This window comes from Primulina eburnea, chromosome 4 (assembly GCF_022965805.1).
Source record: "Primulina eburnea isolate SZY01 chromosome 4, ASM2296580v1, whole genome shotgun sequence".
Classification (NCBI taxonomy): domain Eukaryota; kingdom Viridiplantae; phylum Streptophyta; class Magnoliopsida; order Lamiales; family Gesneriaceae; genus Primulina; species Primulina eburnea.
The window spans coordinates 40,244,082-40,304,266 of NC_133104.1; the positions used below are offsets into that span (position 1 = coordinate 40,244,082).

The window sequence follows — 60,185 nt, forward strand, 5'->3', positions numbered from 1 at the left end:
TAATAGCACGTTATATATATATATATATATATATATATAATTAAATGAGCAACAATTCTAAGAACCTACTGGTTCCTTTACGGGAAACCGCATGAATTGTTATTAACATATCGCACCATTATGAAATCATTTGGATATTTTGTATTACTAATATTTTTTTCCTTGTACGTCATTTTCTTTATTGAAAAAACCACATAACCGTTTGAAAACCGATCGCAACCATCCAAAACTGCAGATCTATTTTACATTAAAAAAACCTAAAACATGTATTTCAAGCCAAATTATAAATATCAATTCATGCTAAAAAATAACCTAAGTAAAACCTCACATTATCCATATTATATTTTCATGTTTCTACACCAGCAAATGTAACGAGCAACATTTGTTCCACTTCCACTTGATATTGAATGCACATATATCAATCATCACAAAACAAATAATTGTATGCGAAATTAGAGACACATCGAGACAAAAAAAAGTACTTCTGGTTTTAAATTTTAAATTATAATATCCGAAATTACGGGACAAAGATCCAATTTAATGAAATTGCTAGGAAACTTCGTGTGACAACAACTTTTAGGGCCACGGCATTTGTCTTGTCGAGTAATGATTCATCTAAGGTGGCAAATGTATTCAATCAGTGCAACGGATGAGTCAAGAAACCAATGCGCATTTGTCTGTGTATTTGTATGTATGTTAAAGGGAAATGTGTAGATTTCAATTTTTTTTATGATGTAGAAATTTGTAAAAACCTGCAAATTAAACTGAGTTGATTAGGTAAATCATACAGAATAAATCATGTGTGATAAGCTTGTCCGAGAAGATGTTGGTAGAGGTAATCGAACTCTTGACCACTAGCGAAATGCTTACCTAATCAACTAATACATACACCCCAAAGTTGTAAGTTTAAATTTTATTTTATATTGCCCCTCAAAAAAATTTTATTTTATATTGATGTTTTCAGACGAGCAAATATCTTTATTTAATTAAAAAGTAAGTTACTTGGTCATGGTTTGGTTTGTCTATACTACACAATGAGTGTTTCACTCCATATTCTAATATCATCAGATCATGTTACTATCTCATATTTTTATAGAAATTAACATATACGTGCATGATCTCAGGATTAACATTTGATCATATGCTCGTTTGTTTATATTATATTGACATATATACACACATGGTACATTATAAAAAAAGGCTAAAAATGAGGGAATCTTACTGCTTTAAAAATGTTATTTGGAGGCTCCACATGCTCATCTTTGGCCAATTAACGTAAAGGAAAGAAGACCATATCCATAAATTGGCAAGCATTGTAATAAGACAAAAATTTGTGTGAGACGATCTTACGGGTCGTATTTTGTGAGACGAATATCTTATTTGGGTCATTCATGAAAAAATATTACTTTTTATGCTAAGAGTATTTTTATTGTGAATATCGGTAGGATTGACCAGTCTCACAGATAAAGATCCGTAAGACCGTCTCATAAAAGATCTACTCCTCTAATAAAATAACTTTGACTTAATTTGGAAAATTATAAACCAAATCGATAGGTGGCTTTACGTAGCTCAAATTAGAAGTTTTATAGATTAAATTTAAATATGAAAAATTATAAAACGTTGTATTCAAACTTTTCAATTTCCCAACTATTTGCATATTAGGGACAATATATGCACACCATGTCCCTCTCTTATCATTGTAACCTTGGAACGTAACCCAACAACATGCCTTTCACTGTAGTGGTGGTGCTAGCAAAGCTCGGCGGCGCCACGCCCCGGGGCCTGACACCGGCGATGGCAGCATTGATATTGCCTTCGGTCCTCAAACTCGCCTTCGGCTTTCGGCAAGTGCGTGAAGCTTTCATGAACACGCTCTATGGCATTAGATTATTCTTCTTTCAAATGGATCAGATAACACATAGTGAAGATCTCAACAGTGGCGGCAACCGGTGGCAGAGGGCCGTGCGGTTGGTGCACGAGAGGCTGAGCCATGCTAGGGATGCAGAATTCACGGCCGCCGTAGGGGAACGTTTCTATGATATATCGATGATTTCACTTTGATATATGGCTCACTGATCTTTGATTTTAAGGATAATTCTCGATATATTTAGTTATGTGTCTTAATTTTTATCCGTATGTATGGGAGGATGTTTTTCTTTCCTTTTTTTTTTTTTTTTTTGTGGCTTTTTGGAAGGAGCTATATATATCAGAGGATAGCAACTCCATTATTTCATGAACCTTTTTGAAGATCTTTATTGGTATGAGCAGATCTGATAATATTTTGGGTAAAATTTCATTCATGTTGTATAATCGCATTGATAAGATACACAAATTGAGTTTATTATAAAAATTACACAAAAACTCTTATGATACATGTGGAGATTCAAACTCTGAATTTATGTGCTAAATCACGTATAGAATTAGACAATATCATCTGTTTGTGTTGTTTTCTCAGAATCAATTTCAAGAAATCGATTAAACACATCCAAGATCCGCAATGCAATACAGAATATATGTTGTGAATCCATCAAGAATTACGATCAAACTGGATTAAAGAAACAAGAGATTTAACTCACCCAAGACACGAACATAAATCGGCCATTAATCAAACTTTTGTTCTGATTCCTCAACGTACGATATGTTTGGCAATTTTATCAAATCAAAACCCTCATGCACCGACCAACTCGATTTAGTTGACACACTGGACTCACAATACCACATTTCATTGGTCAATTTTGTAACTCATGAAAAAAAATATTATTTTTTATGTCAAAAATATTACTTTTCATTTTAGACATGAATCAGATTAACCTGTCTCATTAAGATATAGACTTGTTAGACCGTCTCACAGAAGACCGCCTCAATTATTTAAGTGGACGTTTATGTCTCAACTCAGGAGAGCTTAAGGCCAGAAATATATCACAAGACATGCTTAATAGAAGAGAATGATGTGAGAATGAAATGAACATTCTCACTCATTCGTTATTACCATATTCATAGGAATAATTATTCCATCCAATTTAGATGAGAATGATCATTTTCACCCTTTATTTACTTTTTATTTTCTATATTTATAAAATATTTTTCTTAATTAATATAAATATATATCTTAGTGATATCATCTGAGGCTTGGAATCAAAGTGAATATGATACGTGACATTGTTTTACCAAATTTTTCCTTAGTGGCTTTCGCACACATGGAGATTATTGGTTTCCAGCCTATATACCATTTTCAACTCATATTGAGCTAAGAAAAGGAAGAATTTAAATTCCAGAATAATAATGAATATAAGATTCTTATTTGGAACTTTTACAAAACATAAAAAGATTTATAAAAAATATACCAAAGAAATTAAACAACAGAGGATTTTACCGAGATCCCATAGAATCATAAATTTATTTAATAATAATAATAATAATAATAATAATAATAATAATGATAAACATTTTTAGTATTTTGAAATTTAATTAATAAATTATTTGAAAATTTAAAATAAGTTGATTTCATTCATGTTTTTTTCATAAAGAATTTGAATGAAATAAACATATCATTCCACTCATATTCTCATTTCATTCCAATGTTGATTTCATTCATATCTCCCTCCATTCCAGTATATCAATAATGACTTTACTTATCAAAGTAAGATAAATATAAATATATGAAAAGACGAAAATTGATTGCATATAATCAAACATATATGCACATTTCAAACCACTAAAGTTTAATAAATCAAATTGGTAGCGAAAATGAATGACTATTGTATCTTGTTGTATATTGACCTTTTGATTCACAATTAATCCTAGTTTTAATAGCTTAATTTTTATGCTCATTTAACCTTTAACACTAAGCTATCATGATGCGTGCTTGAGGATCGAGACCGGTGTTTCGATGAAAGGTCGCACTTTGGTTTGTTAGAGGAGAATAAAATTTTTGGTTATGTAACTTGTACATTTTTTATCAGTTAATTTATGATTTTAGTTCACTAACTAACATTTTTTTTCAATGTAAGTCATTATCATTGAAGTGTTAACTTACGTGACATCAGATTCGTTAGCATTATCTGATATTATATCATCATATTTTTTATCAGTTAATTTATGATTTTAGTCAACTAACATACAAACTACTATAATAAAATTTGGTTAAATTAAATTTCAAAATTATTCGTAAATTCCAAATATATCTTCAAACATTTTTATATAAATAAACAAGCATATTATAAATCGAGAAAAAATTATCATATAACAATAAATAATTATGAAAATATTAAATTTATGAAATTATTATTGATTATTTATGGAAATTGGAAAATAGCGAATAAGATGAAAATAAAAAAATATATAAAAATGAAACGAAGAATTTTCCAAACACAATTTATATATGTATATGTATGTATATAGTGTATACTTAAAACAAGCATATGATTTCATGCATATTAGCTTGTCTTTATGTATGTGTCTACGTACATAATATATATAATTTTGATATTTTGCTCACTTATCTTATTGATAAGGTGACATTCATATATCAGAATTATATATCCAATATATGAGTCACATCAGTTGTGGACGTGACAGACACAATGAATGAGCAGCATATCAAAACTGTTGTGTTTTGATAATTCTTGATTTTTTTATCAACCAAATAGTCCAAACATACCATTAACAATAACATTAAAAACATCACACTCAAATTTTATCAAACAAAATCATTTCCCTAAAATATTTCATACAAACAGAAAAAATTGCATATTTGCAAGAAGAAGAAAAGAAGTATTCACCAATTCCTCAAAATCAGGCTAATGTTATTTATAATCGGATCATTAAAAAATTATGGGATGGACTATTAAAAATTTGGGCTTAGTTCTCCAATATTAAGCTAATGTAAATTTTACAATATATAATCATTTATGTTGTGTTTGGATTGAAAGATTTAGATTTTAAAAGATATTTGAGATGATTTGAAATAATTCTACGTCGATTTGAAATCTATCACAATTATTCAAAAAATAAATATTTAAAATTTAAAATTCATTGTTAAATTATTTAACCAAATAAATCAATAAATTTATTATTACGAATTTGAAATAAATTATTGGATCTGGTTCGTAAATCTGGGTGAAAACGATTAATTAATTGAAGTGGGCCGTTCATCTATGGATAATGGGCCTGTCGGCAGGACGTTTGAAAGTGGGTCCCACTTAGGGTGTCGGCAAGAAATATCTTAAAACTCCCCCGTTGACTTCGCAAAAAATAAGGTATATTTCTATATGTGAAGAAAGTAAAACATTTGTCAACCTCCACACCACCCGTTACACATCTGAGCGTCTCCACCTTTTTATCATCTTCTTCTGCAGAAGAAAGTCGAAACGAAGCGGGACAAATTCTTGGGAGGCAGCAATGGAGGGTTTGATAAAGGGTTTGATCAATGTTGCATTGGACCGCATTGACGGTGGTGGTGGGGATCAAAATGAAAGGGACGAGGAGAGGTCGAGATCCACTTGGGCTGAGGTTTGGTCAACCTCTCGTTCTTGATTCTCGATCTTTGTATTTGATAAACAAGTCTTTTTGAATGTTTTGCAGGTGGTCTCTGGCGATCAGCAACCCCATCAAAACTCCGGCTTCAGCGCTCATTCTGATGTTGGGCATACACAGGTGCCTTTTTACGTTCTTGATATACCTCTAAGACGTTATTCATTTATATCAGTTATAAACCAGTCTAATGGATCGTATAGTGTATATTGGGTTGTATATGATGGAAATTTCATCGCGGGTTTAGCATCTAGCCCATAGTATTTTGGGGGCGGTTCGATTCAATAGAATGTGTCTCTCGCCTTGCGTCTGGGCTCTATGATAGCTATGCTGTACACCTTAGGCTTCTAATACTATGGTTCTTGATAAATTTTCTTGATCAGCAGTTATGCCAGAATTCAGGCCACGTTCAGTCTCCTTATTGGTTTTTTCCCTTTTCTATGTGCTTTTGTTTGTTTTGGCAGCAGGAGGCTTATGGAAGAACCGGGGGGTCAGAACACTCACGGGGATCACGAGCGAAGACGAGATATGGGCAGGTTAATTCTTGTTTTTTTTATTTTATTTCATCTTTTATCTGTCACATAGGAATGTTGCATAGAAAGGTGTTCAGTAAAATTTTCTACCACCTTGGATTGATGATTTCGTAAATCGCACGTGTACCAATTATGTGGGTCCCAGGCGTCTGAGAATGATATCAGGCTGTCAATTGGAATACTATTGGCACAGGGAATCATACTGGATTCGTACTTGGGAAGAAATATTGGGAGTAATATGAATGAGTTTAAGATGGAAGACAATAAAATTTTCTCGCAATTTAGGATTATAAATTTTGTAAAGCAAGCATAAAAGTGATTAATTGCAAGCATAGTGCATAGACGTTGTCCTAATGAATTAAGTTTTTATTCATAGGAAAAGGAATCCAGGAGAACTTATTCTCGTAACAATAACAAAATTTGTATACCATGGTTTCTGCTAAAATTTCAACTTTCATTGGTGGATGTTGTATAGGAGGGAGATGATGAAAGCAATGATGGTTGGGAGACAGTTCCCAAAAGATCTTCCAAATTGCATCACCAGGTCAAATTAAACATCATGAGACATTCATTACTGCTTGATGTTTTTCCCAAACTTTAATATCAAGATCATTTTGTTTTGATATTTTTGGTGATAGAACTTTGGACCCGTGAATTGTGTGCATGTGCATGTACATGTACATGTACAAGAATGAGCTCTAGTGTTGGTTACCCTAATTATTTATCATGTATTTGTTGTTTATCGAGAAAAAGGTTTGCTAATCTGCTAATCAAAATTTTGGAATCTACAATTATTGGAAGCATGCAAAGTTCTTATGTATTTTTTAAAGTGTGAGCTAGATCATATCATGTAATATAAGAAGTAAATAGAATTTCATAAAACATGTATTTTTTTCTTTCATATCCATGGCCACCATTGGAATGAATATGTGGATGGTTTTCAATTTGCTCTTTTTCTTTGCCAAACAATCCGAATTCTCATCCTTAAGCATGATGTGGTTTGCAATTAGACTTCTTGATCTTTATAATTCCTCATGTGTTGAATTTGTTAAGTGTGAAACTTTTTTTTCACTTGCGAGTTTAATCACCTGTCTCCACCCTTGGACCAAAGCCTTTGCTATTTTTATTATGCACCGAGGAACATTTTATTAGTGATAATTGATATACTGATTGTAGATTTGAATATATCCCAGAATCAGATTAGGTATTAATGAAATTATAACATGATGTTATGTTAAATTGCTTTCCACATCTACATCGATATCTCATTACATATATGAAAAGGCAATCCAAACTAAAAGAAGTCAATAAAGTTCTTGTTCTCAAGGCATTGTTTTGTAGAGGTGAATTTCAACTGTGAACTTTTTGTACTTCTTGTTGGATAGGTACATAAGGATCAATGGGACAATTATAAACGTCCCCTCGATGAACAAGATTACTCTGGTGGGGTTGATTGTAGTGTTGATGTAGAACCGTCACAAGATGAGCTTGCTGACCTTTCAATGGCTCTTCAAAAACTTTGGGAACTTGACTCAAACCGTTTAGTACCTGGAAAGGATTATCAGATTGATTGTGGGGAAGGAAAGAAGGTTTACCAAAGTGGAGATATGACGGAAGGAAGCTTATTTTCCTGGCTGAGTGAAGAAACTTTCAAGAGGCCCACGTTTTCAAGATTCTGTTCTCTTCTTGATAATTATAATCCACACGAAGGGTACAAAGAAGACATAACACCTCAAGAGAAGCAAGAGCAGGCAGCCTTCATAGAAGAGATAAGTAGAACCGGCCCAATCAAATATCTTCACAAGTATCTATCGGCTAAAGGCGTTGCACCTGAGAATTATCAGGATTTCAAGAGAATGTTGACAAGTCTCTGGTTTGATCTTTATGGCCGGGGCGGTACATCTGGTTCTTCTTCTGCTTTTGAACATGTTTTTGTTGGAGAAATCAAGCAACGAGGAGAACAAGAAGTTTCGGGTTTTCATAACTGGATTCAGGTACTTTTTGAACTCCTTTGCTGTCACTAAAACTTTTACTGCGGATGGTGTGCCGTTTGAGCTTAATTGAATCTAATGGAAAGCAGAAGATTTTTAATTTGATTGTGATTCAAGTTGCTCCTGTAATTATGCAAATAGATAACATTTCCATCTGAATGTGCAAGGGCTATTGACAATTTTGTCATGATTCGGAAGTCACAGTTATTTCAACATTTAGTATTTAAATTCTGTGGCGTGGAATATGCTGTCAATTCTATCCGTCTGAACTTGATTTCGTAATTTGTTATTTATCCACAGCTAAAACATGTTTCTCTCTTAAAGTAAATGTGGCATATGTTCGCAAATTTGGAGGGACTTTTGTCAGTCAAGTTATGTTTCTGTTCTCATCTGATAATTGCTGGGGAACATCCTTTACAAATTTGCAAACTCTTTGGTTAGACAATAAGCAAATACTTGTGCCTTCCTATTCTGCAGTTCTATTTAGAAGAAGCAAAGGGGAGGGTGGACTATCAAGGTTACATTTTTCCTCGAAGGCGTGGACAATTGGTAAGTTATTTGGCCTCCATTTGGCTAATTTATTAGTTAAGAAATGCTTTGGAAATGTGGAATGATATGAAAATATATATTTTGGTGTTGTTGGCCAATTAAATTCGCTTATTGTCTGAATGCAGTAGTGCCCAATGAATTATTGAAAATACAGTTAAATAGTAGACAAATTTGGATATGTGGTGGTTTGGCAATAGAATACTGATGTCAGGACTGGACTAGACGTTGAGTTCCTTGCATCCTAAATCTAGCATATTCTCAGTTACCAGCATAATTGCGAAAATATTTCAGTTACTGGTTTGATACCAACATTCCGAGTGCATATTCTCATAAAGCTGAACTCACTGAAGTATCATATATTTTACCCTCTGCTGATTTACTATAAATGATCAACGAAATAGTAACTTTGTTCTTTTGAAATTTTTTTTACTTCAAATTTTTTATATTTAGCTAAGGGGTTACAGTATAGAAAATAAGAGTTTGTGACATCTCATGTATTTCGATTATGAGAAATAAAATTGAATCCGTTGATTATAGTGGTCAAAGGATGCTGATCATGTGCTAGCTAATATTTCTGAAGCTCCCAATGTGTGATAGTGAGCACAACTTGCATGAGAAGGTCTATGGGCACCCGTAATAGCTTTTTCGTATGCTAGTGAAATATTACCTTTTTTTTATATATAATAGGCTCGATTGTAGGATAGTTGTTGAGCTACAATAGCTCGGTTCTTGAAATATTGAATATCGAAAAATTATATCGAGTTTGGTTTTCAAACCAAAGAAGACACTCAAAATAATATCTCATATTAAATATTTTGAAAAATATTTAAATGATATGCAAGTTGAACGTGTAAAAATGTTTTTGGTTGAAGTATTTTATCAAATACATGATATGCAATATTTTGGGTATTTGAAAAAAATATAAAATGCTTCAACGATATATCTTAAAAACAGTAGTAATAATTAAATGCAATAAATAAATAGAGTAACAGACACGAATTTGTTTATGGATGTTCGAATATTAACAACTTGTACGTCGCACAATTCTTTGTACAAAACCATTTCAACTTATGACTTATCTATGACCTAATTGAAACTCCTAGCACATGTGATTGTAGGATGCAAACTCACAATCCGCATAATGTTTAACGTTTCTTATTCCAAGATTTCAAACATCAATCTTCAATGTTTTGTGTGAAGACCTACTCATCTAAATTTTGAAGCTCAACTTTCATGTATACGTGTGAGTGATTGTGTGTGAGGAATTTTACAGTATATGTATATATCACATGTATCCTCACACTTGGGGTTGCTATTATTCTAATTAATTTCTTCATTTAAGTTGCTCATGTTTTGAATCTCCTACCAAAACTTGTATTTGATATTCAATATGTTGTATTTATGGTATTGAAGAATGATATAGACGTTGAGACCTAATTCAGACTTTGAGTTGTGAAGATGATTTATAGATCGTTATTTTATCTTTGTAACACATTTTGAATCGACCTTTGTGATGCAAACTAAATCGTTCCATTTGAATAATCGAGTTAAGAGATATGACCAACATACCAAAACTTGTCAGACTGAGCTGATGGTTGTTTCCGTTTCCGTCAGCTCGATCTTATGACTAATAGTTTGCCTAGATAACGTTCGAACCAACTGATCTGTTGTGAAATATGACTTGCGTAAAATTGAGTTTCCTATTCAGTCGTTTTGGTTGCTTGTCATTTGCATCACCGAACTCTGGGATATAAATGAAACATTGCATCTCACTATATTTTCAGTTTAATTGATTTCAAGTTTCAGTTTCCAACTTGAGATAGCAACTTAACACTCGAGTTGTTAGAAAAACAATAAAAAGTTTTGTTTTCATAAAAATCAAGATTGCTTGTGTTCTTAACCCAAACAACATATAAAGTTGCGATTTATTGACTCGAACTAACTTGCTTCTATGTGCCTTAATGATTTTACTCACTAAAATTCTCAAATGCTTATTTTTTGCATTTTATGGCTCAGCAACTAGTGTTGAAACTAAACAGTGCAGGGCTTTGCCATGTAAAAGTAGCTGAACCTGTTCTTCAGTGTCTGGACAATGTTAAGATATGATGAAGAATGAAATATATTAGTTGATAAATCATGATGGTACTAGTGGAGTGTGGAATAATGTTATTCTGCAGTTGGAATGAATATTTTGAAAGGCTTGGAGCTGCTAGCTTGTTATTTGACATTATCATTCTTCTCTGGACGATGGGTCAGCTTGGCTGACTACCGTACCGAACATCGGATATTACAGTTGAAATAGACCCTTATATTTCAAAGGCCTGCTTTTAGCTTACTTGTTTGTAGGATGCACAGAACCATTTAGTTGCGGAAAGAATGAGGTTGGATGGAAAACTTTTGTTTTTCCCAATTGAAACGATGAATCCTTAGAATCCGATACATGAGAAGCTTCTCAAGAATTTGGCTCTAGTAAAACTAATAAGATAACCTTTCGAACTCTTTAGTTATTGATTTGGAATTAATTAATACCTTGTGTTTATGCATGGTTCTTTTGTCCTTCCAGTGCAGACTTTTTGTTGTATTATGTTCATTAAAATTTTCCTTACTATGAAAGATGTCATGTCCATTTAACACCTTTGTTTTGTTTCTTATGTTCTTGTTCAGTAAAAGATGACTCTTTGAGGCATCTTTATATAAATGTTACGTGATCGATTGATCCTATTACCTATATATATTGTGAGTGCATGTGTCTTGTTCGCGCAATTAGTGGTGACATTTTGTGGGGACTTTTACTTCCCAAAGCTTGTGATTTTGATGGTGTAAAGAACATCACAACTACGATTGTCCATACTCATCACATGGGTCGCACGTTAATACCAACAAACCATGTTTATGTTCTGACATTTGTTCATAGATGTCTCATTGTCTAGTGTTCCAGAAAAAAAGGATGCTCCTATATCGACCATTTTTTTCTGATCCGTTGTTATCTGAATCCTCCCTCTTGCAGCCCGACTCAGAGACGCAACTGCTTACCATCCAGTTCGAATGGAATGGTGTCCTGAAATCCGTGTCGAGCACTTTGGTAGGTGTGAGCCCTGAGTTTGAAGTGGCAATTTATACACTCTGCTTCTACTTGGGAGGAGAAGATAATCATGTTGAGCTCGGCCCGTACCTTGTAAATATCAAATGCTATCGTCTGGGCAACAGAATCGGATCTGTTTTTCCGATTGCTGACTGTTGAATAAATCCAATCTACATGTTGTATTTTTGTATCTTTTACTCTCTGTTGCCAAATTCTTAAGCTGTCTCTAGTTATCATATATTATTGTTTTCTGATTTTGAGTTACTCGACGGTGTGTGCATTATATATGGGTTGTATTCTATAAAATTATTTGTTAGAAATTTGGTATAATTATTAATTAATAGTATATTATGTATCCAATTTTTTTAAAAAAAATAATAAAACTTCCCCAGTTTGATATGTCCACGATGCTTACATATTGGCCTCTGAGTCTGGGCAAAACTTATGTGAGACGGTCTCATGGGTCATATTCGTGACATGGATATCTTATTTGGGTCATCTACGAAAAAATATTATTTTTTATGTTAAAAGTATTACTTTCTATTGTGAATATGTGTAGGGTTGATCTGTCTCATAGATTAAGATCCGTGAGATGGTTTCACATAAGATCCACTCCTGAGTCTGAGAGGCAGGCTGCCTAATCAATTCGGGTTTTTGGATTAAAATTTGGACACATATTTCTTCTACAGATTAAACACACGTCGATTTCAATTTAAAAACAGTAGAAATATATTACAATTGACTTTGTTTTTCCTTTTATGTAATAAACTGATTGTCATCTCATTATGTCGAAGAAAATTTGTTGGATTTATCCGAAATTGTGAGATTTTGACTTAAAATATGGTCATAGTCACTTAGATCGAGGTTTTTCCCCTAACAATTGGCATGTGTTCAAAATAATAGTATTGTTAGATAGAATTATAAAAAAAATATTTTTGTTAACGATTAATACGTGGCATTTTGGTTGTTATACGGTTTAAAATAAAAAATTATGTTGTTATATATCGTTGACTATAATTTAGCTTGGTAAACCGGCAAATCATCAGTTTATGCTAAAATTTTCAAAGTAGGTGATGGTTTACTACTTTTGAATGTCAAATTAAAATTTATTATTAACATAACAAATTTATTGTTTAATCAATATGAGTGTGTGACACTTGAAGCACACGATTGTTTGTAATAAATTAGACTTTTGTGTGACTCTGTGTGTTTTTTTTTTAAGAACTCTGTGTATTTTATTTAATTAATGTTGTTATTTTTTTGGAGAATATTTAATGTTGTTATGGGGAAGATATTTTGTTGGAAAATTACAAGAGTAGGTCTCTTGTAAGACGGTTTCACGAATCTTTATCTGTAATATATATATATATATATATATATATATATATATATATATATATATATATATATATATAATATATATATATATATGACCACCCAATCGTCAACTTTATAAAATGGATCCACAAAATTTCATTAGAAAAAAAACAAAGTAAAATGTCAATTCGAACGTTGTTATAATATATACGTTTTGTCGAATCAATTATGGTCCTATAATTATATCTCGGCGATTGATTTTGCTCATATTGTTAAATTTCTATAATTATATGGTTAAAAAAACATGACATGCACGATATTTATTAGTGTAATTATAAAATTTTAACAATCATATTAGTCGTATAGTTATATAATTTTGAAAAAAAAAACTAAAATCAATGTTTTTTTCAAAAATTTATTTAGAATAAATAAAGCAACAATTTTATCAAATAAAAACTTCAATTATAGACAACAAACTCTTACATATTTAGTGTAATTAAAAAAAAGGCTTATCAAAATTATCTTTTTTCAAATTTATTAACTACAATAGTACAATTCATAATATAGTCTGATAAATATTTAGATGTAACACTACAAGTTTTAAATACACATAAAATAATAATCCCCACACCAATTTTGTTGATCCCTTCATACAAGAAGAAATATGTTCAATATAATTATTTTATCTCAAAATTTAATTATATTTCACTGCAAAAAATAGGTAATTAATTTAAAATATTGTATTCCAATAAACCCATATATTCGAAAAACATGTATTTAATTTATTTGGTAAACCTTCCTCGAGTCAAACCTTCCATAAGACCATTTGGTAAACCCCCATATATTCGAAAAACATATAATTAAATTTAAACAAATGTCTAATTTTTTTGTTTTTATTATTATTATTATTTTATTTTTATCACTCCGTAATTCATGGCAAAGTCTATATGGGCAAACAAATATGCATATATATATATATATATATATATATATATATATATATTGTTTTATTCAGTAATCAATTATACATTTAGTGGATATATTGTGAGACACAGTGTTTTGAATAAAAATATTCGTGAGACGAGTTGACTTGACCTATAATCATTTTAAAAAGTAATATTTTTGACATAAAAATGATATTTTTGGTGAATTCAGCTGAATCGAAGATCCGTATAACTAAATTAACCTATAAAACGGTTTCACATGTGTTTTTGTGATTTAAAATTCCTAAAAACATAGATACTTCTGTCATATTAAATGAGATGCGTGTACATATAATGTATTCCATCCAACACGTTCATTTTATAAATAATAGGTCTCTTGTGAGACAGTCTCACAAATCTTTATCTGTGAAACGGGTCAAACCTACTGATACTCACAATAAAAAGTAATACCCTTAACATAAAAAATAATAATTTTTCATGGATGACCTAAATAAGAGATTCGTCTCACAAAATACGACCTGTGAGACCGTCTCACACAAGTTTTTACTTTTTTTAAATCAATCGTTTAACCACGGATGAATAGAATTATGGAGGACAGAACATAATATATTATTTATTTGACGCCATGCATTAAATTTTTATTGTGGAACATAATATGGTAAAAATGGAAGAGCCGTCTTTGAGATGATATTACATATTTATATATATGAGACGAGTTGATTCGTCAACATCTTGAGTAAAAAAGTAATACATTTGACATAAAAAATAATATTTTTTTTATGAGTAAGGTCGGATAAAAAAATATGTCTTATAAAATTAACTTGTGAGATTATCTCATATGAATTTTTTTTAAAATTGAAAGATCGGTAGCCTATTAAAACATGGGACGGCCATAAATAAATGTTAATGATTAATGAAAGTAAAGTGTATTTATCCATCATTCTCGAATTATTTAATACTTTGGACGTCATGGGATTGTATACATGTTGGCCATCCAATGCCGTGTCAGGGGTGTGCAAAAATTCGCTTAAATCGAATTAATTATTAATCGATTGAATTGAATTAATTCAAAATTTTGATTCGGTTGATTTGAGAATTCGATTTTGAAAAACAAATCTATTAATTCGGTTCGATATCGATTTTCGTAAAAAAAAATCGGTTAAAGAATTATTAAATTAATAATTTTGATTTTTTTTATTAAACTTTACGTATAATTTATAATATTTTTATATTTAATATTGTACAAAATTATTTTTATTTTAAATTTTTTATGAATAATGTGTTTTATATACAATCTTTTTAATTTTATTATTTTTTTTAAAAAAAATGATTGATTCGGTTACCAACTGAAATAGTCGATTTTAATTTTATTCAGTTAATTCGATTTTAGTGAGAAATCGAATCGGTTCAAATCCAGCTAAATCGATTTTCGGTTAATTCAGTTAAACTGAACCGACTTAACCGAAAGTTCACCCCGAAATACAGTATCTCATGCTTATCAAGGTAATTAAATATATGATCGAATTATTTGAATCATATATATGTAATAAGTTAGTAGTAATATTTATTATATTTTTGGGACTCTTACCATATGATCTGAACTCGAATAGACTACTTTAAACATATATGATTTATTATATATAACATAATTATCATGATAATGCTTAGTTTTCATATAAAATTAAAATATTCGCTTTGAAAAATAAATATTTTTATACTTTTGCATGATGACATATAGCCTAAAGTTTGGTCTAAAGAAGATCATTTGGCATAAATTTGGCTTGTTTCTTACACGCAAGGTTACAAACAAATGCGTCTCTTTTTTCTACTTTCTTTTTTTGTTTGTTTTTCCCCCACTTTCAGTGGCTCGTAAATTATGATAAACACAAGGAGATTGAAGAGGATTACAAAATGGTTGTCCACCATATGTTCTTCGAGATAATATAAGTTAAGGAGTATGTCTGTTGCAATACGATCTAACGAATCTTTATCTGTGAGACGAGTCAATCCTATCGATGTTCACAATAAAAAATAATACTCTTAGCATAAAAAATAATATTTTTTCATGGATGATCAAAATGAGATATCCGTCTCAAAAAATACGATCCGTAAGACCGTCTCACACAAAATTTTGCTTATAAGTGAGTACCAGATCATGTGTGCTCACAAAAGTGCGCATAATAAAAAAAAACTATATATTAATCGAGCCAGTAAATCTATCTTTTTAATTTAATTCTATTCAAGTAATTATTATTATTTTTCAAAATTACATGTGAATATTTTACTTTACTATCTATTTAATATTATATATTCATATTATCCCTTTTTATTTCTTTTTTATTTTATCTTTGAAGGAATATAAAAATAAAGATAGTATGGGTCATGTGACTTACATCCATCGGAAAAAAAGTTTGAAGGGCTAAAACTCCATTATTATTTATTTTCTTCTCTTAATTTTAATGCAACGATCCCGGCTGTATATAGGTTAAATATAAATACGACGGGAAAAATCTCTCCTAATTAATATATCCATAAAGTTTGTGTCAAATATAAAATATCTATCTATAAAAAATATATATAAATATTCTTGATGAGATTAAATATAATGTTATTTTATTAGAGAGAACCAAAGTATCCATTAAATAAATCGTTAATAGCTACATATGTTAATAAAGATATATAAGAACATTCAACCCGAGATAAATACGAAGGGGGAGAGACAAAGTAAATGTGTAAGAACCTTCAATTCAAAACAAAAGAAAAGGCAAGACAAAACAAATTGTGTGAGACAGTGAGCCAGTCGGTCTCTTTTTAAAAGTTAGACTCAGGACTCAAATATTGTTAGGATCGGCTCTGCATATAAATATCATCTACCAAACCCAAGAGAGGAGTTACATTATTTTTTTATTTGATACATACATGGCAACATATTGAACCATGATATATGATTCATCACTCAGTATCAAGTCATTTGATGTGTGGATAAATGTACTACCCATATGAGTATCATCTACCAAACCCAAGGGAAGCTACATTATTTTTTTATTTGATACATGTGACTTTGTTACAATAATATGATGGATCTTAAAAAACAAAAGCCTAAAAGTAGCAAAAAACAAACTTTTATATTACATCAAAAATGTTACTACCCATTTCTCAACTCAAGTTTAGTTGATTATTATATATAAAATCATCAATGAGATACTACGACGGGAATATTACTTTCACTGCATTTCCAACAACTATAATTAAACAAAATATACGGGGTTTATCTTTGATGTCATATAATTTATTTTTAAATATAATTGTGGTAGTAGAATTTATCACGAGAGTAATGCTCTCCATCTATGTTTGATCTAAACTTTATAAAATAAGATAAATGTATCATTATTTTGAATAAACTAGAAAATATTTACTGAATAATTATTTCAATATAATTGGTTTCAATTTTCAAAGCTGCATTAATTCAACTTTATCTCTTACTATCCTATCAAGTATGAAATAACATTAAATAGTGATTACTACGAATACTTTCTTCCCAAATCGGTCCACCAATTATAATGGAATAGGAAATCCTCCGCAACCAAGTCCACGCAAGGACAGCTCAACGGTACCTTGATACAATCAGGGACGTAGCCAGAAAATATTTTCATTCTGGGCTGAATGAATCGATAAATAACATTAAATAATATAAATCAAATATTTAAAAATTCATTCACGTAAAATTTCCAACCAGCAGGAGACTAGTAGCTCTCATCCTCTTGTTTCCATTTTTGGGGACGACAATGGAAGAAAACCCTTAGGAAATGGGCTAAATATTGAGCTAAAAATTTAAAATACAAGGCTAAAGTTTTAAAAAAACGAAAAATCAATCCATATTCCTAAGTAGACCCAAAAAAGTAGACTGGGCTGGAGCCCACCCCAACCTTTGGGGTGGCTCCGTCCCTAAATACAATCACTCCAACGTTTCACAAAGAAATAATATTCAACGACTATAAAACAAAATAATTGTTTTTTTTTACACATGATATTTTAGTTTATAATAATCAAATATTATAAAATAGTATATCCGAGTTACACATATATATGATACGTATTTTGTGAGACAGTCTTACATATCTTTATTCGTGAGACGAATCAACATTACTTATATTTCTAATAAAAAATAATATTTTTGACTTTCATGAGTGACTCAAATAGAATATATGTATCACAAAATTGATCTATGAAACCGTCTCACTATAGATATCTTCTTCCAATGCCTCAACCAATTTGACTTCTCTATTTTTTTTAAAAAATAAATTTTCTTATAATATATTATGTTTGGTAAAAAAAAATTGATATAGATTTACAATATGTGATTGTTTATATGAAAATTCATTAGCAGAAAGTTTGAATATTTCTAAATGTGGAGTACCTCGTTTTCTAATCATATATAATATCTAAATCACTATATAATGAAGCTATTATTAATAAAGGTACAAAACATGTTGTGTGCATAAAATTATTAGTTTGAATAATTATTTTTTAAAAATTAAACCAAAAGTAGAATAATATATAATAAAAAGAAGTAAAAAAAATTGACAATAAATTGTAAAAGAATGAAATATTCAATTTGAATGAGAGGAAATATATAAATTAAGGACATTTTTGCATAAAATCCAGAAAACCAGATTATCCCAATTATTAAAAAATATGCATAAAATCCAGAAAACCAGATTATCCCAATTATCAATAATCTATAATTCCCCTACCCTCAGGCCCGGCCCGGCCAACCAAGCCTAGCGCCATCCTCCCTTAAAATGTATATACACTGTTCCTTTGTTCGATGTTTCACACACAAAACACACACACACAACGGTGTTTTCAAGATTCAACCTTAAAATATCTCCTCATTTCGACTTCCCTTTCGCAATCATTTTCAGAGAAACCAAACTCCATCACTCATACACACCCCAAGCTTCGATCTTACGAAAGTGCATATACATATCATGTACACTTTAAAGGTGGAAACATCTTTGGCGATTTGTTTCTATTTATAACAACTCAAGAATAAAAAGGGAGCTGAAATCTCTATTTGGGATGTTTTAAAGGAATCGAAATCGGGAAGAAGAAATGGGAGGAAAGGTCTGCGGAAGAAAAGTGGTTCCGGGTTGTTTAATCGGATGGTTGGTCTTGAATCTTGCTGCAGTGAGTGTAGTGTCCGAGAGGAGGGTTCACAAAAACGCGTATGCTACAATGATGTATATGGGTACTCCCAGAGATTACGAGTTCTACGTGGCCACCCGTGTGATGCTCAGATCTCTCGGAGAGCTTAAGGTTGATGCTGATCTTGTTGTCATTGCCTCCATGGATGTGCCCCACCACTGGGTTCAAGCTCTGTAAGTAAATCAACCTGGCTCCTCGTATTCTCTCTCATTTCTTGGGGTGTCTCGAGTGGAAAATGCATTTCTTGTTCTGGGTTCTGGAATTCATTACAGATATTGCTTTGAAATTAAACGAACACGACATTTTTCGTTGGCGTGTGGCAAGTTTCTTGCTTAAAATATTATCGAATTTTTTGTAGGGTGAATTTGCTGTTATTTCCTGTTACTGGAAATGAATTTAACATCTTATTTTATTCATCTTTGAATCGTCGAAAATTATTACAAAAATTTGCAAGTCTGCTTTCTCCATCAATATCTTTCTTCCACGATATATTGACAGACTCGGTAACGGGGAAGGAAAGGGAAAGACTTTTCAGTGGGTTTCCTCGCTCCTTAGTTTACTTTTTACGCGAAAAATAAAACCCAAGGAGATTTCAGATGCTTTTGAATTTTTCCAATGGTGCCTAAATCAGATTCTACAGTATTTGGACTGATTGATTTGATAAAAAGAAAGAGTAATCTTTACTTATTTTTTTGGCTTAAATCCAGTTTGTAAGAGAGGAGTTGGTCAACACGTGAGCAAATAATCAATCACATGTAGTCCTCGGTTAATAATATCAATATAATATTAAGCCAATCGAGACAAAACGGCATGCCATGTTTTCGCCGAAACGAGATATTTTTTTCTCTTATGTTTATTCTATTTCGTCATCAAATTAGAAACCTTATTATACCGTTTTTCTTTTCATAAAATATTATCTATAATATAATATAATATAATGATTTGTAGGGTTGATAAATGAATTGGCGTGAAAATGAAGCACATTGATTCGTTATTCTTCGATAAATATGCTTTCTTGGCTTTTGCCTTAAATTTGGCAATTATAGATGTCTTTTCTTTTCTTTTCTTTTCTTTTCTTTAAAGATATATACTTGTGTGTAGCGGAGTTAGATAGAATCCCAATTGGTTTGAGCTACACCAATAGCTTGTCATATTAATGAGTCAGTGGGTCAACTTTCACAAGTGGTCTCTCTCTATCATAATTCTTAGTTATCTTATTTCAAATGATATTTTTATTTTTTCTATTTATCTCAATATGCAATATTGGAATATTGCTCGGTGGGGCTGCCAATTGGCAAGTAGGACACTTTCTTCATCTGTCTCTATCCAGTGTCCACGGGCCACTGAGTTGTGTACAAATCTTTTCGTCTAATTATGATATTATTTATGCTTGCAGTCGACTCACAAAATGTTATCTTTATCATCATGGGAACAATGAGTCATGAAAAGATATCGTTTAGTGGACGAATACAGAATTATTAGGCCTACTTGCAAGATAAGTTTTGGATGTTACAAAATGCTTGCTAATCTTGCTAGCGTGTGGATTTTCTCATATATTTTTTATGACCAAAACATGGAACTAGTGTGTGATGTCTCATCCAGACAGTGTAATGGTCTTAGCAAGGGAGAAATGACACATTTTAGTCTGCCAGATGTTTTTTAATTTGTGTATGAATCAGATTGTTTTGAAGTATTTATATCTTGTATTCTTGTGCCACAGCAATTTGGATCGTGCTAGGCTTGTATAGGATTTATGGGACTGACGGTATCCGACAACTAGTGATATATATGGTATGATACCGAGTGATATGCCGACCAATCTCGCTAGATTAAAAAAACAGAACCTGTTTTTGTTTGCTGTTCGACTTGTGATGACATTATCTGCATTAGCAAGGAGCCGTACGTCTATCCCAAGAAAATACCATGATCGTGGTTTCTTTTCTTTTCGTGATTTAGGGAACAGGAAGATGGGGCGAAGGTGATGCGAGTTAACAATATACAAAATCCATATAGCAGCCAATCTAATTTTGACTGGAGATTTAAACTAACACTGAACAAGCTTTATGCATGGAATTTAGTCGATTACGAGCGTGTGGTCATGCTTGATGCCGACAATCTCTTCCTCCAAAGAGCTGATGAACTTTTCCAATGTGGGCGGTTTTGTGCAGTCTTCATCAATCCTTGTATCTTCCACACCGGTCTCTTTGTTTTGCAGGTGCGAGATTCGCCCCTAGCATATGTTTCCCTTCAAAATGTAATGCTTAAAACACTATAATGCTTATCGATCAGTGTGCAACCAATAAATGATTGTGTAAACTAACATAATCAGAGGAGTGTATCATTGATTTCTTGGTGAAAATTCACGTGTGATTACTGCAGCCATCGGTGATGGTGTTCAATGATATGATTCATGAGTTGGAGAAAGGAAGAAGTAACCCGGATGGTGCAGACCAAGGTTTTATTGGAAGCTACTTCCCTGATTTACTAGATCGGCCAATGTTTAATCCTCCTTCAAATGGAACAAAGCTTGAAGGAACCTATAGGCTTCCTCTAGGTTATCAAATGGATGCTTCTTATTATTGTAAGCACGTCAAGCTCCTAACTTTTTAATGATTTTGCCCATTCACGATCATGTTTTCTTGTGTCTTGTTAATGTTATGTCACTATTTGGATCTAGATCTCAGGCTTCGGTGGAGTGTACCATGTGGACCTAACAGTGTTGTCACCTTTCCTGGTGCTCCATGGTTGAAACCATGGTATTGGTGGTCGTGGCCAGTTCTACCTCTAGGACTCCAATGGCATAAACAACGGCTTCAAACGTTAGGGTATGGTTTTTTTGGAACCTTGCCAAAAAATGGGCGGTTATGTGTCTTCTGAGTGAGAGAATGAGAAGTTTGATATAGTGATAGCAAGAGTCGTCACATTAAGTATGAAAAATGTTTTTCTTTTCCTTCGAGAAAGAGGCAACCAATCCTATTATTCTCCTTGTGGTTCTATCCTTGGCCATCTTGCTGTCGACGTTGGTTATTTTCAAATTCTTCAGCGTTTATGGCTGTGTTATCGACAAAGCGTGCAACTCTTTGGCCAACATGCTCTTGATTACTTGTAACATGATCTAATCTGTTCATTTATCGCTTTCCAACAGGTATGGTGCAGAAATGCCTATGGTATTCATTGAAGCTGTATTCTACATAGGAATAATGGCTGTGGCACGTGTAGCACGTCCCAATTTATCCAAGTTATGCTATCGTCGAGAAGAAAAGAGCATCTTCGTACAAATGTGCTACAAATTGATTGCCATATGGTCCATTCTTGCTGCGTATATTGTTCCTTTCTTCTTAATTCCCCACACTATTCACCCACTTATTGGCTGGAGTCTCTATTTGCTCGGTGCCTTCTCACTTTCTTGCATTGCAACCAACGCTTTTCTTCTACCAATGCTTCCCATATTAGTGCCATGGATCGAAATCTTGGGAACCCTTGTCGTTATGGCTTACCCTTGGTATCCCAATGGTGTTGTGAGGGCACTCTCGGTGTTCGCCTACTCGTTTTGCTGCTCGCCTATCCTCTGGATGTCGTTTTCTAAGATCATGTCATCCCTTCAAATATCTCTTGAAAGGGAAGCGTTCTTGCCTAGATTAGGTGAAAATGCATCAGCCTCGGGTTTCAACAAGTTGTACTGAGACTGATCTACAGAATTTCATTCTCCATGGAGTAAAGTGGAGGTGGAGATTTATGATTTAGAACGTTCGGACCCCATTTTACTTCATCCTTGGCTAGCTTTACGCAACTATTTGCGTTCACGAAGCAAGTGGGATTCTGTCAACCGTGTTCTGATCCGAGTTGATCAGCGTAGAATCGATAATTTCGTGATTGATCGATCAAATTGATTTTCATAAAGTAAATATGTATCGATAATCAATCTTGCTGTGAACCGACGTATATATAACTTATGTATCTATTCCAATTTCGTAGCCGAAGCTGCAACATGCCGAATAGGTTCAGAATCTCTCAGGTTACACGAGTGAAAAAAATGTATGATCAAATTATCGGTCTTGCCAAGATGTTTCTTGTTATCCAACTGAATGTATCCTCTGCTAATATCTCAGATACTGCAATCTAAATTTTTAACGATTCTTGAAAATGTATAAGCTACTCTGAAATCTTTCAATTGTCATCGTCAGGATTCCATTTTACATACGTAGATTGTCGGTCGTGAATAATCAGAATGCAGACATTTCAATGCGTACAATGTACAATAGCTAATCCTGAGTAAGTATCGACTTTAGATATACATTTACCGCGAATCTTGACCAAGCGTAAACTTAGATCCTTTCACTTGAAAAATAAGCCCCATGCCTTCGTCTTGGAATCAAGAAACCGCGACAAAAAAAAGTAACCTATGTTCAGTTTTTGACAGACTTGGAAGCTGCATCTTCAACGTCACAGTACTAAAAATATTTCATTAGTAAGTTCCCTCATGATGTAAGACAAAAAAGAAGGTAAAACACCTGTCAGACAATTAGTTTCATTTAGATTTTATAGAGCCGTTCTTCCATTTAGCAACCAACCCAGTCAAATGCCAAACAAGCTCAAGGATGATTAGATAGGCCACAAATTTAGAACTGTATTCCTTATTGTACCGTTACTCAAATCCACTCTGAGGTTTTATACTAGAAAATACTTGTAAGACGATTTCAACTTCCCACATCCTATTTTATACGCTTGGGTTTTACTATGTGTCCCAATGATTGCAGTGTGATACAGGATTTCTTAGTAGCAACTGATACAATTCTTTGGGAGGAAGTTAGTGTCAACATGACTGAGCAACAACGTGAACACAAATGTAATTATATATTCCAATCTCAACATTCAAAATCTTTTTTACCTAACACAAGCTGGCCCCTACTTGTTTTACCAAATAATGAATCTGCCGAAACAATTCTTCACGAGAACATAGCTTTTATAATGAATGCCAATTTAAAGGGAATAATAGAGTAGCATTTGATGTTTTGATCAAACCAAGTTACAGATATTATAACTCTCTGCCAACCATCTACTTCATTTCTTGGCATCCTCTCTCCACACTGGAAAATAATAGCACAAGAAGAAAAGCATGACTTTCAACATGAAGTACCTCACATGATACAACAATTTTGTTGAGACTCGAACATTTCAGGAGACCTGCACAAGAGAGTGGGATATTTTTCATCAGCTATACTCGCATGCAAAACAAAAAAGAAACCGAAAGATAATATAGAATCATGAGATTTGTTTTTTTGATAAAAATATATATACAATCTGAAACTAGAGTTGACAAGATACTTTTACTCAAATTATTTTATCAGTTCCAAAATATCACATTTACATACAAACTACAGTATCTAGCCATGATAATAACTGAGATGCATGTATTCTAGTGACTTTAGAAAATCCCAAAAGACTTCAACCACTCTCATTATCACAGGATAGTTTCCAACAGAAACATAGCTCCTGCTTGCCCGGAGTCACAGTTAGTATTTAAACTACACTAACAAGGTCAGATGAACTTACAATTGTCCAAGGTTTGATAAATCAAATTCTGGAGCAAGCTCTTGCACAATATCATTAGGTGGTTGGCCACATTCTTGCATTTTCTGCATCAGCTCCACAATCTTGTTGAAGTTGTTGGGATCAGACGCATAAACTTGGTTAAGATCTCTTATGAGTTCATACTGGTGGGAATAGCGTGCATACTCCTCATCAGTTAGTTTAGCTTTATTCTCTTCCAACCATATTGGATAGCGTTCTCCAATTTCTTTCATAGGTTCGTGAAGAATTTCCTTGGATAAAAGTTGTTGCATCATGGTTTCCACAATCGACTCCATGTCCTGCAATTGTGAGCCCAAATACATGATTTGTTACTTTGATTGGACCATTATAAAGAACAGAGATACATTGTATTCAAACACAATGAACAAGATACCAATTACCACCCTCCACCGATCCCCAGATCACGCGCCTGAAGAATCAGGTATTGGAACAAAAAAGACATCGGGTTGCTAAGGAGGATGAGGGAAAAATTATATGGATGAAAACAGAAAATGCAAAGCATATTTTCTGCATTTTCAAAATCAATTTGCTCAACAGCTTAATCTATCCTGCCTATAAAGCACATGGACAACCATAAAAGGGCGTTGATTTAATTCCTAAACCTATCCAATAATTGTGCATGTCCCTTCAATAAAATTGCCACATTGAGAATTGAAATAAACTACTTAGATATATTGGATCAAATTAAATACAATAAAATGTACTAACAAGTATCTGGCGATGATTACCCACAAAAAATTCTGATATAACAAAAAATAACCTGTGTACGTCACTCTAAATAAAACAAAAAATTATATCAAAATAAGGAACTGAGATGAGTGAGATTCAGGTATATATCTAATAAATCAGGAGTTCTATTCCCTATTCCAGCCACATTTTTCAGAAGACCGGCTTCAATCAAAGTATTAGCCACTATGGATGAAAAATAAGGAACTGAGATGGGTGAGATTCAGGTAATTCCTAACAAAACAAGACTTTGCTCTATTCCCTACCTTAGTCACACTTTCAAGAAACTTGTTTTCAATTTAAGTATTAGCCACTCAGCCATCAAATCCACTAATCTGCTGCCAAATGAGAAATTGGCATAAGCAAGTCAGAAAATATGCCGCCATTAAGCATCAACACATATATGCGCTCTGATTTGATGGTGTGATTGTAAACATCACCTCAGCACAATTCCACCAGCCCTTCATTTCATCTTATGTTGTGGAATATAATTCAGAGTTTACAAGTACAGCCATTACCTCCGAAAGCCTTTCTTTGTTCCATAAATATGAATACTGCACTCACGGGAAGAAACATGGTTGCATCACCTAGATCATTAAACCATGCTACCATAAAATACAGAACGACCAAATTGTACACTGGATTAACTACCTTATGCCTTTTGGCTGTGTACCATTCCCTGGGCAAGGATTTTATTCTACAAAAAGTTCAGTTCCAGAGAAGAAATGACAAAAAAAGTGGTTGAAACATACTAAAGGAGAAAAAATCACAACAGTCTAATGACTAGTTTGAATGGAAGTGGCCTCATCCCTCAGCTGAGATCTATCACCTATCGATAAATAAATCTGAAAAGGCTCCCTAGATTTCTGATTACCAACAATTTTTGCTTGGTTGAGCCCCCATCTTGTGGTGCTACATTGAGTGTGGATTCAGATAGTATTTTTTTTTTTTGAAAGATTGCTTTCTGATTATAAACCTGATTTGGTCACTTCAAAATAGCACACTATTAAACTGTCAAGAATGAGATTCCACTCTGGAAGTCGTAACTTAAGCAGTCAAGCTCTACCACATCACAAAACTAATAAAAAGATGAAGCGCAATGTAAACATATTATATCAAGTATTCTTGCTTTAAGTGAGGTGACATTTATTTCATATCATATTAAAAAAGGAAAGTAAACTAAATTAAAGACATTGATATGTAAATAGCATATTAAATTCTAATTTCTGATTCTGAGAAGACGCAACTTTGTCCCCAGTCAACTCGCATGATTAAAAATGGATAGGTTGCAGTTGCCAAGCATGAAGATAAGAAATTATGATTCAAGTATTTAGATAGGTTAACCAAGTAGCAAATTTATAATAAAGCAAGTTAGGCTAGCAAGTCGTTTTTGTAAGCTTTCACGGGAAATCATATTCATGCAATTTAGGATTCGACGTGTAACTGACGAATCTGTTCTCCATCAGACTTCACCATTTCAATGTTATAATACCTTTGATGGAATCGTAAAAAAATTACATACCAAAGGTCCGGCCTTAAACTCATTAATCTGGTATGCTGTCACTATTTAATCATTAAAATATCCTACTTTTCTCTAGCTATCATAATACCAAGCAAAACAGCAGAGGGAGTTTGTGGATTGTCCATGTACTTTCAACCATACTTGTGAAAAGCCACAAGAAACACAATTTTTTGTAGAAATACTCTGAAAGATAATGATGCTTGAATAAAAATTTCAAAAAGCATGAGTTAGATTACCTAGACCACTTTATGAAGAAATAACAAAAATTTGGAATTTTCAGTACTTTCATTTCACAAAAAGTAGATAATCAATAATTATCCCTAGAGTACTCGAGACCAATAAATTTTCACATGAGAAATATCCTTAAAGAGCAAACTATTCTCGACACATCAGGAAACCTTCAAGAACAATGATAAATTCAAGAACAATATCAAGCAGAATTTTTTAAGAACAATTAAAGCACTTAACGTACCAAAACAATCAGGTTAAAACAAGACGTCAAAAACAAATAACCATGGACTACAGAATATTTAGTAAAGAACACCAACCTGAGAACCGGTAAGTTCCTCGAATTGCTTAACCCAATCCTCCAGCATTGCATCACTTCCCAAATTATCTGCACCCACTTGTTGTTTCGGACCAGTCACCGATTCCAATCCTTTGACAGCCTCCCTCGTTTGCTCTCTTAGCTTATCAAGCGCCTCAGTAACATGTGATTCTTGCTTTGATGGCGCCTTTTGCTTACCCTTTTTCTTGATCTTCAAATCAGGCAAGCCCAATCCCAATCCTAATCCTTGAACATTGGCACCAGACAATGAAGATGAACTATCTTGCTTGTTTCCTCCAACGTTGACACTGCTAAAAATCACAACTCCACCACAGCTCAACATTTTGAAAAAAAAAACCCCCACGAAATCTATAAATTTAAAAAAAATACCAAAACACAAAAGAGAACGCAACCTTTCATCCCTCATAGCTACAGGAACAAAAGCAGGAAAAAAAAACATACCTTTGGGCATAAGAGGTGAGATTAAGGTTCTGGAAATCATCCAAAGCGCCTGCAAAACGTTTGAAAAAACGTCACTTGTATTCTGCGGATAGAGTAGAATACATATGAAACAAAAAATATAGAACATGGGTGAGTATTTCTTCTCACTATCAAGAAGCTGGTCTAAATCCTCGGGATGGTCAGCCATAAGTAATCCCTCTCAGAGTCCCAACTCCCAACACCCTTTTTCTATGAGAAATCCAGCTAAGTTAGCTAACCGATCTTTGCGCGGAATAAAAGGGACCCGTGAGCCGCCGTGTGGTTCTTCGACTAGAATCGGCTACGTGTTCAACTCGGACGGGCTCGAGTCTTGTTCGCCGACTGTCAAATTGCTCGCTTATCGAGTTATTGTCGGTTAATTATTTTCGATTATTTAGGTGTGATTATAAACTTCAGGCAAATATTTACTAAGCGGTTTTTGTGAAACGAGTCTCTATTTAGTTCATCAATGAAAAAATATTATTTTTTATTGTGAATATCGGTAGAGTTAACCTATCACACAGATAAAGATTCGTTATTATCAATTTTTTTTTTAAAAACAGATTGTTAATCATGAGTCATTAATCTTTTTGATTAATGACCAAAATACCCTACCTTTTAAATTTATTTATAAATGAACTCCTATTAGAAATTAATAAATATTTTTCCGTTTTAATCATATAATCCGCCAACACAAATATTTTTTTGTTTAATAACATTTTAATATTATTAATATTTTCTAACATATTTAATATATTGTTATATAATATGTATCCTTGTCATACTAGACAATATATATATTTAAAATTTATTGAATTAAAAAATATTGTGAATAGTAAAATATTGAAATTTTTTTGAATCTATTAATTAGCTAGCTTCTTCTTTGGCACAATTTTGAAATATGAAATTTCATTCTCATATTTACTTTATATAATATAACAAAAAAATAGATTTTTCACAAAAAAAATATCATTATAATATTTGGGCATATTGATTATGTTAAATTTAATTAGGACAAGAGTAATTATGAATTTAAATGCCCATTTTCCAGACTAATAAAGTAGGAAAACTCATTCATAAACTAAGACAAAAATTTATCGACATACACCTCAAATCTCAAATATTTCATGGCTGCAAAGTTGAAATTATCACTTAATCGAACCATTTTATGCCTAAATTCAAATTATATATACAGAGTAGGTCTCATGTGAGACCGTCTCACGGATCTCAATCTGTGAGACGGGTCAACCCCGCCCATATTCACAATAAAAAGTAATACACTTAGCATAAAAAGTAATATTTTTTCATGGATTATCCAAATAAAGATCCGTCTCACAAAATATGACCCGTGAGACCGTCTCACACAAGTTTTTGCCATATAATACAACTAAATTAAAATCCAAAGCCTCTCTCAATTTTTTTTAAAAAGAAAAGAACAAGAAGACGGCATCTTTATTCGTGAAATGAGTCAACTCTGTCTATATTTATAATAAAAAATAATATTTTTTTTATGAATAAACTATATAAAATATAGGTCTTACAAATTAATTCATAAGACAATCTCACCTAAGTTTTTACGAAAAAACAAAATCCAAAATTCCAAATTCACCGCCTACATTTTCTTTCTTCTTCAAAATATGCGAAATACTCAATCTCAAAAACTCTAATCGCTCCTCTTCCAGATCTCCGCACAACACGTCTGCGGTCTGACGTCTGTCTCTCTTTAAATTTTCATAGAATAAATATTACATGAACAAATCAAAAGCTAAATATAGTGTATTAAATATAAGAGTGAATCTCATGAATATAAGAGTGAGTCTCATGTAAAACCGTCTCACGAATCTTATTATGTGAGATTGGTCAAAATTATTATTAAAACAACTTAAAATTTTAACGATAAATATTTGACTATTAATCTATCCTTAGTTAATCCACTCAACCAAACACACCCTTAGCATAAAAAATAATATGTTTTCATGGATGACTCAAATAAGAGATCTGTCTCATAAATACGACCCGTGAGAATGTCTCACATAAGTTTTTGCCTAAATTATAAACTAGTTTTTAACTCGCGAGAGATATACGAGGTGTTGTAATATCCAATTAATAACTAAAATTAATAAATAGGAGCGTTTAAATAATTATTCAAAACACAAATCAACTAAAAATTGATTATAATCGTACAGTAAAAAAAATTAAATTCACAAATTATAGAAAATCACAAAACGTAGTAGATATTTAATGAAATGTCATAACCGATGCATATATTTAAATATATTTTATATTTTAAAGAACTCTCATATTAAAATTTGAATATTTTAATAAGAATTCGAATTCGAAAAGTTTTGAAATTATTTTTTTTTGACGGTGAAAACTCTTGTAATTTGTTGAATAAGATAAAAATATTTAATTACAAGATTAATCAGTCAAAAAAGAAAATCTTCACGCTTCCAAACAAAGGAGGAATGAGTATAACAAACAAAAGAGGTAATAGAATGATCAACATTATTTGCAGTTCGCCGCACATGCCTTAAAGATGGGTTTCCCAGAAGAGACATGAGATATCGGATATCCGAAGCTAGGGTCCCGACGTAACTACGATTCTCATCTCCACTTGTGACTCTTTGCACAATGAAGAGAGAATCTGAGATGATAAGACAATCTCAATGTTGTGTTCCTTAGAGATATCGACTCCAATTTGAATAACAAGAAGTACCGATATGGTTTTGAAATTAATTTTTAATATGGTAGATTAATATGTGAATATTGCTTTTGGGCCTACTGCTATACCACCGTCAAAAATGAAGTGAAGTTGGATTATGGATGGTTTTTTTAGATTGTAGATGGGCCGCTGAAAATTCGAATTTGTACGGGGCTAGAATAAACAAAAGCCCATATATGTTAAGCCCATCTAGCGCACCTATATTGTTTCTCACCTGATATACATCCCCCGGCCGCATTCCTCCTCGCACTTGATATCTTGCCTCGGACCTCTGGGTCTCTCTTCTCCAACGAAGCTCTGCAAACTCAGCGACGAATAATGGCAGATATCGAAGAAAAAACACCTGGAGAAGCCTCTGAAAATAGAGCCATGGATTCCGTTAGCAAAAATCGAAAAAGAAAGAGAGTCAGGAAGAATACAGTAGCAACTCCACAACCCGATGCAGAAGTTGCGGCAGAAGGGTTTGCTCATCCGGAACAGGGAGAACAAGAGGGACATATTAATAAGAAAAAAAAGGAGAAGAAGGTGAAGGGGAATGAAGAAAAACAGGGTGAAGCAGAAAAGGAGGAGGAGGAGAAGGAGATTGATTTGGACAGACGGTTGAAGAGTGGATCTGGGATTATGAGCACGGAGGCGTTTGTGGACATGCCACTGTCTGAACCCACTATTAATGCTATCAAAGACTTGGGTTTCAAGTACATGACTCAGGTTCAAATTATAATCTTAGGAACCACTCCTTTTGCTGCTGATTTGTATAATTGTTTGTTATGTTTTGGAGATGACAATATTTTTGTTTCCGACTTTCCTGGTTCCTAGACTAATATTCGAGCTTAATTTTGAAGTGAAATGTTACTTGTGGTGCACATTGTTTTTGGTCATAGTCTTGATAAATTAGGAGTGAGCCTGTATGCTAGATCGACAGGAACCTCCCAAATTTATATATATCCACAATTTTTTTTTAAATCCCAATTTCAATACATCACTCTTCTAGTCATCAGATTGTCAGATGTAAAACATCAGCATTTTTTGCTATTGAAGTCTTGCTTTTCTATTGTTTTTGAATCAAATGAAGATCCAAGCAAGAGCAATACCTCGACTTTTGGAAGGCAAAGACATTCTAGGAGCTGCAAGGACAGGTTCCGGGAAAACCCTTGCCTTTTTGGTCCCAGCTGTTGAATTGTTGCATCATATCCACTTTACACCTCGAAATGGAACTGGTGTTGTTGTCATTTGTCCAACAAGAGAGTTGGCCATACAGGTATATATTATTTTATGTGTTTTTAATTTTTTTTGTTTTGGTATGTCGCAGTTGAGTATTTCGGCAATTAATGCAAGAGGTCGTACTTTACTTGTTATGGACTTCATCCATTTCTTATTTGTGAAATTGTTTTTATAAGAAATTGAGTTTCTCAATTAAGTTTCTTGGCAGTTCTATTGATGTTGCTATGCAGTAGGTTTTCTCATTTTTCCTAAACATCTCATTTATAATCAATTGACAAGGAAAAATTCGCATCTTTCAGTTTTGTGATGCTTAAATTCTTTATATTGATATATGATATTCGGCTCAATAATGCAGACACATGCCGTGGCAAAGGACCTTCTGAAGTATCATTCACAGACACTTGGTTTAGTTATTGGTGGTTCGTCGCGAAGAGGAGAAGCCGAGCGTATTGTCAAAGGGGTTAATATCCTTGTGGCAACCCCTGGTCGACTTCTTGACCACCTTCAAAATACTAAAGGTTTTATCTATAAAAACCTGAAGGTACTGTTTTTCCCTTTAAATAGTTGTTACTTGATTGTCATTTCTCACATTTTAAGCATATTCATCCTATCCATGTTTGGCTATTCCTCTCTCGGAATATTTGGAGCATTTACCTTTTCTTTTTATCGGTCCGCATTTTATGTATTCTCTCTAACAGAGAGATTTCACAATGCGGACCTGTTGATTGAAATTTGCTAATCTGATGCAAACGCATGATTGAAAATATGTACAGTGGAGAATCATGAAGTGCGATTTTTTTTTTTATCAAAATTTTAATTAGTGAAGATCTTATCTTGTTATATGCTATAAAATTTTAACATTGGATTTTTGCCAGAATGAACTAATTGGAAGAGACTGAAAACCTTTAGAATAACAGTGACCGAATCATGTCTCGAGGGCCAGAAATTTTCCTAGTTGGTTAAAAAAACTTTCCACTGGTAACTGATGATTGATTTTTTTGTCTTTTAACTCGTCTTGGGGTGTCGGGTGAACCGTTGCCATTTCGAGTTAATTTAACTATGACTCTTGAAGGTTCTGTTTTCTGTTGTCAATTGCAGCACAAACTAGAACTTTCTGATTTCTGATTTCTGATTTCTGATGATAATCAAAAGATTCATGTCCTGAAACTGGGAACTTTTTACTTTTAGCTGTCCCAATTTTTACCGAGTAGTCCTTGGGCTGATATATTTCTATAAGATTAGTTGTAGTTTATCAGTGTGTTTCTGAGCATGTGAGAGAATTCACAGGCTTTGAATTTTGAAATAACTCTAAACGGTGTTGATTAATTTAAAAATGAGATAATGACATTCTTTGAGAAAAGTTTCATTCTCTATGTGATCTTTTTCAAGGGCACGTCTATACTTGTTGGACCTACATGATCCCCAATTCCCCGCTGCCCTGCCTCCTCACAAATTAAGAAACCCAAAATACACACCCTAACACCGCCACAAAACACTCTTTCTTTATTATTGTTTTAACTTTATTTGTTGGATTTGCAGTGCCTTGTGATCGATGAAGCTGACAGGATTTTAGAAGCTAATTTTGAAGAAGAAATGAAACAAATCATTAAAATCTTGCCGAAGGTACTTGTGCCAATGCTAAGATTGACAGGCTTATTTGTTTCTAAAATTGATTTTTCACCCATTCATTTTTTAGAGATTTCAGTTAAGTGTTCTCAGCCCATTCCCCCCTTAGCATGTTAAAAGTATATAAATATTAATTTCTTCTCTTAACAAACTTTTTAAGTTTTAGGTTCTGTAACATCATCGTATTGGAATAATTCAAATTATGCTAGTAAACTGTTATACATTTGGGCTTAGACCTTGTATATAATTTTTATGATCTTTTTACGCATGGTGGTGACAACTACTATTAAAGTAATCGTTTCTGGAACACTTCAGCATTGTCCCTCATCATGCATTTATTGACAAACTACTTATCATGCAGGAGAGACAGACAGCTCTTTTCTCTGCTACACAAACGAATAAGGTATAATGTTTCTGTCTGCTAGAGTACGATTGCTTGTATGTTATTTTAGAATGTTATTTTTTTTGGAGGAACTGGGATGCAAAATAATATTTGTTTGGTTTGCATAAGCTTCAACAACACTTTAAATTCTACCTCAAAAGAGTTTTTGACAAATTGCATGGAGTTAAAGGAAATTTATTTTCAATTTTAGGTCAAGGATCTTGCAAGATTATCATTTCAAACAGGCCCGATCGTTATCGACGTGGATGATGGAAGGAAGAGGGTATATCAACATTTTTATTTTTCTCATCTTTGCTCTGCCAAAAACCTTGACTTTATTAATTCCTACATATGACAATAATTGGCACAGGTAACCAATGAAGGGTTGCAACAAGGATTCTGTGTCATCCCAAGTGCGAAGAGATTTAGTCTTCTTTATTCATTCTTAAAGAGGAATCTGTCAAAGAAAATAATGGTTTTTTTCTCATCATGTAACTCTGTCAAATTCCACTCGGAACTTCTTAGATATATTCAGATAGATTGTCTTGACATCCATGGCAAGCAAAAGCAGCAGAAGCGAACTACTACTTTTTTTGATTTTTGCAAAGCCGAGAAGGGAATCTTACTGTGTACAGATGTAGCTGCTCGTGGTCTGGATATCCCTGCAGTGGTATGTCATGTCATGTCATGTCACTATACTAAACCTACTATTTCTGCCGAATAGGAATAAAGGACTGGAGAGAAAATAAGCAGATGAATGTTGGAGTTTAAAGTGAGGAAAAAATAGAAATCGAAAAGGAGAGAGTGGTTGTATTAGTATTCAATGTTTACAAATTACAAGGTTGTTGAAATGAGTTCAAGAACCATGATCCTCTTTCTTCTTTCAACAAATTACCTCTTAGCCTTAGTTATTGTTTGATTGATTGTTTCAGAGCAGCACAAATGCATAACTTGCAGAAATTTATAAAGTCTAACAAACAAGAAACATTTTCAAGGTTAATGTGAGGTTTTACACGATCAAGGTTTCGCCCCCTCTTTTAAGTTTGTATTTGATATTGGACTAAAGGTTTTTGTCTATTTGTGTTGGCAGGATTGGATTGTGCAGTTTGATCCTCCAGATGAGCCTAAGGTACTAAAAAACTTTCTATACAAAGTACATTTGCCATTTAATCTTGGGTGTTCCTTAGATCTCTTAGCTAGTGGTTTTCTGTTGCTACTTTTAGGAGTACATTCACAGAGTTGGTCGAACCGCTCGCGGGGAAGGTGCAAAAGGAAATGCCTTGCTTTTCTTGATTCCAGAGGAGTTACAGTTTCTTCGATATCTTAAGGTTTGGATAACCTTTTTTTACTGGAAATAGCGTATATATAAGGAAATATGTTGTAGCATACTATCTGTTTAAGCTAGGTTTATGATGTGAAAACCCTTTAGAGCTATTTTATTTGTATTACTCTCTTTTTTTTCCTGAAAATATGTTTTATGTTTACCGGCTATCTCAGGCAGCAAAAGTGCCGGTCAAAGAGTACGAGTTTGATCAGAAGAAGCTAGCAAATATTCAGTCTCACCTGGTAGTTGCTTGTTTACATGCTCTTTATTTCATTATTCCTAAAATGTCTCATCAAATTTATTTCTGAAGTTAAATGGAATTTAAATAATTGTAATTATCCAATGTATGCAGGAAAAGTTGATTTCCAACAACTATTATTTGAATAAGTCAGCTAAAGATGCATACAGATCTTACATATTAGCATACAATTCTCATTCTATGAAGGATATCTTCAATGTTCACCAGCTTGATCTTCAGGTGTGTACTATGTTTTTGTGCTGGAGCATCTTATCTCGAAATCATTTACTTATCTTTGAAAATGTTCTGCTTATATATGTTGTAGGAGTAATTAAGCATTAGCGTTCGACATTAAACAATAAAATTTTAGAGGGGAAATCTCGGATCATGGAATCTGAAAAGTGTCCTTGGCATGTAAAGATTGAAGTTCTCAAAATAACGTGTGTTTGCATTACTAAGATGCTAAAGAAATGGACTCCGGAATAATGCATATAATTCCCATCTTGTAAACTGATATAGCTTCTGATTCATCAACGTACTTTCCCAGATAATGCCAACTCTATGATTGAGAGCAGAAATAGTGAACAAGAAATATTAGCCACCTGATTATTTTGTGATGAAATTGTAATTCGATCAATGATACAACAAATTTGAATTGGAGGTCAAATATGTAGTTAGGCTTCTTGAGGCTCTACTCAGTTCAGTGATTGAATAGTCCCAAGCAATTTGGTATCTCATATTTGCTTTCCATCACCACCACAGTATACCTGATTACGTATAAGGCTTCACATTCATCTTCTCACATATGATTCTTTTTGGTAGGCTGTGGCTGCTTCATTTGGTTTTAATTCTCCTCCAAAAATAAATTTAAACATTGATAGCAATGCATCCAAGTTCCGGAAGAAAGCACGAAAAGCGGAAGGCAGTCGGCATGGATTCAACGAGAGCAACCCCTATGGAAAGAAAGGCGAAGATGACATACGACAGTTTGTCAGATATTAGCATTCAATCCAACTATATGCTCTTTTGCAAACGGCTCTTCAGTTTTGAAGTAGTAAATCTTTAGATAATTTTTGTATGTTTAGATATGTTATCATCTTAAAAACTGATGCATTATGCAACTTTTTAAGGTTTCACTTCTTTTTAGAGTCAGGTTGGTTCCATTGTTCGCTTTAACCATTTGATCCGTTGTCCTCCAACAATATACCTTGGCCCTGATTTTGATCTCTATCGAACCATGTACTGCAGCTATACATTGACTTTATTTCGTCGTTCATTTTGGCTCGGATCCTTGCACTTGATGGTGTTGGGGAGGCGAGTTGTACAACTTTGTTTAGTTATGTGACGATTTTTGGTGTCATTTGAGCTATAAATCATTAGAGACGACATCCAACTTATATGTTCTTTTTTCTAACAAAAATATCAAGATAATTGGATAACATATACTGTTTCGAAAATAGAAATACCAACTTATGTGTGCTTTTTCTAACAAAAATATCAAGATAAAGGATGACATATACGTACTGTTTAAAAATAGAAATAAAAATAACGATGTTTTATAGTTCATGAAATTTTGGAAAATGTTTAAATTCGAGAATGAAATACACAAAAAACAAAATTAAAAATATTTCCATCTCCAAACACTTGTTTAAAAAAGAAAAAGCCAAATATAATTTCCTGAATTTAGCGTCGTTTCCAATTCTCTGTTTTTATACAGGTGCACACTGATTGTACCTATATTGAAGAATTTCAAGGTTTGTGATACCTGCTTTGTTATTATTGATAATGGGACAATGCAGGCGTATTGTTTTTTTTTTTTTTTTTTTTTTCTATGGAGGTTGAATTAAAGACTGATACAAGCATTTTTCCTTTCCGAATAACTCTGGATTGATTAATTTGCTCCTGTGAAAAATGGAGGATTTTATGGTGAAGCATTACATACTGGTGATATTACAATGATTTTATCATGAAGCATTACCCGGGGTCACCCTGGTTCGATTTTCTGGATCCATCTAGGCCTTCCGATTGGACAGCGCAGGAGCACTTGTTCGAAAGTGCTAACAAGTCTAAGGCTTTTTAGCTCTTGTCGGAAGTATGAACTCCGTTAGTAGAATTTTGGCTTAGGCTGCTAGCCAGATGATCCACGTCAGAGGTGGTAATGCACGCCAACTTTGCTATTGGTGTAGCTATCTACAACAAATATTATGACTAGTCTTTGGTGGGGTAAGTTCAGCTTCATAAAAAAAATTCAGTGTAAAAAAAGGGGTTGTGGGATCATCTTAGTTTCAAGCTGTGCCTTGTGTTATCATACTTTTGGAGCTGCGACATGAGATTATAACTATAAAATTTGGCACAGGATTAGCAGTTTAAAATTTTGAAGTGCTTTGTTGCTGATTGTACTATACCTGGCAGTAAATTCTATGATGATTTTATTCCATTTCTTCTTTCTAAAATTCTCTCCTGAACGATCTTTGAACATTGGCTGCGACTTCAAATTTTCCCTAGGGTCTGTCGAGTCACCGTCCCTTATGAAGGAATTAGCTCATGCAGTTGCCAGGGAGCAGTTGAGGTTCAATATGTTGAAACATATGATTTTATATAGAAATACAGAAAGAATGCTGGCAGATTCAATTGGTGCTAATGATGGAATTACAATTATTTACCACCATGATGCTTTCCCATACAAATATAGGGGAAGACTTCGAGTGCAAAGCATTTTGTCCTTTGTGCATTATGTCACGACACTTTCGCTCGATGAACTGCCGCTAAAATCTTTAACCTCTCCTGAAGGGTTGAATGTTTTCCTTGGTTCAACTGACAAGGCTGTTCTTCTCCTTGAATTTTGTGGATGGAATCCAAGATTACTGGCCAAGGGCAATAGCAAGGCTGAAAGTGATAGGTATGTTTTGGCTTCATTTGCTTATAATTTTTCTTTGGTTCTATTTTTTGGGTTCGTGTCAACGTTGTTAAATCAAATATATTAGCTGCCTAAGCTTCTATACCTCATGTGTATCTACCAGATTTAAGGTATTGTCTTCAGTTATCACGTAACTTATTTGATGAGTTTGCAAAAGTTTCTTCCATAAATATATTGGATTTCACAACATCAATGTTATCCTTTTTTTAGAAAACAATCTAAATATCCTTGCACAAATTGCTTAAAAGACATTTCTTGAAGGTAATCTTGGAATAGATGATGGAATTCCTGCATCAGAAAAGAAGAATTACGCAAAGGTGGATGGTGGTTAGTTAATTCACATCATTCAGACGTTTTTAGAAGGAAGAAAGTGCTTAATTAATATTTTCTCTACTTATTCAATGTAAATAGGGAATTGTAGATGACACGCTCAATTTGAGTATTGACAGCGGAGTCAGTGGTTTTTCTTGGCTAAGCCAGTTTACCTCTGTAAATGATAGTCTTACAAAGGAGACAGAATTTGACATTTCGTTCTGGAGCCTCCTGTAGTGTAGATGAGTTCCAGCATTTTAAACCTTTTTTTGCAAAAGTTCGTTGCAGTTGCTAGGGAGTTCTTCATACCTCATGAGAGGCATCGCCCTGGTTAATTACAAATCACTTCTTCCATTGCTAAAAGTCGAAGAGTCAAATTCATGGTTGACGGCAGTTTATTTTTCTGGATGTCCAAGTTGTTCAAAGGTTCTTGGAGAAGGCGATGAGCTGAGAACTGTTCCGCAATACCCCTTATCTGTTGTGGAGGCAAGATTTTGTGAAAAAGCTTTTATTTAATGTCTCTGTCTTTGTTCTAATATCTCTAGTCATGATATATTCTTGGTGTCCTTTTAATGTTAGATTTATGAATGTTGGTTTGCTGTTTTAACATAGTTTCTTATGTTAATGGCTTTTCATTTGAAGCATTGTGTCAGTCGAGCAGTAATTCTTAATTACCCGCCTTTTTGAAATGGAAATCTCTATCATTACATCCTTTGCAAATGTTGCTCCGTTCTCCGATTGTTGAATTCCTGCAAATATAATTACCAATGCCTCATCATTTAGAATGTTCATCACAATGGCGATAGACCTCTTACAAAATTTCTCCACTGATTGGTAAAATTATTACTTAAAGTCCATTTTGAGTGGTATGGGAAGAAGGAAAAGCAAAATAAGATTTATTCACATAATCTTTATTTGTAGTGCAGTTATTGTAACTTCATATCCTTCCACCAACAACTAATATTCTCGGCCTGTTTCTGTCATCCCTTATAAATGATCAGAGAGGGTGGGAAGACAACTCTGGGACGATTTTCCTCATTATCTGCAGGATATTTTTTTTGGTTTTGGGAACTGGTGGAAACAAAAAGGTCAGGAGGCCCTCTCATTGTCGTAGGGAGGGGTAACCAGCAGGAGCCGTTGGACCTTCCTATAAGCCTTCTCACACACCCTTGGTGGTATCCTCGAATAAAATTTTAATTTGGCCATGCTTGTAAAATTTTTGGTTTCATTAGTGCTCTTATTATGCAGATTAAAGGATAGTATCAACTTTGCATTGTCTGACCATTCCAATGCTTCTTTGTGGCTTTTGATTTAGTCTCATGTTGCTGGCTATGATATTTACTTAAGAACCTATGGATCGCCATGTTGACAACTGCACCTCGTTTTTCATGGTTATGCCATCTATATGCTTTTTCAAACTTAGTTTGCTGTTTGCTTATATATCTTATTGGTGTTGTGCAGTTGGAAGATGATTTTCGTGTAGCTGAGGCAACTTTACCAGCAAAATGGTCTTCGACACTTCTTTTTGTTGATAGGTCATCTGACTCGATGCAAATAAGAACAGAGAGCCAGGGGGCTCTCAATGCTTTTAGAGAGTTTGTGCAACACTTTGGGATATCAAACAATATCCATGGGCTAGCCACTGTCCAGCTTGGCAAGTCCGCAACTGATTCTAAAAGATCATCATGGAGTACTCTCAAACATCCTTTTCTCCGACATTTCCCAGCATCACAAACCCTAGTTCTCAAGGATAAGATGTCCGTAATGATTACAAAGGATGGGAAACAACTTACTTTGGAAGATTTGGTTTCTAGATTCCCCATCGGCTTAGATGAAAGACCTCGGTTGTCCATCGGCTGCATCCTAAGTGCTACAGAAAAGCTTCTGGATATTCACCCATTTGACGAATCTAAAATTTTTCTTGTGAAAGTGGAAAAAAGAACTGGATTCCAAGGCTTGATCATTAACAAACGTATCAGTCGGGACTCCCTTGAAGAAGAAGGTTTTGACTTATTAAAGGAGGCACCTTTGTCCTTCGGTGGTCTTGTATTGAGACATGCATTACCTCTTGTTGCTCTTACACAGAAATTTATTGAAAATCAATCTGTAGAAATCCTACAGGAAGTTTACTTCGTTGATTCATGGTCCACACAAAGCATAATTGAAGAAATTAGAGTGGGTGACCTATCTGTTCACGACTTCTGGTTTTTTTTCCCGGATATTCGAGTTGAGGAGCTTGGAATATAAAAAAATGGTGGTTTGGAACGGTTGGAGTTGCCATGGACATGATGACTGGTTCTGAAAAACTTGATCATAATCAATTTAGAGCGTAGAGTTGATAATCTGTTATATATATATATATGCTTACAAAATGTTGCGTCAAACCAAAATATACATTGCAGCAATTTCTAGCAATATGAGAAAACTCGTTTACATCCCTTGTGCGTTTGTTTCGTTCATACAGAACAATCACATAGATACTGCTCGTTGATGCATAAAATCACTTGTTCTGAGTTCATGTTGTTGCCAATGCGAACTCGCACTTCTAAGTCATGTGTGCGACACATGTGTTTTTTTAATCTCTGGATCCTACTTAATTAAATTTTCTGCCTTACGTTCCTATAAAATCCAAATAAACAAATCAGAAAACGCATTATGCTCATCAGGGATGGAACCAAGATTTCGATTCGAGTTCACATTTTTGGACAAAATTACATACCCGAATTCTCCAGTGGTTCCATCCCTAAAACTAGTCATATCAACATAATAGAGGCTTCTCTACATCGTACTCACTTTCCACTGAGTTATTGTCGTCATCGACAGAAAAACCCTCTTTTCCTTTAGCCCAGAGCACGAAATAGAGACCGGTAAACATGAGGCACATACCTGCAAGGCTTGAATTCAAAAGGGTCTGTCTCAATATTGTCCAAAAATTTTCAATCATGTTTTCTTGATTCGAATATTGATTGAATATATACCTTCCAATGCTAATGGATTCTCCCAAAGTTATAACTGATAGTACAACAGAAATGACAGTAGCGAGGGGGTTAAATATAGACACCATGACTGGACCTCTTTTCTTCATCGCCCATGCATTGAAGCTTACACATATTCCACTCACACTGCCTGCCTGTTTTCATTCAATAGTTGAATAATTATTCAAGGAGCAAGGAATTTTATGCATCACGTGTAACTCGTTGATGGCAAATATGCAGGAAGAAATTGGTTGTGAAAATGAATGATAAGCAACAGGGAATTACCAAAATGGAGTAGACAATGAGTTGTTGAATAGTTAACAAAGGCCATCCAGTATCCCATCCATTATCTTCAATCATCTGAACCATGGTAGTGAGAACCACACCTATGAGTGATGTTAATGTACACAAGGATATCGGTGCTGGAAAATCACGTAAAGTTGTAGCCTGAAACGTGCAGGACAAAAGTTACTATCTATGTTGTTCCTCCTGATATTATGTGTTTAAACTTCGACGTACCTGTAAAACGATTTGACTTGACAACACAAAAATAGCTGCAATTAGATACATGCAACCGATCATGGTTTGTTCGTCGAAAATGTTATCAGGAGGTGGAGATGAATTCAAGGATTGAGCCTCCTTTGGCGACGGATGTTGCACTGTACTTTGCATCAGACTCATTAAAAGTGCTCCGACAACACAGAGTAGAGTCCCTGCAATCTTGGCTCTGCTGTATATGCTTGCCAGCTCTATTTTCTCTAATCTGCATGGAGGGTTAAAATGTTTATTTTTTTCATGATTAATGAGGCTGCTAGAGATTAAAATTAAAATATTGATGATGGGGAGAAATGGGATTGACCTGAAAGCCCAGGCAATGCAAAAGATTAGTCCTGGTGCAAGATTTGGCATGGCTGTGGCCATAGCTGGTGAAGTGAGACTGACACCTTTCATGAACAAAGACTGAAATACAGTCACACTGAAAACATAAAAACAAGGATTAGCATTATACATCATCTGTTAAAGCATAAAACTTACATAATACTTTGCCAACTTTACAATTGAGTTGTTTCTAGCATGGTACAATCTTGTTTGATGGACAAAATGTTAAGCAATTTTAATAATAATAATAATTGTGGTAGATTTCAAATAAAATTTGAATTTAAGCGCTCTCCTCACTCAATGATAGCTAAAAAAAATATAACAAAAAAAGGTCTTGAGTTAATAAGTTCTTTTAAATTTGTCGTTCCAATTATTTGATTTATTTATCAAAGTTCAACTTTCAAATATGTATTAATTAAACTCTTTAATTTTTATATTACGTTACAAAATTCTGGATTTCATTTGATTTAATGGTGGAATTTACAACAACATAATGTTAACTAGGTATGAGGATGCATTAAATAAGTGAAAACTAGAAGAAGAAACGTCAACCTACCCTCCAAAAGAAAGCAAAAGAAGTTGAATCCATAACTTGACACTAAATTTGGTAGGCCATTGCTTCCTGCAACATCAACATAATTCAATATATATCATTAATTTAAGCATTTTATTTTTCTTTTATTTCTTGATTAAAAAAATAATAAACGTCATCAATGAAATGATTGTGTATCATACATCGTTGGATGTATTAAATATAGACAAAACAGAACAAGAAACAGCATAGATAAAATGGACTTGCCGTTCAAAGAAGATGGCTAGAGGAGAGAGCAGAACAAATGTGGCAAATGTAGAAAAAATGATGAGAGAAGAAGGGTGAAACCCAAGCTTCAAGAGATAACTTAACAAAATTGAGTTCCCAGCATACAAAAACTGAACTGTAATCAATCCAACAATTATACCAGCATCTTCAATGTACTGCAGTCTCTTCCAATTGCCCATCATTTTTAATTAATCCAATCTTGCTTGCATGCCTTATTATTTTAAATCTTCTAATAATCAACCAACAATTTTGGCAAAAATACAACTCTTTCTTGCTTGTATAAATGAAGCAACTTTCCAACAATTTTTTCTTCTTTGCAAATCTCAGTCACTTTCTTGGGATATGGGAATGCATATGTCTTCATTTTTCTTGCAAAGCCATTCTCACAAGTAAATTTTTTGTGATTAATTGAGAAACAAGAAGAGATTATCCCCAGAAAAATGGAAGGTTTTGAATCATGGAAGCCAAGAAGTAGAATGAATGGAAGGTTGAGGGTGTGAATTTTTTGAACTATGAAAGCCAACAAATACAACGGTTTAAGTTTTCACCTCTCTTTATGTAACAAAGCAAGAATTCCCTATAATGTTGGAGCAAATCTCTCCCTCCCCTTCTCATGTATTTATGCATACAATAATGGACCATTGGTAATGGTAATAAGTATGTCAATATTATAAAATCTCATGCATTATACCAAAAAAACACCAAAAAAACATTAAAGATATTAATAAAAAAATAATACCAAGATAGAAGAGTGAATATTTTTCAAATTTTAGAAAATACCCACTTTTTGTGCTTGTATTGAATTTCTTTAATACCTATATAAAGTAAAGTTAGAACATTTAAAAATAATAATTTCTTGTATAACTCCTTTTTAAAAAAAAAAAAGGAGAAAAGATTAGCTGCCATAATCTATATACCTATAAAAGTGTGGATGATGGGCAAAGTTTTTTGATTGTGATTTTACTACATTGCCCAAAAACTATGTATTGTTTGTATTAATTGCATGGGCATTGGTGGAAAAAATATATAAAATTTAGGGACAAATTTGGGATAATGGATTTGTAATGTATTGATTATGTATTTAATTGAGGTATTTATTTTTTTGAACTCATTAAACACATGAGGATCATAGTGTTTTTATTTTTTTAATAGAAAATTGTAAAATAAGAAATTTTGAAAATAATATTACATAAAAATTGAATCGATATTCGATAATAAAAAATATATTAGAAAAATAATATTTTCTTCATACATAATTCTTACAAAAAATGTTAAAAAGAATATATATTTAACTATTATACTTATAAGAGTACAAAAAGAATAACAAAATTTTCCTTGTAAATTTTCTACTATTCTCATAAATTGTGTATTGTTAGATTAATTGCACGAAAATTACACAATCATTAAATACATAAGGATTAAAATAATGTTTTTATTTTTTAATAAAAAATTGCAACATAAGAATCTTTGAAAATAATGTTACATAAAAATTGAATAAATATTTTATAATAAAAATACATTAGAGAAATAATATTTTCTTGATACATAATTCTTAGAAAAAATATTAAAACAATAGCTTTTTTTAATTTTAAAAAATCATTAAAAATATTAAAAGAATATATATTTAACAATTATACTTATAAAAGTGTAAAAATAATAACAAAGTTTTTCATTGTAAATTTTCTACCATCCCCTTAAATTGTGTGTTGTTAGATTAATTGCATGGAAGTTTTCTACATAATTTATGGGAAATCTATGCATTAAAAATGAATATATGTTTGATAATAAAAATATATTTTTTTATCTATAAACCTACGTAAGTGTAGATAATTGACAATTTTTTCAATTGTCAAAAGATAAAAATGACATCCTCATCAATACAAATCCAAAAATTCAATAAAGATATATTTGTAAATTTCTAATTGTTGCAAGTGTAAAAAGAAAATATCAATTTTTTTTATTTATTCCACCTAATATATAATTAATTAGTAGCCTAATTATTCCACATCATATATAATTAATAGTCTAACAATTGCTAATGAATTATCACTACAATATACATTGATTGTAATAATTTATATCACTTCAAGAATAAAATGTAATTCCTAAATTAACTTTCTCAAATAATCCATCTTTATACTAAATTTAAATATTTTATCCTTTTAATTTTCTTTCTACATGTTATTTTATTATTTTAATGCAATTTTGTAATTATATTTTAGTGTAGTTTCTAATTAAGTAATAAATTATAGTATCACATGAAGATATAAGAAAAAAATAATTATATATGCAATAGTACAATAACATGATAAGTATATAATAATATGAAATTTAATACTAATATATTTTATTATTTTTTAACTAAGAATTGAAAGTAAAGAATTTAATAAATTATTTATTAGAATTTATATCAATAATTATGAATTTTAATATACTAATAATATCATAAAATATGAATCTGATAGAAAAATTAAAATAGTTAGCTATAATAAGAAGTTTAAATATTTTAGTCGCACTTATAAATATATATATATATATATATATATATATATATATATATATATATATATATATATATATATATATATATATAAGACAAAGTCTTTTAGTGGAATCCTTTTTACAGATGAAGGAGTGACGTGTGAGTGTTTTACATCCATAAAATTCCCGTGTCTTTACTATTCACAAGTTTTTACATTTCAAACTAGGCAAAAACTTGTATGAAACGGTCTCACGGGTCGTATTTGTGAGACGGATCCCTTATTTGGATCATCCATGAAAAAATATTACTTTTTATGCTAAGAATATTACTTTTTATTTGAATATGGGTAGAGTTGACCCGTCTCACGGATTAAGATCCGTGAGACGGTCTCACATGAGACTAACTCTTCAAACTATATCTTGTTGTTTAGATTGTCAACTGGTTGAAAATATCATTAGAAATATTGAACCGTCTTTCACACTTTTCACGTGATTAATATTTATAACTGTTTGAGAAAATCTTTCAACCGTGTAAAAATGATTGAAAACAAATTTTAAAAGCAAATTTTGAGTATTATAGGTTATATTTTATTATCAATTATTATTATTTCATTAGTTTTGATAATATTTTGACGAGTTAGTCATAAATATTTTAAATTGACAATTATTTGTCCTTAGTGTGCTTCACGTATATAAATTATGATTTATGCATTTATAAAATCCATAATCTGGTTGATTTTTAGGTTATTATACCTTATACGTGGTTCTTAGATATATATATTTTCAAAATTTGTTTCAGTTCAATTCATTCTATATATTATGCTAATTATAATTTATTATATAACATAAAATTAACTACTTGAATTTCAATTTGAGAAACAATTTTGAAAGTAAAGTATATAAGTTCTTAATTAATTTATTCGCTTAATATGACAAAAGACTAAATCAATATAAATAAAAAAATGAATCAAATTATTTTTAAAAAAATCAAATTTTAATTTTTATTAAATAATTAATATTTACGTGCATCGCACGTGCTTCTTGCTAGTTGTCTTAAACATAAAAAGATAATGCAATGTTCCTTAATTTTCAAGAAAATGTGAGTGTTTACGCAATGCTCAGCTCAATAAATTCTTCTTTAAATGACAGAAAGAACCTAATCTTGATTTGTAAAAGTGGGAAATAAAACCATCAAAATTCAAAATGTGATGTTAGAATTTTTATTCTCAAATTATACATCATTTATCCGTGGAAGCAAAGCACATTCATTCATTAGCAGAACTTTTCCTGCAGTTCTTGAAAGACAGTCCACCACATGGATCGGTCCCATTTCGTACATGGATTCAGGTGCCTTAATTTCAGATATGGCCGTAACAAATACTTTCAAGCCAAATATCTCTAGCATAATCTATTCGATTCGTGCGTGTACTTATACTGGCCTGTTTTCTCATGGCCAACAGCTTCATTGCCACATTCTGAAATCTGGGTTCGATTCCGATGTGTATGTCTCCACGGATTTGATTAATTTTTATGTCAAGTTTAACCGTGTAAATGATGCGCAAAATTTGTTTGTTGAAATTCCTGATCCAACTGTGGTTTCTTGGAATTCATTAATTTCGGGGTATGTGAATCATGGGCAGTTTCGAAAAGCTTTAAAGGTGTTTATTCAATTAGAAAGCTCAAATGTTTTTGCGGACTCTTATTCGTTTACTGCTGCTTTATCCGCTTGTGGACAACTGAGATTAGTGCAGGTGGGAAGATCGGTGCATTCTAAGATTGTGAAATACGGTGTGGGGTGCAGTGTTTTTGTTGCTAATTGCTTGACCGACATGTATGGAAAGTGCGGTTTCACCATGGAAGCAACGGCGGTTTTCCAAGAAATGGTTGAGAAGGATAATATTTCTTGGAATTCTGTTATTGCAGCAAATGCTAGAAATGGGAAACTTGAACAGGCATACACTTTTATGCTTGAGATGCCAGAACCTGATACAATCTCGTACAATGAACTGATTGATGGCATTGCACGGTATGGAGTTATAGAAGATGCTATTACTGTGTTATCAAAAATGCAAAACTCAAATTCATCTTCATGGAATTCGATAATTACAGGGTATGTGAACCGAGAAAGAGGCAGGGAAGCTCTGGATTTTTTCTGCAAAATGCATTTGTGTGGTGTCCACATGGATGAATTCACGTTCTCAAGTATCTTAAGTGGCATTGCAAGGCTGTCTGCGACCACATGGGGTAGTTTGATACATGGGTGCTTGTTGAAACATGGTTTAGATGGATATGTTGTTGTCGGGAGTGCTCTGATTGACATGTATTTTAAGTGTGGGCAGATAGAGGAAGCGGAAAAATCATTTCACTCACTTCCAGACAAGAATTTGGTTACGTGGAATGCAATGATAACAGGATATGCTCACAATGGTAACTTCAGAATGGTGATTCATCTCTTCGAGAAGTTGAAATCAATGAGAAATCTACAGCCTGATGAAATTACTTTTCTCAATGTATTTTCAGCGTGTTGGCATATTAGGATCCCTCTGAAGATAGCAAACCAGTTCTTTGAATCGATGATTAATGAATATATGATTGAGCCTACGCCAGAGCACTGTTCTTTAATGATAAGGCTCCTGGGGCAAGAAGGACACTTAAACAAGGCCGAGGCTATGATTAAAGAACTGGGTTACAGTTCCTGTGGAATGGTTTGGAAGGCATTACTCAGTGCTTGTGTCACCTGTGGGAACCTAGAAGTGGCAGAGGTGGCTGCTGCAAAAGTTATTGAGTTGGAGAGCGATAACGAGTTTGTTTATGTGATGATGTCTAACATCTATGCCTCCAAAGGAAAATGGGACAATGCTTGTGGCGTGAGGGAAATGATGAAAGAGAGAATGGTAGTGAAAGAAGCTGGCTGTAGCTGGATAGAAGTTGAAGATGTGATCCCAACATCCTTGATGATTTGATATGGAGACGTTCTTGATGCTAATATGTACACGATCATCCCAAGGAAACCTGTTATGGTTCCACAAAGTGGGATATAAGCTTGTGAGAGATTATTTTTGTGTTGGGACTACTCTCTGATCCTTACACGTTAGTCAGGGCGAGCTCCTAGAATGCCTCAAGGTGTTCGAAGTTTGATTCTTACAGAAACTTGGATTCCTCTGTGTCAGATCACTATACATCTTGGTGTGGGATGCAAATGAAGGAGGGGTTGTGAAGTAAAGAGAGATGACAATGTTAGTTCGAGAACATAGAGTATGGACTATGGACAATTTCCTTACGTCTAAGCTCGATAGTGTTGCATAGACAATTTTGTTAAAGCCAGCACAAGGATGTTAATTTTGGTAAAGTTCCACCTTCCCATCCGAGGATGATCTTAACTCGATTGTGTCGTATAAGCAACTTTGCTACGGATTAGATCATAGTGGGATATGATTTTGGAAATGAGATGTTGCCCCATTGGGTAACAAAATAATAGATAAAAAAAAATATTTGGCCTAAAAATAACTTTAATATTTCTTATGTGTATTAATTTCATTTGCTACGAATTAGCTTATGTATTCTAATTGATTGCAAATTTCTCAACTCAACAAGTAAGTGGGAGTATATATTTTGTTAAACACAGGTCAAAGGAGAAGATAGGCTTTTTACGTTTGTGTACGTGTTTGAATGACATATGTTAACACTGAAATCGGTGATGCTAACTGGGAGTTCAGATCCCCGCTTGGAGAGCTCGGGTCAAACCTGGGGGCGCTGGCTGGGAGGTCGGATCTTCACCTTGGGAGCTCGGATCAGGCACCTCGAAATCCAGAAACACAAACAAGAGTGTTAGAAGGGGGCCGGAAGGTTGTTCCGGCGTAGCCCCTCCGACGCTCAAGTCAGAGAACGGAAAACTTGAGAGAATAATGTGTGTGCCGAGAGAATGTGAAAAAGTATGAATATTTAAAATAATGGACGGAACCTGGTATTTATAGGTGATGCATAGAGTCCTAGTTTTGGTAGGTTTAGATCTTCAGAATCTTCGGAAGATTTGATAAGATATGGTGACAGATTTGATAAGATCTTTAATGGGCTTTACCTTTCTGGGCCTTGATCTCTGTGGGCTACGCGCTTAATATTTGAGTAAGAGTTCTCGCAGGTACGGGCCCACGAGACGCTAGGACCTCCTGGGACCTCGGCTCGGGAGCTCGGCCGAGGGTTTTCGATCGTCCCGATAATAGCTTCTTGGAGGTCAGCTCGGGATGTCGGCCAGGGAGGTCGGCCAGGGAGGTCGGCTGACCTCTCCAATCGCTGGAACTTCTGATATGGGAGGTCGGCCAGAGATGACCTCCCGGACAGCCTCAAGCTTTCTTCTGAATGCATGTTGGGCTTTGCTTGATATGGGCTATCGAGAGCGGGCCGAGCCCATCCTCCCACCGGGGGTATCACGAGTCCCCCCCTCAAGTCGAGCTGACGTTGAAGACCTGAAGCTCGTGGTTTCCTGAGCTCTCGATGGCCCATGATTATTCTGAGCTCACTGCCTCAGTACTACCGTGAGATCATGACGTCCGAGTGACTGGATGAGCTGGGAGGGAAAGCCAAAAACCTGGGGGCGCCTGAGCTCCTGGTAGCTCTTGTCTGTACCGAGCCTCGAAGTTTTATTGCTGCGCTGATCTGGGGTTACCAAATTATAGGGAGCTCTGCCCTCAAAGATTGAGTCTCCGGCTGAGCGTAGTTTTGGATCTTCCTGAACTGGAAGATGAAGTTCGTAACCGGGCTGAATGGCTAAACAAGGCACTCCACGCTATGATGAAGTTCTAGCTGAGCTGAGCTTAGGTTTGTGTACCATAAGCCACGCTGATTCATTTCAATATCTGTGCTGAGCTGAGACAACGGCGAGCTTCCAGCTGTGCTGAATACGAAACGTTACTGCCAGCTGTCAGTTAAAAAGTAAATTTCGCGTATTTCGATACAATCCAGGCCGTTTAGGCCTTTCGCGATCAACGGTCAGATCTCTTCCTGGTCCCTCTATAAATACCCGTTACCCCTCTTACTTCACTTCCTACTTTCCTATCATTTCACCTCGGCTCCGACCTTCCAAAAGAATTCGTCCTTTCTCAAACTCCTGCTCTCCCGATCTTCTTCAATAGGTATCGTTTCATGGCCTCCCCCAACCGTTCTTCCTTGTCGACCTCCGAGGGGATATTCCGAGAGGTGGATCAGTATGATCCCCTCACGGAGGTTGCCTCGGGATCAGGTGAATGTCCTGAGATTGAGGGGGTCAGCTCCCGCCTCGTTGCTGGTGATGACGGTGCAGCCCTGAACCAGCTTAGCCTCAGTCACCCCGAGGAGCCCCTCAGGATGTCTGACCCTTGGTTCGAGCTCTACCCTTCATGGTTGGATGCCTCGGACGAGCCTCGCATCCGAGCTCTCTCCTACGCACCCAGGGATTATAAGTTTCTATTCCCTCATTCCGAGGACAGAGCCCACAACCCCCCCCCCCCCTGGATACTACACTTTCTATGAGGACCAATTAGATGGTGGACTTAGGTTCCCTCTCCCCTCCTTCTTTCAAGAACTGAGCCAATTTTACCAAATCCACCTCGGCCAGTTTTCCCCCAACGCCTTCCGCACTTTGTGTAATTTTGTGGTTCTTTTCAAGACCTTAGCTTTTGAGGTCGACCCCCTGACCTTCTCTCATTTCTACCTCCCCAAGAGGTCAGAAGATGGTCCCTTCTATTTCTCAGCTCGGCCCAGCTGCTAGTTCTTTGAGGGGGCACCGAGCTCTAACAAATTTTGGAAAAACCACTTCTTTTTCGTCCAACCCTCTGACTCTTGGGACATTTGTTCGCAATGGCGGGTCGCTCTACCCGAGCTCCCCTGTCCCGTCTCAGGTTTTCGCAAGAGTGATACTTTTCTGAGGCCCTTCGGGGCCATCCGGGGTCGGCGTTTCCATACCCCCACCCTTTTAGCTGAGGACCTCTTGAGCTACTATGGGCTTAGCTCGGCCAAAGTCACTCCCAAGGGCAATGCGGGTATGGAATTCAGCTCGTCCTGCCACCCGCCTCCCCTTCTCTCTTTTTTTTTTTTTTTTTTTTTTTTTTTTACACGCATATTTATCTCTGAACTGACACCCTCTTTTCTATTCGTGCCAGCTAACAGAGTCATGAATGCCCTGATTCAAAAGGCTGCAGCTTGCAAAAAGCACCAGGTCGGCTCGGGTGCTGCGAGCAAAGGCAAAGCCAGGGTTGTTGAGGCCAGTGCTGAGGAAGTCACTGTGGTGGCTGTTACTGAGGCTTTGGAGATCCCTCAGAGCGCCCCTTCTCGGAAGCGCCGTGCCCCAAGCACACCTGGCCCAATGGGTCAGTCCGGCAGCAGTGGGGAGCTTGGGCCTCTTCAAACTGACGCAGTGCCCCTCCGGCAGTTCAAGCCGGATCCTCGCTCCAAAGTCATGCGTTCCAGATCTCACCTTTACGACATGTACCGGGACGACCTCCGGATAGTAGGGGCGGGGCCCACCTCTCTGGCTGGAGCCGTGCTGCGGGACGTTGCCTCTCAGGCCGATGCTGACTTCCTTCAAGAGCTCAATTGGTCGGAGCTCGTCTCGAGGTCAACTTCTGCAAGTGCTGAGGTGACTTTCTCTCCTTTTATTATTACTATATTTACATTCTTTCATAAACTGAACTCTTTTCTATGCAGGCCGCTCTACTGAATGCTGAGGTAGCTTTCCGAGCTACTAATCTCCGGAAGATATCCTCGAAGGATACTCGGACCTTCCAAGCCACTTCAGCCGAGCTGGAGAAGAAGTTGGCTGACCTTACCGAGGCCTTGGAGAAGGAGAAGGCCAACTCAAAGAGCCGGGAGGAGGATATGCGCCAGGGTTTTGCAGCAGAGACCCTGAAGTTGAAGAATGAGCTACGCATGCTGGAGGTTCGGCTCGAGGCGTCCCAAGAGGAGGTTAGAACCTCTTAGGAGGCAGCTAGGGTTGCTCAAGCGGAGCTTGAAATGGGTTCTGAGGCCTTCAAGGAGGACTTCCTGAAGTCAGAGGAGTTTGCCCTTACCGTCGCTGAGAAGGCCCTCGGTTTCATATATGTGGGCTTCGACGGTGCTGTGGCCCAGTTCAAGGAGGCTGGCTACCCTCCAGAGGGGGCCTCAGCCGATTTTCTTGACCCCCAGAGGGTAGTAGATAACCTCCCCCCAGAAGACCCGGACACTGGAGGAGCTCAGCACCCAACCTCAACTCCTTAGTTTATTTCCCTCCGTCCTATTTGTACTGCAAATATTTTAATGAAAATTTTTATTCCATCATTCCATCTTGCATGAGCCCAGCAACCACAATGAACACAATAGAACTTTAATTCGACGAGGTTACTCTTTGGGGGGTCGGCTAGACACAGTACAATAATAATATGATAAAGCCTTTGGAGATCAGTCTAGCACTTAATAAACTAACGAACCATTCGATTTGCTCTGAAAGGGGTCGGCCCTGGCTCCTGGAGCTCGGTCCAAAACTCGATGGAATTGTAACTCATTGCGGATCTCAGCCCAGCCACTTAACCATAATAATTGGGTAAAACTAAAACATTGCTGAGATCAGCTCGGCCATGGGAGCTCGGCCAGCCAATCATCCATAATAACTTGGTAAAAATAATACCTCGCTGAGATCGGCTCGGCCATGGGAGCTCGGCCAGCAACATAACCATAATAACTTGGTAAAAATAAAACATCGCTGAGATCGGCTCGGCCATGGGAGCTCGGCCAGCCAATCATCCATAATAACTTGGTAAAAATAATACCTCGCTGAGATCGGCTCGGCCATGGGAGCTCGGCCAGCCAATCATCCATAATAACTTGGTAAAAGTAATACCTCGCTGAGATCGGCTCGGCCATGGGAGCTCGGCCAGCCAATCATCCATAATAACTTGGTAAAAATAATACCTCGCTGAGATCGGCTCGGCCATGGGAGCTCGGCCAGCCAATCATCCATAATAACTTGGTAAAAGTAATACCTCGCTGAGATCGGCTCGGCCATGGGAGCTCGGCCAGCAACATAACCATAATAACTTGGTAAAAATAAAACATCGCTGAGATCGGCTCGGCCATGGGAGCTCGGCCAGCCAATCATCCATAATAACTTGGTAAAAATAATACCTCGCTGAGATCGGCTCGGCCATGGGAGCTCGGCCAGCCAATCATCCATAATAACTTGGTAAAAATAATACCTCGCTGAGATCGGCTCGGCCATGGGAGCTCGGCCAGAAACATAACCATAATAACTTGGTAAAAATAAAACATCGCTGAGATCGGCTCGGCCATGGGAGCTCGGCCAGCAACTTAACCATACTTTTGGAACGTAAAATTCATGCCGAGCCGAAGTGAGCTATGAGGCTCCTGAACTGACTGAGGGTGAAAACCCTTATCATACTTGGCGTGACCAAGATGAGGTGAGCTCTGGGCTCCTGATCTGACTGAGGGTGAAAACCCTTCTCATACTTGGCGCGACCAAGATGGGGTGAGCTCTGGGCTCCTGATCTGACTGAGGGTGAAAACCCTTCTCATACTTGGCGTGACCAAGATGGGGTGAGCTCTGGGCTCCTGATCTGACTGAGGGTGAAAACCCTTCTCATACTTGGCGTGACCAAGATGAGGTGAGCTCTGGGCTCCTGCACTGGCTGAGGGTGAAAACCCTTCTCATACTTGGCGTGACCAAGATGAGGTGAGCTCTGGGCTCCTGATCTGACTGAGGGTGAAAACCCTTCTCATACTTGGCGTGACCAAGATGAGGTGAGCTCTGGGCTCCTGATCTGACTGAGGGTGAAAACCCTTCTCATACTTGACGTGACCAAGATGAGGTGAGCTCTGGGCTCCTGATCTGACTGAGGGTGAAAACCCTTCTCATACTTGGCGTGACCAAGATGAGGTGAGCTCTGGGCTCCTGATCTGACTGAGGGTGAAAACCCTTCTCATACTTGACGTGACCAAGATGAGGTGAGCTCTGGGCTCCTGATCTGACTGAGGGTGAAAACCCTTCTCATACTTGGCGTGACCAAGATGAGGTGAGCTCTGGGCTCCTGATCTGACTGAGGGTGAAAACCCTTCTCATACTTGGCGTGACCAAGATGAGGTGAGCTCTGGGCTCCTGATCTGACTGAGGGTGAAAACCCTTCTCATACTTGGCGTGACCAAGATGAGGTGAGCTCTGAGCTCCTGAACTGGCTGAGGGTGAAAACCCTTCTCATACTTGGCGTGACCAAGATGAGGTGAGCTCTGGGCTCCTGAACTGACTGAGGGTGAAAACCCTTCTCATACTTGGCGTGACCAAGATGAGGTGAGCTCTGGGCTCCTGATCTGACTGAGGGTGAAAACCCTTCTCATACTTGGCGTGACCAAGATGAGGTGAGCTCTGGGCTCCTGAACTGGCTGAGGGTGAAAACCCTTCTCATACTTGGCGTGACCAAGATGAGGTGAGCTCTGGGCTCCTGAACTGACTGAGGGTGAAAACCCTTATCTGCAATAATAATAATTTCTAACAAAAATGCATAATTTTATTAATGTAACTGAATAAAGCATCAAAACTTGACGTCCTTGTATTGAAAGTAAATGACATAAAAAAGAACTAAAGCTTCTATCAACATCTAAGCATAATATTTGCGGAGGTGATAAGCATTCCATGGCCTCTTCAATTTCTTCCCTGTCCAGTCCTCTAAGTAGTAGGCACCTGAGCTGAGCTTTTCCACTACTTTGAACGGCCCTTCCCATTTTGGATCGAGCTTTCCGACCTTCTCTTCCTGAACCTTCTTAAAGACCAAGTCTCCCACCTGGAAGCTCCTCTGAATGACCTTTTTGTTGTAAGACTGGGCTATGCGTCTCTTGTAAGCTTCCATTCTTATGGCAGCGGCTTCTCTTTTTTCTTCCACGAAATCCAAGTCTGCTGCTCGTCTCTCATTGTTTTGCTCATCATAGAATGTGACGCGAGGTGTCTCTTCTCCGATCTCCGCCGGAAGCACGGCTTCATTTCCATAAACTAGGCTGAAAGGCGTCTCCCCCATGCCTATTTTTGGGGTGGTCCTGTATGACCAAAGCACGCTGGGGAGTTCCTCCACCCAATTACCTTTCGCGCTCCCGAGTCTGGTCTTCAGGCTCTGCACTAAGGATCTGTTGGTGACCTCCACTTGGCCATTGCATTGAGGGTAGGCCACGGAGGTGAAGTGCTGCTGGATCTTCATCTCTTTACACCAGGCTTGGATCCGGCTTCCTTGAAATTGCCTTCCGTTGTCGGATATCAACTTCCTCGGGACTCCAAACCTGCAGACGATGTTCTTCCAGAGAAATTTGAGTACCTCATTTTCAGTTATCTTAGCCAAAGCCTCAGCCTCTACCCACCTTGAGAAGTAATCTATGGCCACGAGCAAGAATTTTTTCTGGGCTGGGGCCGGGGGAAAAGGTCCCACAATGTCGATCCCCCATTGGTCAAACGGGCAGGCTGCCACAATACTCTTCATTAGGGAAGCTGGTTGATGTTGGAGCTTACCATGACGTTGGCAGCTGTCGCATGAGATGACGATGGCTAGAGCATCTTTTAACATAGTGGGCCAGAAATATCCCGCCAAGAGTGCCTTTCGTGCTAGAAAGTAAGATCCCAAGTGATTCCCGCAACAGCCTCCATGAATCTCTCTTAGTACATAGTTAGATTGCTTGGGACCCAAACACTTCAGAAGAGGCCGAGAGGCTGACCTCTTGTAAAGAGTTCCGTTGATCATTACAAACCGAAGGCTTCTTCGCTTCATCCTGTAAGCCTTCTTCGGATCTTCTGGGAGCACCCCATCTTTCATGTAATCTAATAACTCGGCGCGCCAGTCATTGTCTTCGTGCTCAGGAGAGGGGTAGTGCACAGAAGGGCTTAGCTCTACTTGGACCACCACCTCTCTTGATTTCCAGCTGTGGAGCGAGCTGGCCATTTTAGCAAGGGCGTCGGCTCCCTCATTCTCCTCTCGGGGGATCTGCTTAAAAACCAGTTCTGTAAAGAGTTCTTTAGCTGCTTCCACCGCTTTTACGTATTCTATCAATCTTTCATTCTTGATGTCGTATGATCCATTCATTTGGTGGGCCACCAGCTGAGAATCAGAGAAGATGTGGACTCGAGCTGCTCCGACCTGCCGTGCTGCTCTTAGACCCGCTAAGACCGCTTCGTATTCTGCCTCATTGTTGGATGCCCTAAAATCTAGCCTCACGGCTAACTTTAGTTCATCCCCTTTTGGAGAGATTAATAACACACCAACTCCGCTGCCTTCATTGGTGGATGAACCATCCACATAGACTTTCCAAAGATCTTCCATCTCCACATGCAAAGTCTCGGCCAAGAAATCGGCCAAGGCCTGCGCTTTGATTGCGGTTCGAGGCCCATATTGAATGTCATATTCCCCTAGTTCAGTGGTCCACTTTACCAACCTTCCTGAGATATCAGCATGCGTCATTATTTTCCCGAGAGGGCTGTTGGTGAGGACCATAATGGGGTGAGATAGAAAGTAAGGCCTTAGTCTTCGAGCTGTTGTGACCAAGGCCAGAGCGAGCTTCTCCACAACTGTATATCTGAGCTCCGCTCCCTTGAGGGCGTGAGAGATGTAATATACGGGGCTTTGTTCCGTGCCTTTCTGCCTGACCAAGACTGAACTAACAGCCATCTCAGTGGCCGAGAGGTAGACATACAATGGTTCTCCTGGGGCTGGTTTGGCTAATATGGGGAGCTCCGCCAAATGCTTCTTCAGATCCTCGAATGCCCTCACGCATTCTTCATCCCATTCGAATTTTTTAGCTTTCCTGAGGACTCGGAAGAAGGGTAAACTACGATGTGCCGCTCTTGAAATGAATCGTGACAAAGCGGCGATTCTCCCGGCGAGCTTCTGGACCTCCTGGAGATTCCCAGGAGGTGTCATAGATTGAATAGCTTTTACTTTCTCAGGATTGGCCTCAATTCCCCTTTCTGTTACCATGTACCCAAGGAATTTCCCACTTTTGACCCCAAAAGTGCATTTTTGGGGGTTCAGCTTTAGCCTGTAAGATCTCAAAGTGGCAAAGGTCTCACGGAGATCCTTTATGAGATCAGCCGAGTTCTTCGACTTTACAAGAATATCATCCACATACACTTCCACATTTCTTCCGGCCTGGGCTGAGAAAATCTTGTCCATGAGCCTTTGATAGGTGGCTCCCGCATTTTTTAATCCGAAAGGCATCACTACATAACAAAACGTCCCTTCGGAAGTGATGAAACTCACTTTGTCCTGGTCTTCTTCTGCTAAGGGGATCTGATGGTATCCTTGATAAGCATCCATCAAACATAAGTACTGATGACCTGCGGTGGAATCAACCAGTTGGTCTATCCTCGGCAAGGGGTAACAATTTTTTGGACAAGCCTTATTAAGATCTCTGAAGTCGACGCACATTCTCCATTTTCCCGAGCTCTTGGGGACCAGGACAACATTTGATAGCCATGTTGGGAAAAAGATCTCCCTAATGTGTCCTGCCTTAAGAAGCTCGTCCACCTGTTCTTTTATTACCTTGTCTTTCTCGGGGCCAAAATGCCTCTTCTTCTGTTTGACTGGCCGGGCTTCAGGGAGAGTGTTGAGGTGGTGTTTCATTATCCCGGGGCTGATCCCCCGAAGCTCTTGTGGAGACCAAGCAAATACATCAATGTTAGTTTTTAAACAAGCCAGTAGATCATGCTTGGTTTCGGGATCAAGATCAGCCGCCACCCTGACACTCCGTTGGACCCCTATTTCCACCGTTTCTGGCTCCTCTTCTGAGGTGAGCTGAACCTCTCTTCTGGAGGTCATATTTGGTTGGGCCACAATCATCCCTACCTCGGTCCGAGATCTTTTGACTTCTTGCCTTACCTCATCCACATAACATCGTCGAGAGGATTTCTGATCCCCCCCGACTACTCCTACTTCATTCCCCACAGGATATTTCAGCTTTTGATGATAGGTAGAGCTTACAGCTCGGAAGTCGGCCAGGGCAGGTCGGCCAAGTATTCCGTTGTAGGAAGAGGGGGCATCCACCACAGTAAAACATGTCATTTTTGTGATGCGGTGAGGTCCCGCCCCTAGGGATAAGGGGAGCATGATTTGCCCTACAGTTTGGACCGCATGTCCTGTGAAGCCAAATAAAGGCGTAGAGATATGATCAAACTCGAAACCTTCCACTTTCATTTGGTCCAGGGTTCTTTTGAAAATAACGTTAACTGAGCTTCCGGTGTCAACAAAGATTCTTGCGACGTCATAGTTGGCGATAGTAAGAGTGACTAATAAGGCGTCGTTATGAGGTGCCACAACACCTTTCATATCATCCGGCCCGAAGCCAATGACGGGGTCATCTTTGGGGGCAAGGTCTAACCCCAAACTTTCCAATCTCCGACCATGAGCTTTACGAGCCCTGCCCGAATCTCCGTCGGTGGCGCCGCCCGTTATCATGTGGATTATACCTCTGGTCGGATCATTAGCAATCTGCTGGACCTGAGGGCCTTGATGTCGCGGGGGGTCATCTCGACCCCCGCGGTTGGGTCGGTTCTCCCGGGGTTGTGGCCTCTGATTAACCCCAGGAGGTCCCCGATCCCTCCGATCATCTCGATATCTTCCTTCTGATCGAGCTAGGAGGTTCTTCATGTGAGGGTCTCTTTGCATGATTCTTTGGACCTCTTCCCCCAATTTCTGGCAATCATTGGTGACGTGACCGTACTCTTGATGGAACTCACAAAACTTATCTGAGGGCGGTAAACGCGGCCCTTTCTCGGCTTGTTTCGGTCGCTCCAGCTTTCTTCTTTCTTCACAAATGGCCATGGCTCTTTCCAAGCTCATTGCCAACGGGGCATAAGGGAAAGGTCCAGGACCTCGGCTCCGTTCCTCTGTTCTTTCTGCAGGCCTCTTCCTACTTGGTTCCACTTTCTCTTTCCCCTTATTTTTATCATCGGGTCGGATATCCACTCGCCTTTGCCTTTGTGCATCCTCAAGATTCACGTATTTCTCAGCTCGGCTCAGGAGCTCATCATAACTTTGAGGGGGTTTCTTGACCAAAGAATTGAAAAATTGTCCCCCTCGGAGCCCTTGCGTGAAAGCATTTACCAAGGTTTCTGTTGCTGCAGCTGGGACCTCCAAGGCCGCACTGTTGAATCGTCTAATGAAGTCCCTCAGCGAATCTGTATCTCCTTGTTTCAAATTGAATAGGCCCAATGAGGTTTTCAAGTATTTCTTACTTGTAGCATACTGGTTTACGAATAGGGTGCTGAATTCTCGA

At 36.0% G+C, this 60,185-nt stretch overlaps 6 protein-coding genes across 14 annotated transcripts; 4 read left to right on the forward strand and 2 right to left on the reverse strand.

Moving 5' to 3' along the window:
• Window positions 1-5,265: 5,265 nt before the first annotated feature.
• On the forward strand, window positions 5,266-12,033 carry LOC140828892 (uncharacterized). Of its 4 annotated transcripts, none has more exons than XM_073191760.1 (7): window positions 5,267-5,511; window positions 5,584-5,655; window positions 5,997-6,068; window positions 6,541-6,609; window positions 7,451-8,059; window positions 8,534-8,605; window positions 11,613-12,033. In XM_073191760.1, the coding sequence occupies exons 1-7, from the start codon at window positions 5,401-5,403 to the stop codon at window positions 11,844-11,846; spliced, it is 1,239 nt and encodes a 412-aa protein (XP_073047861.1). In that variant the 5' UTR covers window positions 5,267-5,400; the 3' UTR covers window positions 11,847-12,033. The 4 variants fall into 4 exon arrangements, with proteins under 4 accessions (XP_073047863.1, XP_073047864.1, XP_073047861.1 ...); XM_073191761.1 differs by having other exon boundaries at window positions 5,268-5,511; window positions 6,000-6,068; XM_073191762.1 differs by lacking the exon at window positions 6,541-6,609 and having other exon boundaries at window positions 5,266-5,511.
• Window positions 12,034-18,770: 6,737 nt separating this feature from the next.
• On the forward strand, window positions 18,771-23,136 carry LOC140828894 (putative glucuronosyltransferase PGSIP8). The gene is made up of 5 exons (XM_073191764.1): window positions 18,771-19,329; window positions 21,113-21,371; window positions 21,536-21,737; window positions 21,834-21,981; window positions 22,302-23,136. Exons 1-5 carry the CDS (start codon window positions 19,064-19,066, stop codon window positions 22,837-22,839), a joined length of 1,413 nt encoding a protein of 470 aa, XP_073047865.1. The 5' UTR covers window positions 18,771-19,063; the 3' UTR covers window positions 22,840-23,136.
• Window positions 23,137-23,991: 855 nt separating this feature from the next.
• Window positions 23,992-28,392, reverse strand: LOC140828895 (peroxisome biogenesis protein 19-2-like). 2 transcript variants are annotated; one of them, XM_073191767.1, is made up of 5 exons: window positions 28,153-28,392; window positions 28,006-28,054; window positions 27,545-27,851; window positions 24,710-25,026; window positions 23,992-24,340 (listed from the first exon to the last, which is right to left on the reverse strand). In XM_073191767.1, exons 1-5 carry the CDS (start codon window positions 28,190-28,192, stop codon window positions 24,295-24,297), a joined length of 759 nt encoding a protein of 252 aa, XP_073047868.1. In that variant the 5' UTR covers window positions 28,193-28,392; the 3' UTR covers window positions 23,992-24,294. The 2 variants fall into 2 exon arrangements, with proteins under 2 accessions (XP_073047868.1, XP_073047867.1); XM_073191766.1 differs by having other exon boundaries at window positions 27,545-27,854.
• Window positions 28,393-30,974: 2,582 nt separating this feature from the next.
• Window positions 30,975-36,812, forward strand: LOC140828896 (ATP-dependent RNA helicase HAS1). Its single transcript, XM_073191768.1, has 12 exons — window positions 30,975-31,453; window positions 31,818-32,003; window positions 32,322-32,507; window positions 33,506-33,589; window positions 33,954-33,995; window positions 34,186-34,257; window positions 34,345-34,644; window positions 35,065-35,103; window positions 35,198-35,302; window positions 35,472-35,540; window positions 35,651-35,776; window positions 36,359-36,812. Exons 1-12 carry the CDS (start codon window positions 31,064-31,066, stop codon window positions 36,536-36,538), a joined length of 1,779 nt encoding a protein of 592 aa, XP_073047869.1. The 5' UTR covers window positions 30,975-31,063; the 3' UTR covers window positions 36,539-36,812.
• Window positions 36,813-41,251: 4,439 nt separating this feature from the next.
• On the reverse strand, window positions 41,252-43,939 carry LOC140828898 (WAT1-related protein At5g47470). Of its 5 annotated transcripts, none has more exons than XM_073191774.1 (8): window positions 43,415-43,939; window positions 43,176-43,237; window positions 42,600-42,716; window positions 42,260-42,503; window positions 42,026-42,187; window positions 41,744-41,895; window positions 41,559-41,651; window positions 41,252-41,384 (listed from the first exon to the last, which is right to left on the reverse strand). In XM_073191774.1, the coding sequence occupies exons 1-7, from the start codon at window positions 43,619-43,621 to the stop codon at window positions 41,606-41,608; spliced, it is 990 nt and encodes a 329-aa protein (XP_073047875.1). In that variant the 5' UTR covers window positions 43,622-43,939; the 3' UTR covers window positions 41,252-41,384; window positions 41,559-41,605. The 5 variants fall into 5 exon arrangements, with proteins under 5 accessions (XP_073047875.1, XP_073047873.1, XP_073047874.1 ...); XM_073191772.1 differs by having other exon boundaries at window positions 41,559-41,659; XM_073191773.1 differs by lacking the exon at window positions 41,252-41,384 and having other exon boundaries at window positions 41,395-41,651.
• Window positions 43,940-47,052: 3,113 nt separating this feature from the next.
• LOC140828897 (putative pentatricopeptide repeat-containing protein At5g47460) lies at window positions 47,053-49,459 on the forward strand. Its single transcript, XM_073191769.1, has one exon. It carries the CDS (start codon window positions 47,129-47,131, stop codon window positions 48,881-48,883), a length of 1,755 nt encoding a protein of 584 aa, XP_073047870.1. The 5' UTR covers window positions 47,053-47,128; the 3' UTR covers window positions 48,884-49,459.
• Window positions 49,460-60,185: the final 10,726 nt, after the last annotated feature.

What these genes read in the sequence shown, in the direction of transcription:
- LOC140828895 (XM_073191766.1), bottom strand. Translation starts at nt 28,192, where the DNA reads ATGGCTGACCATCCCGAGGATTTAGACCAGCTTCTTGATA. An exon ending in TTTAGACCAGCTTCTTGATA is followed by an intron (nt 28,055 to 28,152) that starts GTGAGAAGAAAT and finishes AACGTTTTGCAG; the next exon opens with GCGCTTTGGATGATTTCCAG. An exon ending in TTATCAAACCTTGGACAATT is followed by an intron (nt 24,341 to 24,709) that starts GTAAGTTCATCT and finishes TCTCTTGTGCAG; the next exon opens with GTCTCCTGAAATGTTCGAGT.
- LOC140828897 (XM_073191769.1), top strand. Translation starts at nt 47,129, where the DNA reads ATGTTAGAATTTTTATTCTCAAATTATACATCATTTATCCGTGGAAGC.
- LOC140828894 (XM_073191764.1), top strand. Translation starts at nt 19,064, where the DNA reads ATGGGAGGAAAGGTCTGCGGAAGAAAAGTGGTTCCGGGTTGTTTAATC. An exon ending in CCGGTCTCTTTGTTTTGCAG is followed by an intron (nt 21,372 to 21,535) that starts GTGCGAGATTCG and finishes TGATTACTGCAG; the next exon opens with CCATCGGTGATGGTGTTCAA. An exon ending in CAACGGCTTCAAACGTTAGG is followed by an intron (nt 21,982 to 22,301) that starts GTATGGTTTTTT and finishes GCTTTCCAACAG; the next exon opens with GTATGGTGCAGAAATGCCTA.
- LOC140828892 (XM_073191760.1), top strand. Translation starts at nt 5,401, where the DNA reads ATGGAGGGTTTGATAAAGGGTTTGATCAATGTTGCATTGGACCGCATT. An exon ending in CTGATGTTGGGCATACACAG is followed by an intron (nt 5,656 to 5,996) that starts GTGCCTTTTTAC and finishes TTGTTTTGGCAG; the next exon opens with CAGGAGGCTTATGGAAGAAC. An exon ending in CTCGAAGGCGTGGACAATTG is followed by an intron (nt 8,606 to 11,612) that starts GTAAGTTATTTG and finishes TCCCTCTTGCAG; the next exon opens with CCCGACTCAGAGACGCAACT.
- LOC140828896 (XM_073191768.1), top strand. Translation starts at nt 31,064, where the DNA reads ATGGCAGATATCGAAGAAAAAACACCTGGAGAAGCCTCTGAAAATAGA. An exon ending in TGGATGATGGAAGGAAGAGG is followed by an intron (nt 34,258 to 34,344) that starts GTATATCAACAT and finishes TAATTGGCACAG; the next exon opens with GTAACCAATGAAGGGTTGCA. An exon ending in ATCCTCCAGATGAGCCTAAG is followed by an intron (nt 35,104 to 35,197) that starts GTACTAAAAAAC and finishes TGCTACTTTTAG; the next exon opens with GAGTACATTCACAGAGTTGG.
- LOC140828898 (XM_073191771.1), bottom strand. Translation starts at nt 43,621, where the DNA reads ATGATGGGCAATTGGAAGAGACTGCAGTACATTGAAGATGCTGGTATA. An exon ending in CTAGCCATCTTCTTTGAACG is followed by an intron (nt 43,242 to 43,418) that starts GCAAGTCCATTT and finishes TTGATGTTGCAG; the next exon opens with GAAGCAATGGCCTACCAAAT. An exon ending in CAAGTCAAATCGTTTTACAG is followed by an intron (nt 42,188 to 42,259) that starts GTACGTCGAAGT and finishes TGCACGTTTCAG; the next exon opens with GCTACAACTTTACGTGATTT.